Raw genomic sequence first — 60,948 nt, forward strand, 5'->3', positions numbered from 1 at the left:
CTGTCCCTGGTCGGACTTCCAAGTCCCCGCTGCTCAGAAACCAGGTGGTAACAGTAGGGCCTAGACTCTGTTCCAGTCGCTGGAGACATAATGGAATTGGTACAGTGCACTAGGAGCACACGCTGGAAATCACCTCAATGCTATAAACAGGAAGGGCATGAACCCTAATATCTATTGATGGTCCAGTCACTGTGCCACTGCAGGCACAGTCACTAGTGCTTCAGACTTTCCCTTATTTAAACCTCACAATAAAAACCCCATGAGGCTGTGACCAATATCCCTATTTCACACAGAGGAAAGTGTCTAAGAAATTAAGAACTGACCCAAGGTTACACAGCAGTATGCACAGAATTTGAACTTCTGTCTGTTTCCATAGTCCAGGCCATTTCTATTATACCAAGCTGCCCATACAACAATTAATGACGTTGGGCAACTATGATAGTTGTTTCTGACTCCTCCCCTGAAATTTTAGACTGGCCTACAAGCCAAATGTTTGGATATAAAAACACACCTAGATTGTGATGCTACTGTAACACTAGGAAGTACAGCTTGGGAAGGATACCTCTCCTACTTACCCCAAGTTTTCTGTTCTTCTCTCATATTCCTGTTTCCCTGTTCCAATCCCAGACCATCTCTCTTGAGCTGTATGTTTTGGGTAGGTGTTTCTCAAAGAAGACCACCCTATTTATGCCAGCCTCCAAGGTATTCATATACAGAACCTTAAAGGATAATGATACAGAAAATAAAGAGAAACTCTTCCTTTGCAGACCTTCTAAGAAAGCTTGGACAAGTAAATTCAAGTTTGCTGGGCTTCAATTTGGCCAAGCAAAACCAGAGTGAGTTGGACTATATGATCTCTAATTCCCTTCCAGCTTTAGAGTCTGTAATTCTATTATTTTTAATTAAATCCACTAATCTTCACAATAAAATAACCACAAAGAAATATATCAACTTATAAAGAGGTCAAAAGAGACAGATTAATTCTGACAAATACCGCTTTGTGCCTAGGACATCAATGTGATTTTTTTTTAAGTGCACAGATTTACATTGGCTGGTATTACTTCATTCTTGAGATGACAGAGTGGAAGGCAGGCCTTGCCTGATGCCACAGCCAACTATCTCCGGAGGTCAGGTCAGTTTTAGAATCTATACCAGAAAGAGGTTATTTATCTCATGCTCCACAAGTTACCTTTGGCCCACAGGATCTGATTACCTTCTATCCATAGGATGTCAGGGCAATACTAGGGTTGTCTCAGGGTCTTTGGAGTGAGGGATTTCTCCATTTTCTTGACTCAGCTAATTGAACAGAAAAGTCTTCCCCCTTTAGAAGTATTGGAAAGAAAGCCTCCCTCTTTCATGGCTCCACCATTCATCCCACCCCATCAGACAAGGGAGTAACTTGGCAAGATTTGGGGAAAAAGGCATTGCATATGCATGGTTAGTCCCCTTTCTAGGATCTAGCCTTTCCCCAGGCAGCTGCAGTGCTTAGACTCACTCCTCCCTTCCCCAGGGTAGATCCCACTCTGTGGGAAGGAAGGTCTTCAGTCAGCGACTATGTGGGTATGTTCTTAGAGCAAGGAAGAGCAAACTCAGTTTGGCCTTGGTTCCAAGCCACAATGTCTTTTCCAGCTTTATCATCAATATCTGACTCTCATGTCTACTTCACAATTGATTCAGAACTTGATTCAGAACTCCAGAATAGGATTATACCCCTTTAAAACTTGGAGAAGGTACTGATCATATTGAGTTCAATTATCAGGCACTGTACTAAGGGATCTAAAGTAATTCAGAATTCAACAAAGGAGATTAGTGTGCAAATAATCTAAGCAAGGCAGAATGTAATAAATCCCAGTCATAGATTCAAACAGATGCTGTTGGGATGCCAAGTAGGAGGTGGGGAGAGAGAATGGGGAACAACAGTCCAGGACAATCAGGATAGGTTTCCAAAAGAAATCTTTTGATGTTGTAACCAGGCCCTGAGAGAAGATCCAGAACCGTACCTGCGTGTCAAGATTCTGCAGGCTCAGCCATGTTCAGCTCCTCGGTGTCCCCATACATTTGTAAAATATGAAGTCAATGGCCAAGTCCCACCTAAGCCCATTCTACTGGCAATGGTTGGAATTACAGCAGCCTCTAGACAGGCTCAACTGTTTTTTGCCATTCTTAGCTCATTCTGAATTCTCTGACTCTAGAAAAATGGAATATGTAAGATGAGGAGAAGGACAGAGTGAAAATGGGACAGAATAGTTGGAAGGAGGTGGGTGATTGCAAGAAGTTTTGACTCCAATTTGAACATATGTTGTTTGCCTCAGGAAAAATAAAAGTGCAACCAGCCTGACACTTTGATCCTGATCAGAGGTTTACAAGATTAAATACTTGGCATGCCTAAAGGACAAAATCTGGTCAAGAACGATTGTTATCACATATCACAGACTGGGCCTCTTTGCTAATTGACATCTACAGAAATTTAAGCTTGACTACTTATTCTAAAATAGAGAATACATAAGTCACAGGTTTACACACCTCCCAAAGACTATACCTTCGCGGTACCTATGTGGCAGAAGCAAGGCAAAAAGTTATCAAGAGTCTATTTCTAAAAACCCCTTACTTATTGAGCCACTTAACATGGATGTTAGAAATCAGTCAATGCACTCCTTTAGCACTTTCTATCAGACACATCCACTTCTCCTAGTGCAGGAACAACCTGAGGTCATTCTATGTCTTACTCATTTTTTTAATAGCCCAGTTCTGTACATAATTGGTGCAAAATAAATGTTTGTTAAATGAAGTAAGGGAATCAAACAACCAGATTCCAGCATGACTTAATTAATCCCTATGTGTCCTAGTTTTAGAAAGTGTGATACCATCACATTTCAATCAATATGTTCTAGATTAAACATTTCTGAATTTTTGTGCATGTGTGTACATACACTCACCCTTCTAATCACATCCTTACATATAGTGAAAACTTGGAACACATGCTTCATATCTCACTAGAAATTCAACAAATTCTTATTAGTATCTGTAAAGCAAGGTACTACAAGAGATGAAGGCTCCATCACTGTCCTCAAAAAGCAATAGGCTCTTTTTCTCATCCCCACTCCCACTGGGTTAGTGTCCTTCCACAGCCCATCTTAGCTCTCATCATGCTGTTATCTCCTATGTTTGTCCTCCACAAGCCAACTGCCAGAGGGCTTTCAGAGTCACAATTGTAGCTCGGCCCTGCAGTTTTATCCAATGGTAAGCTTTATATAAATTGTTTTTATACATTGTTGAAATGAGGGGAATGGCAAAAATTGAGCCACAATAAAGGAAATGGTTAAGTCCTTTAAGACTGGTACAAAGTACTATAGAGTTTAGAAGAGAGAGAGGTTACAAAAGAATCTGGATATTCATTAACATTCATTATATAACATTCATTAACATTAACATTCCAAGCCACAGTCTCCTTTCACAATCAGGGATATAGGCCTGTAATTTTCTTTTCTTATAGTGTGCTTGTCTGGCTTTGGTATCAGGGTAATGCTGGCTTCATAAAATGAGTTTGGAAGTATTTCCTGTTCGATTTTTTGGAAGAGTTTGAGGATTGGTATTAGCTCTTCTTTAAATGTGTGGTAGAATTCCACTATCATCTGTTCCTGGCTTTTCTTTGATGGGAGACTAATTAGATTCTATGTCCTTACTTGTTGGTCTGCTCAGATTTTCTGTTTCTTCCTGATTCAGTCTTGAATCAAGACTTGGTAGGTTGTATGTTTCTAGGAATTTATCCATTCCTTCTAAGTTATCCAATTTGTAGGCATAGTTAGTAGTAGTTGATAGTAAAGAAAGTAAACCCTGAGCTGGTCCATGAAGAATAGGCAGGTTTCTGGCCAGGTGCGGTGGCTCATGCCTGTAATTCCAGCACTTTGGGAGGCTGAGGTGTGTGGACCACCTGAGGTCAGGAGTTCGAGACCAGCCTGGCCAACATGGTGAAACCCTGTCCCTATTAAAAATACAAAAGTTAGCCTGGTGTGGCGGCAGGTGCCTGTAATCCCAGCTACTCGTGAGGCTGAGACAAGAGAATCGCTTGAAACAGGAAGGCGGAGGTTGCAGTGAGCCAAGATTGCGCCACTGCACTCTAGCCTGCGCGAAAGAGCAAAACTCTCTCTCAAAAAAAAAACAAAAACAAAAACAAAAAAACCACACACACACAAAGAATAGGCAGGCTTCTGACAACCTTTCCTTAAGAAAGGTTGCTCCATGAGGGAAGCATAAGTGCCAAGGCAAGGTGCAAAAATTAAGAGGAGGCATGTTTAAGAAATGTACATAAGGAAATAATGAAAAATAAAACTGAAAAGTTTGGAACAATATTTGTAAAAACTTGAAAATGAGGAATCTAGGCTTAGACAGATACACAGCAGGGAACCTGTACATTATTTTGACCAAAACTGTAACGCATTTAAGCTTAGGAAAAGTAATTTGGCAGGATGGATAATAAGGGAGAGAGAAAGTGAAACTGAATGTAGGAAGACTAGGTTGGTATGAGAACAAAAACAGATGTATAAGAACAAACAAACGACAAAAGGCAGACCTGTCAATGTATTAACTGAACGTGAGGAAAAATTCACATGAAAATTACCACAGGAAAAAGTTCACTTAGTATGAAATAAATTCAGATGAATACAATGCAAACAGTAAACATTTTAAATAAATTTAAACAGAGATGATTACAGTAGCCCCTCTGTATCCATGGATTCCGCATCTATGGATTCAACCAACCATGGATTAAAAAAAACAACAACAAATCTACAAAGTTTCAAAAAGCAAAACCTGAATTTACCATGTGCTAATACTATGTTAAATCCACACAAATGAAGTTATGTGTAGGCACTGTATTAGGTATTATAAGTAATCTAGAGATTATTTCAAGTATGCAGGAGGATGTCCATAGGTTATAGGCAAACACTACACCATTTTATATAAGAGACTTGAGCATTCACAGGTTTTGGTATCCTCAGAGGGTCCTGGAACCAATCCCCACAGATACCACAGGTCGACTGCATTTAAAGTGGCATAGGGTACTTTGAAAAATAAACAAAATTGATAAACCTTTATCCAGACTAAGAAAAAAAGAATGTTAAAATAAGTAAAGTCAGAAATGAAAGTGGAGACACTACAACTGATACTACAAAATGCCAAGGATCATAAGAGACTATTATTAAAAATTATACATCTACAAGTTGGATAACTCAGGAGAAATGGATAAATTCCTAGAAACAAACAATCTAGCAAGACTGGATCCAGAACAAACAGAAAACCTGAACAAAGAAGATTGAATGAATAATAAAAAAAATCTCCCATCAAAGAAAAGCCCAAGATCAGACGGCTGCATGGCAGAATTCTACCAAACATTTAAAGAGGAACTAATACCAATTCTTCTCAAACTCTTCCAAAATTTTGAAGGAGGAATACTTCCAAACTCACTTTATGAGACCAGAATTACCCTGATATGAAAACCTAACAAGGACATTACAAAAAAAGAAAAATTACAGGCCAATATCCCTGATAAAAATCAACGCAAATATCTTCAACAAAATACCAGCAAACTAAATTCAACAGCATATTAAACAGATCATTCACCATGATCAAGTGGGATTTATCCCTGGGATGCAAGAATGGGCCAACATATGCAAATCAATAAATATAACATACTATATTAACAAAGTGCAGCACAAAAACCATTTGATCATTTCAATAGACGCAGAAAAAGCATTTGAAAAATTTAACAGCATTTCATGGTAAAAACACTCAACAAATTAAGCGTAGAGGGAACGTACCTCAACACAATTAAGGCCATATATGAAAAGCCCACAGCTAACCTCATACTCAATAGCGAAAAGCTGAAAGCTTTTTTTTTTTTGAGACGGAGTCTCGCTCTGTCGCCCAGGCTGGAGTGCAACGGAGCAATCTTGGCTCACTGCAAGCTCCGCCTCCCGGGTTCCGGCGATTCTCCTGCCTCAGCCTCCTGAGTAGCTGGGATTACAGGCACCCGCCACCATGCCAGGCTAATTTTTGTATTTTTAGTAGAGACAGGGTTTCACCAAGTTGGCCAGGATGGTCTCGATCTCCTGACCTCATGATCCGCCCACCTCGGCCTCCCAAAGTGGTGAGATTACAGGCGTGAGCCATAATGCCTGGCCCTAAAATTAGTAGCATTTATTTATACTGACAATGAACTATTGAAAAAGTAAGAAATCAATCTAATTCTCAATAGCATTAAAAAATACTTAGGAGTAAATTGACTCAAATAAGTGAAAGATCTGCATACTGAAAACTATAAAACACTGATGAAAGAAATAGTAGACAACACAAATAGATGAAAAGGTATCCTGTGTTCCTGGATTGGAAGAATATTGTTGTATTAGTCCGTTCTTGCATTGCTATAAAGAAATACCTGAAAATGGGTAATTTACAAAGAAAAGAGGTTTAATTGTCTCATGGTTCTGCAGGTTGTACAGGAAATATGATGTTGGCATCTGCTTCTTGGGAGGCCTCAGGAAACTTTCAATCACAGCAGGAAGTGAAGGGGAAGCAGGCACATCTTACATGGCTACAGCAGAAGGAGGGTGGGGAGGTGCCACACACTTTTAAATGACCAGATCTCGTGAGAGCTCTATCACAAGCACCAAAAGGCGAAATCCACCCCCATGATCCAATCACCTCCCACCAGGCCCAACCTCCACATTGAGGATTACAATAGAACATGAGATTTTGGTGGGGACACAGATCCAAACCATACCCATTGTTAAAATGTCCATACAAGCCAAAACAATCTACAGGTTCAATCCAATCCCTGCGGTGTGACAGGTCCCCCACAAGGTTGCTTAAGGGTGTATGTCCACTGCCCAAATCCTGAAGGCTGGGCGATGAGCCAACACCATGGTGTCCAGACGAGGAGCACGTGTCCCTGAGAATCTAAATATTCTAGAGAGTATCTGAGAACATACCAAGAAAAACAGTCTTATTGCTCAAACACAATAGGCAAAGAGCCAGGAAATTAGCTTAAAAGCAGTTTAAAGATGGGAGGTGGCACAGAGCTCTAGTGATGTCCTGTTGCCATCCAAGACTCTCCTGTAAATAAGTCCTAATAAACTCATCTGCTCCTCAAGCTGGACTTGTCCCAGTCATTCTTTGGTCTCTCGGCTCCTTCCCACTTTGAGTTGGAACATTATAGTCCCAGGTTTTTCTCATAACAACCCCTATCAAAATTCCAATGTCATTTTTCACAAAAATAGAAATAACAATACTATCATTTGTATGGTACCAGAGAAGACCTGAATAGCCAAAGCAATCTTAAACAAAAAGATCAAAGTTGGAGGCATCACACTACCTGACTTCAAAATCTATTATAAAACGATAGTAATCAAAACAGCATGATACTGGCATAAAAACAGGTATGTTGACTAGTGGAACAGGAGAACCCACAAATAAACCAACACAGCTACAGTCAATTGACTTTCAATAAATATGCCAACACTACACAATGAAGCCAGTCTCTTCAATAAATGGTGATGGTAAAACTGAATATACACATGCAGAATGAAATTGGATCCTTATCTCACACCACATATAAAAATCAATTCAAAATCGTTTAAAGACTTAAACATAAGACCTGAAACTATAAAACTACGAGAACAAAACATATAGGAAATGCTCCACAACAGTGATCTGGGCAAAGATTTCTTGGATATAACCCCAAGAACACAGACAACAAAAAATACATGGGGCTTCGTCAAACTAAAAAGCTTCTGCATAGTGAAGGGAATGATAGAATGAAGAGACAACCCATGAATTCAAAGAAAATATTTATAAATCATACATCTGATAAGGGGCTAATATCCAAAATACATAAGGTACTCAAACCACTAATAAAAAAATGAACTCCATTAAAACATGGGCAAAGAATATAAACAGATATTCCTAAAAAAGATACAAATGGCCAACAAATATATGAAAAGATGCTCATCATCGCTAATCAGAAAAATGCAAATTAACACAACAAGGTATCACCTTACACCTGTTAGAATTACTATTATCAAAATGATAAAAGTGTTGACAGGGTGTGGAGAAAAGGGAACACTTGTGCATTGACGGTGGGAATGTAAATTAAAACAGCCAGTATTGAAATCAGCATGGAGACAGAAAACTAAAAATAGAATTACCATATGATCCAGCAATCCCACTTCTGGACATATAGCTAAAGGAACTGAAGTCAGTGTGTCAAAGAGGTATCTGTACCACCGTGTTCACTGCAGCATTATTCACAACAGCTAAGATATGGAAGCAACCTTAATGTCCATCATCATATGAATGAAAATAAAATGTGGCATATATACTCAATGGAATACTGTTCAGCCCTATAAAAGAAACAAATCCTGTCACTTGTGACAGGAACCTGGAAGACATTATACTAAATGAAATAACCCAGAAACAAAAAGGTAAATACTATGTGATCTCAGCTATCTGTGCAATCTAAAAAAAGGTGAACTCATAGAAGTAGAATGGTGGTTACCAGAGGCTGGGAGAGAGAAGTGGATGGGAAAAGGGGAGATGCTGATCAAAGCGTACAACATATCAGTTAGACAAGAGGAATAAACTTTACTGATCTATTACACAGAATGGTGAGTATAATAAATAATGCATTGTACATTTCAAAAATATTGAGTAGATTTTAAGTGTTGATTTACCACAAAAAATGGTATGAGGCAATAAATTTATTACATTGATTTAATCATTCTACACTGTAAACATGTATCAAAACATCACATTGTACTCCATATATATAATATACACAATCATCAATTAAAATTTTAATAACAAAGGACAAAAGAAAAATAAAGTGGCATAGTTTTGAACAACTCCCATTTAAAATTAATTCATTTCAAATTAAACTATTCAACTAGCGAATACCTATTAAGTGCCAAGCACTTATAAAATAAGTTGTCTCTTTAGTCCTTAGTAAATTTATTTTGATGCATGACCAAAATAAAAGGGAAATTTAACATGTATATCATATGAAAATAGGTTTTAGTGAAGAAATAAAAACTGAATTTGATTTTAAAATCTATGACACTATAAACAAACTACTACTTCAAACATAAGCTAAAGTTAATTCATACAGAGTTCTATGTACTGGTTAAAAAGACCCCAGAAACTAAGAAATGAACAACTTGATATACACTTATTTTTTTTTTGATACATACATCTTTAATGATAAAAGAAGCTGAGATGCTATGCACCAAAAAATTCGTAAGGGTATTGTTATTTTACTTTTTTCAAAAATAATACAAGTAAACTATAGATACAAATTCTGTGGCAGGGCAACCTGACTTATTTCAGGAACAGATAATTCTAGTGTACTTAAGATCTGTCTAAGTATTTAACATTCTTGTAAGCGTTATAAAAAAGAATAGGAAAAGAATGAAGTTATCTGTTAAAATGTTAACAGTAGTTCTCTCTGAAAGAAGGGATTGTTCAGTTTTTTACCTTCTTACAGAGGTATAACCTATACTTATGAAATCAGTAAAAGAAAAAATATTTAACGGTAAGATTATGTATTTTAAGTTTTGCATACTGAATGGTAAGGGATGTAGATTTTATTCTGATTGTGAATGAGAATTGTTGAAGGATTTTAATCATCGAGTTGACATGTCATGAACAAATACTTGAAGCAACTCTGGGTACCGAAGCCTAGAGACTTTGAGTGCATTTGAAAATTGCTTCAAGTACATGACTGGATAGCATAAACAAGTGATTGCATACGTACTCTGCATTATTTTGGACATGTTTGGATCCTAAGTTAAAGAAACAATCAGATTGTGAAATAAGACTTTCTAACTAGAGTCACCTAAAAAATGAAAGGTTAATCTATCAAATCATGAGCTCTTCAATGATATAGATGACTAGCTGTGAGTGGTATTTTAGCAAAATGGAAGTTTAGGTCAAAAGCAATGTGGTAAAAGTGGGTTTGGAGTCAGACTTGGATCTGATTCCCAACTCCAACATATAGTGTCTGTTATTTACCCCCAATGTGTCATTTTAACCTCTAAACCTCAGCTTTCTTGTCTATGAGGACAAAACTTACCCCACAGAATCATTGTAGTAATTAATGCTAATGCATGACCCAGCACAGACGTTGAAAACAGAAGAGCCTTATTATTATATACTCACTCCTATTTAAAGATCCAATGATTCAATGATTAAAAACAGTAACATGATTGGTTTGGCAGAATAATACCAAACATAAAAAGTAATACATCTGGACCAAGCACAGTGGCTCATGCCTGTAATCCCAGCCCTTGGAAGGCCAAGGTAGGAGAACTGCTTGAGCCCAGGAGTTCAAGACCAGCCTGGACAACACACTGAGACTCTGTTTCTACAAAACAATTAAAAATTAGCTGGGCATGGTGGCACACACCTGTAGTCCCAGCTACTCAGGAGGCTGAGATGGAAGGATCAGTTCATTCAGCCCAAGAAGTCAAGGCTGCAGTGAGCTACAATCACTTCACTACACTCTAGCCTAAATGACAGAGCAAAACCACTTCAAAAAAAAAAGTATTAGATCTGGAAAACTAGTCTTTCCTTATCTGTATAGTAATTGGTAATACCCAAGAACATCCTTTCCCAAATGAAGATCAGCACTGCTGCTCTGGCCAGGCCAAGGAAACAGATGAAGGGAAAGAACATAAGAAGAGTGGAATACAGAAGACAAGAAGGTGGGATAGAATAAAGATCTGAGTCCCAAACTGCTGCCTTTATCCAGGTGAATAAATTTCAACAAAAGAAGAAATAAATGTGCCAGAATTCTTAGGCTTTCTAGTTAAAAGGCTAACTTCCTTATTCACAGAAGATTCAAATAGCTCAAAGTTGGAAATACAACTGGTGCTCAACAGGTACTTATCAACTGGTAAGTGTACATTTTACTTCCTAGCCTAATGGTAAAGCTATTACAGAGATGATACTGTCAAAGTCAGCTAGATCATCAAACATATTTGTTAACTTTGTTCCTGAAGAGGTATTCCACTACATAAGCCCAAAAAAGTATTATGAAATCAGAGATCTTGCCAGGAATATTCCATGCCCTTCCCACTCATCCATCCCCTATTTTCACATGCTTAGGGAAGAAATATTCTATTCATTTACAGTAAGACATCCACTCCTTGCATAAAGAAAAATGAGTACATTGATCAAATATGATGAACACTAGAATGTAGTGCTGTGAGGACAAGGACTTTTATCTTTATTGTTCACTGTTGTCTCTACAGCATCTAGAAACATATCTGCCACATAGCAGTTGCTCAATAAATACTTGCTAAATGAAGGAATGAATGAATGACTCTTTGAAGAAATAATTTTGGGCAACCTAAAAAAAAAAAGTTTTCAACGTTGATGTTTTTATTAAGGCTTTGGAAGAGTCTTATTATTTTACATAATAATTTTCCCAACTACTTTTACAGAATACCTCAAAAGAAAGAAAATTTCTTTTACATTATAGAACTGATGATACTGTCCTAACTGAGCCAAACATAGAAAACTTTGGAAAAAACTTTCTATAAAACAGTTTCAATATAATTTTATTAGCAGTTATTACATCAAAATTCACATTTAGAGGATCCAGGGGACTGTCTTAGAAAATTCTAAAGCGTATTTAATTAGGTTTTAACAGTAAGGGAGAACTTAATATAACACAGCCCTTAAAAAGTCAAGAATACTACTGAAAATTAAGTGCAGTTCTATCAAGAACTAGAAATGAACTGCGTGCGTAGTGTCACTTAAAGCAAAGTTTCATGAAAATATAATACCCTTCTATGAATGTATCAGTGGCAAACATCATTGGCTTCCAAAACACTGACACTAAAGGAATTTCCAATCAAAACACAAGCACAGTGGCTTTCATTCAATATAGAGCTATGATAATTCTATCAAGAGACCCTAAATCCTTACATACTTGTAATATGATTTTATGCTGTGACACTAGTACAAAACACATCAACTCTAATGCATAGATGATGACACATGATAACATGATACCAAGGAAAGCCTTTCTCTATATCAGAAAATGCCAAGTTCTCCAGTACTGCGTAGGCTCGTCATTGCTGATCCAGTGAAATTCTACGTCCTCCAGCTTGAGCAGTATTATAGGATTCACAAATCTTACATTTCATGCCTAATATATGAAACTGAACAGTGGATCGTCCATTACAGTCATTGCAGAGAATCTGGAAAGAGATTAATTCAAATTAACTATTTTAAACCTTATAAATACAAGTAGCACTGTCTGCTCATAATCCCTTGCAAACCATATTAAAGATGTGAAAATACATGCATAAGTCTAAACATTTCCAAAAGTAGAAATTTCTTTTTATTTTTTCACTGAAAACTCTAAAAAGCTATTAAGGTGGCTCTGAATTCAGAAAATGAAAAGGCAGATTTGAGCAAAAAAAAAAGCTTATTTTAAAATAGTTTCCAAATATTAAATATTATAAATAATACAAGCAAGAAAATTAACCTAGGCATAATCAGATGAATACCTGATACTTATAATTCAAAATAACAACATGATTTCATTATTTTTCCGTCAGAAATGTATCTCAGTTAATAAAACCAAAATTTTTACACAAATAATATTTTTGCTTATTTTTTAGGTTTAGTATACTGTTCCCTGTCTTCTCTGCCTTAGGAATGAATTAAATTACAAAAAGAGTAGTTCCTAAAATTGAGTAAATAGAGAGGCTCTTCGCTCATCCCTACAATAACAATAAGATGCCGTTTAAGAATTAATTTCTTCTAGTGCTAAGAACCTGAAAAATAACAAAGGTGTTAACCTGAAAATCAATATATTACTATGCAAGAAAAGCACTAGTTTTTGAATAGTCACACTATAATAAGCAGAAAATTTCCAAATTTGCTCTAAATTATAATTTGGAAAATAATTATTTAAAAAATATGATCTAAATGGAGAAAGTGGATTAGTGGTTGCCTAGGCCTGGCGTGTTAGGGAATGACTGCTAATGGGTACGAGTGTTTCCTTTTTGGGATGATAAAAATGTTCTAAAATTGTGGTGATGTTTGCATAACTACATGAACATTTTAAAAAGCACCAAATTGTACAATTTAAATGAATGAACTGTATAATATGTGAATTGTATCTTAATGAAGCCATTATTTCAAAAAATTATCTACATGGAACATAGCACACTTCGGCCTCTAGTCAATCACATGATTATCGGTTAGTATTCCAAAAGTGATTTTTCATTGCCCTAACAATTTAATTATCCACATGAATTATGAAACACTCCAGTGTAAATAAAACAAAAAATAATTTTCATTTGGCTTTGCTACATGGTTTTTATCCTCCTATGCTGAAGTATCTGAAGATGTTCAGAAAATGTGTAATATAAACCAAAACTTATCTAGCCAGAAAACTAGGCTTTCCCATTCTAATCTAAAACTCAATATCATGTATGGCTGAGAAGAGACAGCAAACACATCTTAATTAAAGGAAAAAAGATGATCACTCTCCATAAGCCAAAAGGCACAGAAACAACCTTTTATGCTTTAGGTTGCAAGCTAATTGCAACCAAATAAAGAAAGTCAAGACCCTCCAAATCTATTCTGGTTCAGGGCTGCCTGATTCACAAATTGTTTCTCAATTAAGTTCTGTTAAATTTAATTTGTGTAAGGTTTTGCTTCAAACAGCTGGCAGCAGAAGTGGGATTTGAAGTACAGCTTTCAGTGACCGCCAGGAGCACCAAGGGACCCAGTAAGGTACCTAACGTTAGGTCCTTTGTGTCCACTGCTCTCTCGCAGCCATTAGGAATCATGGTAAGTTCTCAGATTCTAAAGCTCTGCGGATTTGTGTTTTGAGCTATCCAAGTTTTTCTGAACACATTTTCTATCTGAACTGGATTCAGAAGTCGCAACAAAAACTGGACTGGGTCCAGGATCCAACTGCCTTGGATCTAGCTAAAGACCTCTTATGTCTGACTGGGTCAGGCAGAAGCACAGTAAATGGCAAAACAGCAGGGGGTGCAAATTTTGGCTTTTGGAAATTCACAGGGTTTTTTGTGTCCTGCCCTCTTCAATTCTTCTTCTTGCACGTTTAAGTAGGGAAAAATCACTGGTTAAGTTTACCAAGGAAATATGAGAGCCAAAGCCAAGATTCAAGGTGAAAATGGGATCCTTAACTTCTGAAGACCTGAGCAATCCACCTTCTGGCTCTGCCTACATTTACAAGTGTAAGTATTAGGCCCCAGAAGCAGCACTTTTTAAACATTTTATAGAAGGATAAAATGCCATTTGCTTATAGAAATGGCAAAACCTTACTAAAGGTAATTTAAAATTATAATGGAATGTCCCAAATGAACACTTAAAACTACACTTTAAGAAGTGCATTTGATGATGGCCATTAGGAGCTGTTAAAAACCAAACCAAAAAAAAAAAGTGCATTTGAAAATGAGGGCTCCCAAATTAGACTCAGCTAAGAATGCCTATTGAGTGAAGCTTCTAAAAATATTTCAATATTTTTATTGCCTTAAAAAAAGATGTTTTAAAAGGCAAATAAAAAGCTTAACTAACTGATAAGAGAAATTAAATCTACTAGCCTTTTGGCTTAGTTACTATACTGCCCTGAAGGCTAAAAGAAAGCTAGCCTGGATAAAATGTTTATAAAATATAGGCCCTCAGGTAAAGCTGACTTGCCTCTTTTTCAGATCTATCCATACTGTGCCCAGGCATGGACATGGACACTAAGATACTTCTGTTTAATTTTTGAGTAAACTGCAAACAATAAAAAAGAACGCTTTCTTTCCCCTACTGTCTTAGTGGGCTCCACCCTGAACTCAGTAATTTTAGCTAAGAAACAGTAGTTAAGTTTTTAAAAACCATCTATGGAACTAAAGTATACCTTTCTGGCATTCAACTGGCTATACTGAAGGCTATCCTGAAACCCTTTTGGTAAAATCAATTTATATCTATAAAGGAAATTTCCATTTGTAAAGGTGTCTGTCTGTGTACATTAGGAACTCTTATCACTATTTCAAATTTCCATAGTAAGTCATACCTTTGTTTAAGGTGACTGGCCATCTTGTCTTAACTTTTACTCACACCATTTTTTCCTTGGTTTGAGCAAATGATGGTACAATATTTACGTCTAAAGTCTTAGCTGTGTGCTTTTAAGATATACATTTTCTACCTTGTTTGACCTAAGAATTGGCCCTTTAGAAATGCATATTTAGGGCTGCCTAGCTAACAATTGCTTAGGGCAATGAAACAGGTTAATTGGAAAACTGATAGTCTGAATGGGGAATAGAAAAACTATTTAAAAGCCAGCAAATGAGAATCCTTTAGGAAAGCTCTAAGATCTGCTTCTGCCTGTGTCTGTATTTCTATAGGTGTTATGTGTATGTGATAACATTTGGTAAATAAAGCAGGTTTTTATATTGTTAGTAAATAGCAGTGGCTTCAGAGGTGTCTGTTGAATATAATTTAACACTTGCTTATTTGACTGTGAGCTTGTTTTGGGTTTTGAACCTCTAGATTCTGAAGTCTGGCTAGGTGAGGCCTGGGTACATGTTCTCAGTGCCTAGACCTGTAGCTACAAGGCAGAATCAAGCCCACTAGGGCTTCTTCTTCCCTGTCTTAGCTTTGCCTCCTGGCTATTCTGGGAGGGGTTCCATCCTCCAGGCATCATCTTTACAGCTCTGTCTTCTGTTCAAAGCTCTGTAAGTGGTATGTAAATTCAGGACTCAGGCTCTGCCCTTCATAGCCCTCCTGGTTGACATATGACTACTTGAGACTCAAGATGACTGGGAAAACATTAGAGAGGGTACACCTGTGTCCTAATTTCAATTTTTTTTCAGTAATTTAAAATCTTATAGTCATATGTTTAAGTAATCATAAAACTTTTAAGTCATTTGTAAGTTAAAATGCTAAAACATTAATTATAAGTTTAAGTTTATATACTTTGGCATCTTATTTTTATATAGTATAGAAAAGCTAAATATATTTAGATATCTTAATAAATAATAATTTAAGGAAACATCCTTCCAAAAAATTAAAATGGCTTCCATCTATAAATACTGATACAAAACAGTTCAAAATTACTTCCTAGCGTTTTCCCTGGAAATTAGGATTACTAAGAGTTAAAACTGTAGTTAATGTATGTAATTAAAACTACTAGATGTAAGAAAAACAATTCCCTATATGGAGTGTAAAAACAAGCAAGATATACTTTTGGTGAGACAAGCTGCAAAGGCATGTGTTTAAAAAAATTCAGCTTTAGGAGGCCAAGGCGGGCAGATCACAAGGTCAGGAGTTTGAGACCAGCCTGGCCAATACGGTGAAACCCCATCTCTACTAAAAGTACAAAAATTAGCCGGGCGTGGTGGTACGCACTTGTAGTCCCAGCTACTCGGGAGGCTGAGGCAGAAGAACTGCTTAAACCCTGGAGGCGGAGGCTGCAGTGAGCCAAGATTGCTCCACTGCACTCCAGCCTGGGTGACAGAGCAAGACTCCGTCCAAAAAAAAAAAATATGGTCTAGTTTGAAGTTGCTTAACGGTTGTTTCAAATTGAAGGAATAAAAAAGTGTAGATTAAAATACAGAACGTTCAAAAGAAAGAATTTTAAAAGTTTATAAGGGAATATAAAAGATTTATGGAAATCTTACATGGTAAAAAACTGACAGATTGGATGGATTTGTTTATAAGGTTTTATTAAAATTAGCTTTAGTCCTAACAATACAAAGGTAAAATCTGGTTTTCTCTCTTGAACAAAGATTTCATGTAGTATTAATAAGACAGTAAAATATTTTTGTTTACTTTTTGGGGAAACTTCAAACAATAAAAAGAGGAGACAAGGGGAAACAGATTTTGTCTCATGCTGTCTCAGGACTTTTGATTGTTTAGAAAACTTGAGTTTCAAAGAGTAAAGGTTTTTGCTTTTTAAAACCTGTTAATTCTCATATTGGCTATATAAATGACTATTATTTTACAGTGACTTGTGATCCTATTTTGGTCAAGCGTTTTAAATCTTCGACACACTTGACAAGCTTCCCAAAATCAAATTTCAACTTCAAAATTAAGTCTTTTTTTTTTTTTTTTTTTTTTACCTCTAACTTTGGCATGCTACAAAGGGCCCCTGCAGCATCCAAAAGAGAGAAAAAAAGGATTTTTTGATCTGTTAAATCACATAGGAAGCACTGTCAAATAAGAAATGATATTTAACCTTTGTGTTGTATTTTTATTAAGATTTATTCCAAAATTATATGAGATTCTAAAATTCTTCATGTCGGGGTATGTGCTATCAGTCTTAATTACGGTTACTGTGTTATTGCAGGCCACAAAAATAACCAATTTCCTTGCCAATCATGTCTTTAACTATAACCATTTTAAGTTGTTTCCACAGTTAACTGCTTAATTCTGATGCAGTTTCTCTGAAAATTAGACAAGCAAGCAAAATCCTACAGTACTGTGTCTTCAAGGAGGTTCATGAAAGGATGAAAAGGACCCTGACAAACTCTCTTAAATACAGACTTCTGACAACTTTAGGACTTGGACTGGGTAACAATTCCTAGAACTCTAATGGAGAGACTGACTGGTTTATAAAACTGCTAACCCAAGCAGGATAAAAATTAATTGAATACCAAGAAAATACTTTGCCAGATTTTCACACTAAAGCAGTCAGTACTGAAATTGTTTAGATTTCAATCTACTCCACAATCCAAGTCAAATTACCTATAATAACCCTTCAGTTATCAGTGGTAGGCACCTAACCTGGTATTTAAGAGGACACAAATCCAATGTTAAGCGTGGACTCATGGAGAACCTGGACAGCCACCTGGCCCTTCCTAAATCCTTAAAGCTTCCATTATTAAAAGTTCTGCATTCCAGCCAGGCAAGGTGGCTCATGCCTATAATCCCAGCACTTTGGGAGACCGACGCAGGCAGATCACGAGGTCAGGAGTTCGAGACCAGCGTGGCCAACATGGCAAAACACCGACTCTACTAAAAATACAAAAATTAGCCAGACGTGGTGGTGGGCACCTGTAACCCCAGCTACTCGGGAGGCTGAGGCAGGAGAATTGCTTGAACCCTGGAGGCAGAGGCTGCAGTGAGCCGAGACTGTGCCACTGCACTCCAGCCTGCACAACAAGAGCAAGACTCTGTCTAAAAAAAAAAAAAAAAAAGTCTGCATTTCATGGCTCATCATGGAAAAGATAAAATATTCCAAATTTTATATGTATATATAAAATTTATATATATTGCTAAATTGCTAAAATAATTTATGACCAATGTTTGCTTTGTCAAAACCATAATCCTGGGAAGACAATCAAAACTTCAAGTACATTTCTGCTACCTGATGGGCCATTTAAGTATTTATAGAGGGATTACATTCAATTGTCATTTTGAGTGCACGTTTTCTGGTTGTATAGAAGGTATCCCAGGCAAGAGGGTTAACTCTATTACAGTACCTAAAAGGTTATTATAAAATGTGTTTCTCTCATGGGACATTCCTAGAGAAATCTCCAGTGACAGAGATACTTATTTCACTGGACAATTTGTAAAATAGTTAAATAAGATATTACAGATACAATAGCATTAGGCAAAACGAACTGAATTGACTGGATTGCTTTGGTCGAAGATATTGCAGATTGATAGCAATCAGATCCACTTGGAGTGGAAAACGTAAGTTGACCCCTTACGAAATAATCACTGGAAGGCCTATATACCTAATAATAAATAGAACCTCATGTATCTTCCACTACCAAACTCTGATATGACTAAATGCTGCAAGGCTTTTATGCATTATGCCAAAGTATATTTTCACCAGGTAAAGAAAATTTTGATGGTCCAATGACTAAGAACAATCAAACCCTTCACAATCTAGAATCTGGAGATCGGGTCTCTGAGAACAACATCAGAGAAAGACTGCCTTTCCCACCTACACTAAAGCTTCTGGACTTTGAACTTTAGGTTCATTATCTCACAATTCAGAAAGGACTCTCCACACTCTTGGAACTGGACACCCATTAGAGACCTTAAGACAAAGTTAACCAGGAAAGTTTCTCCCCAGAAGCAAGCAGCATTTTAGTGTGGACAGTTTTCTCCCAAGATCATGAATCAAGACTTCTCTGTAATTATGACTCTTATCTCTCAATTTGTTCCTTGCTTATGATTCTGTGAACGACAGAAGTGAAAAAGGGGTCTCCTGTGTGCACTCCATAAAAATAAGTCTAAGATGGAATAAAAATGGTAATAAACACTCACAACCAAAACGAAATCTCAAAAATCAGCAAATATGTTCTCCTGAAATAAAATGTAAAATAATTAAAAATAAAATGTACTTAAAAAGTCCCACCAGTGATCCAACCCTAGTCAGTTATATTACTGACTGACTCCGGCAAGTAATATGTAAACAATTCAGAATAAAGTTTTTGCCTGCCATCTAGTGTTGGGAAAAACTACATAAAGGTATTCTTAAGACTTTTTTTTTCCTGATCTGAGCTACTTAACTAAAATTTAAAAATCATTTTGTGCTTTGCATTAATCATCACATTAGCATCTGTGTCAAACCAGTATATATTTTTTTTTTTGGCAAATTCAAGCACGAGGGCAAAAATAAGAGTGTCAACAAGGAATCTGCAAAGTTTTAAGTACTGATTCTACTCACATCCACAGTCATATTCTGATATTCTGATGGCATAGGAGTCTGTGCTACTTCATCATCCAGCTGTCTCCAATACCTGGTCATATCTAAAGCAGAGTGCATACATAATGGACATCTGTAGCCTCTGAAAGAGATAGAAAAGGTTATTTTCCAAATATTAAACAAAGAATATATTAATTCAGGTATACAAGAAGATGCAAGCTAACTGCCACATGAACCATTCAAAACAGGCATTTTCCTCTACTTCAAGATAATCTCTTAGGAACCTGGCAACTTTCACACTATAAAACTTTTAAATTAATTCCTGTATACTTATTTAAAACTAAGTCTTTTTCCTCAGTACTCTAAAATGGAGAGGAATTAGTCCATATTCTTTGTAGAATACACTTCATATATTTTTATAAACTAATTAAGCTACTCCTTATCTAAACAACCTTAATTTCTTAATACACTCATGCAAAGAGACTGTATTTGTTTAAAATTTTCAGATATTATTTCCTTTCTAAAAATTTGAAAAAAGAATGCTCTCTCTAGCTCTTCACATTTTTGCTCATCAATCTGCAGAACCAAAATACAGTCTCCTCTTTTCAATTATTTTCATCTAATTTTAATATCCTTTCCATTAATAAAGTCTTAGCTTTAATGATCACTTCACCTACTTTCTTTTAGTTTACTATGCTTGGCCAACATAACAACCTAACAAATTTTTGGCAATATTTTTCATCATTTTTACAACACTATAACTGCATCTGGCAAAAACTGCGCTTCCTGGTATATATGGCCAGAAAAAAAAGAGGTAACTATCTCAAATTGTGGGAGTAGACAAGGTTTAAGAGAAACATATGGCAAAAGTGTAGTTCTATATCCAAGACGCTTTGTCCAGTTTTAACAATATTCATCTACCCTATCCATTTCAATATAAATAGCCATGCCCAATACAGTATAAGTAACAATGTTTGTCCACCTCCCCACACCACACGCAAAAAAAAATCAAACATCTTACAATTATTTTTAAAATCCCAAACACTCACTCTTTTAACATTTCTTCATAACACGTTCTGAAAGAAAATATAAGATTATTTTAGTAAAACAAAAACTGTCTCCACTATTTTCAAACATCATTGAAAAAATGATGTTACCTTACCTATGTAAAAGATGTCCACATGGCAAGACATGAGCAACAACACGGGATGTGTGAATGTCCTATAAAGCAAATAAATGTTAGTGCTTGTATGATGACAACATAAACACCCAAGTATTTTAAATTCAAGAGCTGAGACTTCCACAGTACAAAACATTTTAAGCCTACCTCCAAACATATGGGACAATTCTGTCGGGACACATTTTCAATACACTGTTTGAAAGAGAAATTCACATTAACAAAAGCTTAACTAGATTAAAATGTCAGGTATAACAGTATTAATAATAAAAATTAACAAAACCAACTTACTAAAAATAATAGCTAACATTAATATATGCTTTTTATATGTCAGAAAAGAGTTTTTTAATAGTTATTTAAATCTCACACTATTTCAGGCTTGGCATATTATCTGACACAATGAAAATGCTCAATAAACATTATTGAGATTACCTTCATTTCACAAATAAGGAAAGTGACTTAGGAATTCAAGACACTTACCCAAGATCCAAAGATAATAAGATTTGGAAACTTTGCATATTATGTATGTTTTGCTCCAAAGCCAGTGACCTAAATTAGTAGGCTCAATTACTTACTAATAATATCGGTAATAATAGTTCGTATTATTGAAATATACTACATGCCATGTTCAGCACAGTACTTGTATAAGATCAATTAAATCTCACAATCCTAGATGAAATAGGCTATGATTGTTATACCATTTTACAGTTAAAGCAGTGGAGCCCTAGAGAAGCTAAGTAACTTCCAAAGTCACACATTAATAAGAGGCAGAATTAAACTGGGGCTCCAGCAGGCTAACTTCAGAGCCAGAGTTCTTAATCTGACAAGATGTAATGTCTGATTAAATCCAAGGAGGTAAGGGAAAGCACTGTGCCATGGAAGACTCCCAGGTTTTTAATGGAAGCACTTAATAGATGGCAGGACCACTTAGTAATACAGACAATAAAAGATAACTGAAAAACAACATAACAAAAAAACCGTAACCAAAAAATAGATATAAGTTTTTGAAAGATGACAGTATAGTGGGGAGAAAAACCCTCAAAATAATAAGCTTAATAGTAAGTTTAAAAATCTAGATTGTAATCCTAGCTCTGCTATTTACCAGCCCTTGAGATTTTGGACTAGCCACCGCTTTAGTCTTATGTTTCTTATTTAAAAAATAAAATTAATACATATTTCATTTGATTCTAAAGTGCACCTCACACATACATTTTAACATCCCCGCAATTACAACATATCTGATCATCAATGGCATCTCTGAGTTGATGGAATGTAAATGCTGAGGTGAGGATGCAATGAATTAGTGTGTGCACACACACTACACATGCTTTGGAAACCAGAACATCATAGAAATGTAATCTATAAGATACTACTGATGCCTGGCTATCTCCATTAGCATAGCTTGCCATCACCCCAAACTCAAGTTTAAAAACCAAACTTAATCTTTTATCTTCAAAAAATTTACAATCTACTAATCAAGTACCTTAAGCTAAGGCTGAAAATCTTCAGAGTCATCTTTACTCTGCCTCATTCTTTTTCCTTAATACCATTACCACATCATATATGTTCATTATTCATCTCAATTTTCCTCACCACTTTACTATTCAGGCCAAGTTCTAGCTAATATTATATTTCTGCAATAACTTCTTATCCTTATCTTCTATCGAACCTACTATACTGCTAAGTAAATGATTTCAGTCTCTTTCCAATTAATGTCTATCTGTCTCTCTCTCTCTCAACAGCTACAATGTTGCTACTTACACTGTTCTCCCTTACCTGGAATTTCCTATACTTGAACAAGTATGATTTACACTTCACTTTACACCAATCCTCCATTCTCTTAATTAAATTCTTACAGTAGATAGAATCAGTAATATAATGTAATACTTTATTAGATTTTTTTTCAAATAATGAAAAAGGGCCTGGGATTGTGACATAATTCCTACATCCAGATTTAAATATGTATGTCTTAATTATAAAAAGAAACAGTAAAATATTTTCTGAATTTTCTTAGAATGTTGTGCTAATTAGGTTACACCATTCAGTATTTCTCCTGTTTTAAAGCTATTCTTAAAAGCAGTACCAATGGTAAGAATCCACAAACCAACCTGGAAGTTGTCAACATTATGCTAGTAAGTGATATAAGCATTCTTACACTATAGAGAAGAAAAGGAACTATAGATCAGCTATTCTGAAGTACATATTTTAAAATATCTACTTGTTAATACTGCTTTTCAAAAAAGCAATATAGTTGCACTGGGAAATACATGAAAATTAGCATGCTTCCAAAACATATTAGAAGTTAAGCTTGGTTCAAAAACACTGTAATACTTTAAAAATTATACAAACTAAATTATATACCTTGTGTCTTCCTTGAAGATTCATAGCTAGGCATAAGTTACATTTCAAACAATGGAAAAAATCTTCCTTTGGACCAATCCTAGCAAAACACATGAAAGCCAAAAGATTAGATTATTTTTTACTACAGTCATGATTTGTTCATTATGTAAAACACAAGTTTAGTCTCTGTAAAAAAAATTTCCAGCTACAATGGAGAATATGGGATAAACCCCTATCTCTCCAACATCCCTCTCCAAATGTAAGCACTATACACAGAGTGGTATCTACCCTTCTAGGCCTTTTTTTACTTTTTCTATGAAATTGCAAAAAGAGAGAAACACAGAAACACACACACACTTCGGGTTTGATTTCTTACATTAATGGATTCTTTCTACAGATGCCATTCTGCAACTTTTTTTCACTTAATATATTCTGAGGATTTTATGTCTGTCTACACAGAACCACTTCATTCTTCTTAATAGCTACATTAATGGCATGGATGTATACTAATTTTTTTAAATATTCCCTCATAAAGATCATAATTTATGATCTTTAGTTGCTACAATGATACAGTAAACATCCTTGTCCAGACATCACTTAGTTCACATGTTGATTATTTTTTACAAGATTCCTAGAAGTGAAACTACTGAGTCAGAAGATGTTGCAACATTAATTGTGATACTGCCAAACTGACCTCCAAATAGACAGTACCAATACTTCCACCAACACTGCATGAGAGTAAACATGTTCCCCACACTTTGGCTAACATGGTTACTTGTATTATAGACAAATGAAAGATGTCATTTTAATTTGCATTTTGCAAATTATGAGACAGGGACTGTACATTAATGTTTGTGAACTACTTGGATTTCTGTGGATTGTCTGTTCATATGCTCTGTCCATTTTTCTACTGAAGTATTTGTTTTTAACCAATTTACAGGTAAAAAATATATCATGAATATTAGTTTTTTATTTATATAATGAATATCAATGTTTTCATTTGCATGTATTATATTTCTATATCATCAATATCAATTTTTTATTTGCATATTTTATATTTACTTTTCTGGTCTGTAATTTCTCTTAACTTTGTCATATGGCCATTTTTAATTACTATGTAGTAAAAAGTCATCAATATTTTCCTGTATAGCTTATGCTTTCTGTCTCTTGTTTAGGAAACTTTTGTAACCTATAGATCATAAACAGACTCTCCTATGTAGACTTCTAGTACTTAGCTTTTCATTTTTATATTTTTCTTTAATCCATTTGAAATTTGCTATATATGGCAAAGGTTAGATTGCTACTTGTCTGTAAATTTCTATTCTCCACTTCCTACAATAATAGGGTATTTAGCTAGGCACTGAGCTATTCAGAACTGTCCTGAATAAAGACTATTTTCCAACATACCTGGAGGTTGGGAACAGAAGAGATACATGAAAATTCTGCATTGTGCCCTCAGGAGGAAAAATATGCCTTCCCTTCACCTAACTGTAGCCTTTCTACAGACCAGAATATGAGGAATTTTAGACTACAGAGACAAGAAAATATCTTATGGGTGACAAGGCAAAAAACAAGAACAGCCTGAGTTCCTGTTTAGCTACACAACTCAGATTTTCCATGAGAAATGAACTTCTGCCTTTCTTGAACCACCATTACTTTGGGTTTCTGTCACAAGACACTAAATCCATATTCTAATGAATACAGTTTGAAGAGTCCATTTTTGGTTTCCGAATGGATAATCAATTATCTTAATACTACCCTTTCCTGATTTAAAATGTTGCTTTTGCCATAAATTCATATGTATAAATATTTGTCTGTGTATATATACACACACACACACACACTCTATGTTTGTCCATTTATCTATTCGTCTATTCCTGCACAAATGGCAAACTATTTTAATTACTATAGCTTTATCATGTTTTGATATGTGGAATGGCAATCCACTCTTCATTGTCCTTCCTTCAAAATTTACTCAGCTATTGTGAATTTTCTCTTACAAATGAACTTTAGAATAGCCTGTCAAACTCTGTAAGGAAAATTCTGCAGGGACATTTCCACTACTGCCAAAGATAGAATAACCGAGATCAAATCTACCTTCCCATCTGAAACAATAATGACAAAAGACAGAATATATGAAACAGCAGTTTCACTGAACATCAGACAACAACACAGAGTGATCTGTGAGAGACAAGAAACAAAGTAAGTGAGCCCTAAAATTGCTCGTCTATTGCCTAGAGAGTCTTGAGGCCAGGACAGATTAGAAGAACTAAGGGTGAGACAGGAAGACATCATGATTGAAATGATGAGCTGAGGGAGTCTAGAGAAACCAAGACAGATTCATAGGACAGAGCATCAGATAGGAGAGAGCTGCACAGAGAAACCTCTGAAATATTTAGTAGGATACGTATCAGCACATGGGTGTCAGAAAACTACCCAAAGCCAGGGAAACAACCTTCTAAAGAACGAGAAGAACAGTACTACTCACACATAGCTAGGAACAGTGCCTGATCCCACCAAACAGACTGGGGAAACTCATAATTCACAGGCTCCGGGTAGAGTATTCAGAAGGATATTGCCTCAATAGTGGAGAACAGCCCTGGGATAAGCCCTTCTGTAGATCTACCTAACAAATTAGAAAAGTAAATCCCAGAAAGTCTAAACTGTTTCCAAGTAACTTAACTGCATCTCAAAACAAAGCTCAAGATTTATAGGAATACAAAAATACCCAGCATTAAACATGATAAAAAGAAAAATCACATCTGATATCCAACCCACAATAACCAGAAAACAAAGAGGCAGAAAAACACAATCTAAAATGAGAAGAATAATCAATCAATCAACCCAGAACGGACACAGATGTTAGAATTAATACAGGGCATTAAAAGTTATTATAACTGTATACTATTACATTAAAAAAGTATTAAATATGGAAAATATGTTTAAAGACCCAGATCAAACTTCTAGACATAAAAACTACAATGTCTGAGATTTTAAAATACACTGATGAAATTAATGGCAAGTTTGATATTGCTAACAAAAAGGTTAGTCAACCTGAAGGCACAGTAATAGAAACTATCTGAAATGAAATAGGAAGAAAAGGGAATTTTTAAAAAATGACAGAGCATGAGTAAGCTGTGAGACAACTTCAAGCAACCTAACATACATGTGTTCAGTTGAGCCTAACGCTGCCTCCCACATATTTTAAGATCGTCCTAAAAGGCTTTGCTGTACATAGTTAACTGTAACCTAACCGGATGTGTTTACATACAGTAACCTACTCTTATACCAATCAATCACCAAGTTTCATCCAATCACAGGCAGTCCTCTGTTCAAACTGTGTTCAAATAAGGCAAATGCTGAGCTGTAACCAATCCAGCTGTTTCCGTACCTCACTCATTTTCTGTCTGTCACTTTCCTTTGTCTGTCCATAAATCCTCTCTGACCACATGGCAGAGCCAAGGTTGGTCTGAACCTATTATCATTTTGGGGCTACCCAACTTGCAAATCATTCTTTGCTCAATTAAACTCAGTTAAGTTTAATTTGTCTTAAGTTTTTCTTTTAACACATGCAATTGGAGATCCCTAAGGTAGGAAGCAGAAGAAGAAGAGGACTGAAAAAACATCTGAAATAGTAATAGCCAAAACTTTCCTTAAATTAATGAAAAAAACTATAAACCAACGGATTCAAAAAGCTCAACAAACCCTAAGCACAAGCAACATGAAGAAAACTATACAATGGAACGTCATAAGCTAATTGTCAAAACCAGAGACAAAGAAAAAAATCTTAAAAGCAGCCATTTTGAAAGAAAGAAAAGAAAAGACACGCACAGAAAAAAAATAAATACGACTGGATTACCCCCGGGACAGACTTCACAAACTCAAAATTGGTAAAAGGAAAGAAATAAAGAGCAAAGCAGAAAAAAATGAGAGTGAGACTAAAAACACAATATAAAAGACCAATAAAACAAAAGCTGGTGTTTTTGAAAAGATAAAATCAAAAAAAATTTAATAGACTACAAAAAAAAGAAAACCAGAAACAAAAGAGAAGACATAAGAACTCAGACCACAGAAATACAAAGACAGATACTATTATGAACAATTATTTGACCACAAATTGGAAAACCTAGAATAGATAAATTCCTGGACACATCCAACCTTCTGAGATTGAACCAAGAAAATACCTCAATAAGCCAGTAACAAGTAATGAGACTGAAGCCATGACAAAAAGTTTCACATCAAAGAAAAGCCCACAACTTGATGGCTTCACTGCTGACTTATGGCAAACATTTAAAGAAAGGAAGGAAGGAAGAGAAAGAAAAGAAATCCTAAAATTTATATGGAGCCACAAAAGACCCTGAATAGTCAAAGCAATCCTGAGCAAAAAAAAAAAAACAAAACTAGAGAGGCTTCACACTACCTAACTTCAAAATATACTACAAAGCTATTGTAATCAAATCAGCATGGTACTGGCATAAAAAGAGACAAATAGACCAATTATACAGAACAGAGAACCCACATATAAATGAATGCACTTACGGCTAACTCATATTCAAGAAAAGTGCTAAAAATGTACAACAGAAAAAGGACAATCTCTTCAATAAATGGTGCAGAAAAAAACAGGATCCCATATGCAGAAGCATGAAACTAGATGCTTATCTCTCATCGTACACAGAAATCAAATCAAAATGGATTAAAGACTTAAACCTAAGACCTGAAACTAAAAAACTAATGAAAGAAAACACTGGGGAAACTCTCCAGGACCCTTATCTTGGCAAAGATTTTTTTGTGTAAGATCTCAAAAGCACGCACAACTGAAACAAAAACAGACAGAATTACATCAAGCTAAAAAGCTTCTGCACAGCACAGGGAAACAAACAACAAAGTGAAGAGACAACCCACAGAATGAGAGAAACTATTTGCAAACTATCCGCCTGACAAGGAATTAATAACCAAAATATATAAAGAGCTCAGACAACTTAATAACAAAAAAAAAATCTGATTTAAAAATAGTCCAAAGACCTGTACAGTCATTTCTCAAAAGACAAACAAACGGCCAACAGGTATGTGAGAAAATACTCAACATAACTAATCATCAGAGAAACAGAAATCAAAACCACAATGAGGTATCATCACATCCCAGTTAGAATGGCTTATACCATAAAAAAACAGGGAATAACAGATGCTGGTGAGGATATAGAGAAAGTGGAACCCTTGTATATTACTTGTAGAAATACAAATTAATACAGCCACTGAAGCAATCTGTATGGAGAGTCCTCAAAAAGACTAAACATAGAGCTACCATATCATCCAGCAAGTCCACTACAAGTACATATCTAAGGGGAAATCAGTATATCAAAGGGTATCTGCACTCCCATGTTTACTGCAGCACTATTCACAATAGCCAAAACATGGAATCAACCTTAGTGTCCATCAGTGGATGAATGGATAAAGAAAATATGGTATATGTACACTATGGAGTATTATTCAGCCATTAAAAAGAATGAAATCCTGTCATCTACAGCAACATGGACAGGATGGAGGTCATTATGTTAAGCGAAACAAGCCAACCACAGAAAGACAAATATCACATGTTTTCAATCACATGTGGGAGCTAAAAACTGGATGTCATGAAGATAGAGAGTAGGCTGGAAGATACCAGAAGCCTACAAGGGTAGGGAGGATGGGGCGGGGGAGGGGATGAAGAAAAGTTGATTAATGGATACAAATATACACTTAGAAGAAATAAGCCCTGGTGTTTGATAGATCAGTAGGGTGACTATGGTTTACATTAATTGATTATACATTTCAAACTAGCTAAAAGAGAATTAATTCAAATGTTTCTAGCATAAATATTTAAGCCTGGACAACATGGGGAAACCCCATCTCCACAAAAAATTAGCTGGTTATAGTGGCATGTGCCTATAGTCCCAGCTACCCAGGAGGCTGAGGCGGGAGGATCACATAAACCTGGGAGGTCAAGGCTGCAGTGAGTCACGATTGTGCGATTGCACTCCAGCCTGGGCAACAGAGCAAGACCCTTTCTCAAAAAACCATAAATATTTAAGGTAATGGATAACACAATTATCCTGATTTGATTATATGAATGCACTGAATTATCACATGTAGTCCAAAAATATGTACATCTAATACATGTCAATACAAATAAGGATAATCAGAACACAGCAACCACTTCTGCTATGCGACTCTGCCTTATAATAAGCTCTGGTGCTTATTTAATAACCATGAGAAATTGGTTACTTCCTCACTTTTTATAAAGCTCATTCTTGTCCATTACAGTAAGGATATATGTCCATTACCAAAAAATTAAGACCAGATGTTTGCCCGTATTTACCGAAAACTGAAACCCCATCTTTAGGGCACATCAGTCTTTGAGAAATACAGCCACAGTCCAAAGATAATCTATAACTATAATGAAGCTATTTTAAAACATAAATCAGGAATAATACACTATTAAACTCTGTAAGAAGCACTTGATTTGCTTACAGTGATTCTTGCCTAAGGATGAACAGCAATTTTTCAAGCCCACACCTCCAGATGAGAGTCAGATATATCTTAGATGAAGCAATAGGGTCAAGAGTAGAAATTTCCGTAGGAGAGCTATGCCAAGAAGACCTGTTCATCCTTGCCTTATAGATTTATTTAATGAACTAAAAGCAATGACAAACTTTCATGATATACCTAAGACAAAAATGTTTAATTCCCAAAAAAGACTTGGTGCAAAAGACTATCAAGAATGTGCAGCTCCAAAAAGACTGATTTTCAAACAAAAATACAGGAATTAATACATTCAAATAACATGATTTTTTTAAAAGTTATCATGAAAGGATAGTTTTCAACTCTAACCAGTTTCTCAAATATATATTTCTAATTTTTATACATACTATATATAATAAAATATGTATTATATATATATTTATATATATATATATATATATATATATTTTTTTTAGACAGAGTTTTGCTCTTGTTGCCCAGGCTGGAGTGCAATGGCACGATTTTGGCTCACTGCAACCTCCGCCTCCCAGGTTCAAGCAATTCTCCTGCCTCAGACCCCCGAATAGCTGGGATTACAGACATATACCACCACACCTGGCTAATTTTGTATTTTTAGTAGAGACAGGGTTTCTCCATGTTGGTCAGGCTGGTCTCAAACTCCCGACCTCAGGTGATCTGCCCGCCTTGGCCTCCCAAAGTGCTAGGATTAGAGGCGTGAGCCACTGCGCCCAGCTCTTTTAATATTTTTATTATTTAAAAAACAATAGTCATTATTGATAATCATATGTCATTTGACTAAAGACAGTATTTGTCAATCTTAATAGATTTTGCTTCCAATATCTTTTGGCAGATTTTTTAAAAATCAAAAGAACTCAAAAATCCTCGAGGGTAATTTTTCAGTATGCCATATGCACTCATTAAAAGCTACTGCAGAAAATAAACATTTCAAATATTTTTGAACAATGACAAAAGATAAAATGCCTCCTAAAACACCTACTTGAAGTGAACATAATTATTTGTCTATAACCTGAGTCACATAATATTACAATACCCAATAACATAAAACAACTTTTCTATTTGAAAATTCTGTTATTCTATACATTAAATATCTCCTAATTATGTTCCACTGAACATGAAAAGGATTACATAATCAAATACTGTTATTAGAAACTCAATATACTTGGATATTTGCACTGTACAATTAACAAGTTAAAAGTTCTGAAAAGGCTTGGTGCAGTGGCTCACGCCTATAATCTCAGCACTTTGGGAGGCCAAGGTGGGAGGATCACCTGAGGTAGGGAGTTCGAGACCAGCCTGACCAACATGGAGAAACCCCATCTCTACTAAAAATATAAAATTAGCCAGGTGTGGTGGCGCATGCCTGTAATGCCAGCTACTCTGGAGGCTGAGGCAGGAGAATCTCCTGAACCCAGGAGGCAGAGGTTGCGGTGAGCCAAGATAGTGCCATTGTACTCTAGCCTGGGCAACAAGAGCAAAACTCTGTCTCAAAAAAAAAAAAAGTTCTGAGAAGGGATTTTGATTAAATTCAGCATTTAACAAACCTTTATGACTGCAAAAGCCTTTTTTATACAATATTCACTCTGTATCCAGGTCTAGTTCTTTTCTTAATCAATTCTGTTTTAAAGATGAATATTTTATGACATTTATTCTTTCTTTAGAAATCTTCCAAAGAAGGCCGGGTGCGGTGGCTCACACCTGTAATCCCAGCACTTTGGGAGGCCAACGTGGGCAGATCACGAGGTCAGGAGATCGAGACCATCCTGGCTAACACGGTGAAACCCCGTCTCTACTAAAAATACAAAAAATTAGCCAGGCGTGGTGGCGGGCACCTGTAGTCCCAGCTACTTGGGAGGCTGAGGCAGAAGAATGGCATGAACCCAGGAGGCAGAGCTTGCAGTAAGCCGAGATCATGCCACTGCACTCCAGCCTGGGCGCCAGAGTGAGACTCCATCTCAAAAAAAAAGAAAAAAGAAATCTTTAAAGAAGAATATCTACTTTTTCTTTAATAGAATAAACTCATTCTATTCTGTTTGCAATTATCATATGGGTCCATTGAACCCTTTCATAAATCTGATACATTATAGAATCTTAATAATCTTATTTTTCCTAATTTTGGTATTTCAGCATCCTAGGAATCCTTTCACATTAATTATTAATCGTTCCAAACTATCCTAACAAAAAGACTAAAATGCAAAGCATGGTAGAAAGACCTTTCATGTAGAAACATGAAAGAATGACATGAAATAATCACTAATGCATAATCCTTCAGTTTTCTTTCTGTACTGCTCAAAGTATTACATCATCTTTCCAGAAGGCATTAAAGAGTCTGCAGATACCTTCTTTGTAGTTTTCCTTGAACACAGTTGAGAAATCAGAATTTTTCACTTTTCACAAATAGAAAAAAAAAAAAAAAAAGACAGGAAAATTTAGACAAAGTAGAAGATAAATGCAAAAAGGCAGATAACCACTCTAGACTGAAGGTTCTCCACCTAGGCAATATTTACATTTTGAACCAGATAATACTTTGTAGCAGGAAAGCATCTTGCACATTATAGGATGTTTAGTAGCATCCCTGGTCTCTATCCAGTAGATGTCATTAGCATCCGCTACCCCTCACCCCCTGGTTACAACAGCTGAAAATGTCTCCAGGCATTGCCAGATATCACCTGGGAAAAAACTGTCCCCAGTTGAGAACCAGTGCTCTGGACTCTAATTATCATAATGGTGAAATCAATCCTATAAGCAATAAATCAGATTATGATTTTCAGATGATGTACTATACGAACGGTCTCACTGAAAAAAAGGAATGAACAATATATTTCTAAGGACAAGAAGAAAATATGGTGGCCGGGCACAGTGGCTCACACCTGTAATTCCAGCATTTTGGGAGGCCGAGGTGGATGGATCACGAGGTCAGGAGATCAAGACCATCCTGGCTAACACAGTGAAACCCCTTCTCTACTAAAAATACAAAAATTAGCCGGCTGTGGTGGCGAGTGCTTGTAATCCCAGCTACTTGGGAGGCTGAAGCAGAATTGCTTGAACCCAGGAGGCGGAGGCTGCAGTGAGCCGATATCACACCACTGCACTCCAGCCTGGGTGACAGAGTGAGACTCCGTCTCAAAAAAAAAATTAATTAAAAAAAAAAAGAAAATATGGTATCCTCACTCAGTCATTTATTAGGAAGGACTTCAAATTACATTATTTCATGACAAAAACCTGGACATACTTAAAGAATGTGTGATAATATTCTTCCATCTTTTATGACGTTTGTACACCAAAATTTACTTAATATGGTTCATAAGTGGACAAACGTTGAAGGCAGGTACATATGTTAAAGTGCTTAGAAGGAAACAGATGATGTAAAAATGAAAAAAATTCATTAAAATGTTTTGCAATTACAGAGCATGCAATTATGAAGAAAAGCCATCTTTTCTTCAACCAAATTATGACTCTCAAAGTTCTCAAATGTATTTGAATTTGGTAATGTATGTACAGAAGTAATGACAAGCCAAGACTTATTAGTGGTGTATTTGAGATCTGGAATTAGTATTGCATTTTGATGATGCAAATACAAGAAGAACCAGAAGTAATTACAAGCTAGAACCTATTAGAAATGCATCTAAAATCTAGTATCAGTTATTTACACAATGCACATGTGCCAGATTCAAGCATGACAACTGACAAGTAAATACAGCTGACCTTTGAACAACATAAATTTGAAGTACACAGGTCTACTTATAAGCAAATTTTCTTCTACCTCTGCCACCCCTGATAGCAAGGCCAATCTCTCTTCTTCCTCCCTCTTTTCTGCCTACTCAACATGAAGAAGGATGAAGACCTTTATGATGATCCATTTCCACTTAATGAACAGTTAACATATTTTCTCCTTATGATTGTCCTAATATTTTTCTCTAGTTTATCCTAAGAATATAGTATATAATACATATAACATACAAAATATGTATTAATTGGCTATTTGTGTTATTGATAAGACTTCCAGTCAGTAGCAGGCTATTAGTAGTTAAGTTGTGGGGAGTGGAAAGTTATACTCAGATTTTCAACTGAGCTGGCAGTTGGTACCCTTAACCCCCAACATTGTTCAACGGTCAACAGCAGTTACAAAGGACACTGACATATTTGAGCACACATTATCTTCAACTTGGAATACATGGAATTAAAATTTGGGTTTGCAGTGTTGAAATTCTTAGTAAAATTTCCAATGAAGTTGCTTTTCACTATCCTTTATTCTTTCGTCTGCACATTATTCATAAAAGGGCTTTAAAATATTTTTTAAAATAAAAAAATCCATTATACTTAAATGGTAAATGGTGATGACTAATTTTTCTAGTATATTCAGGGTTATCATAATACTGAAAACACTGCCAAAGATATACTGCCTACACATTACTGTGCACCTACTGTATATACGGCAGTGGTCACCAACCTTTTTGGCACCAGGGACTGGTTTCATGGAAGACAATTTTTCCATGGACTGAGGTTGGGGGATGGTTTCGGGATGAAACCATTCCACCTCAGATAACCAGGCATTAGATTCTCACAAGGAGTACACAACCTAGATCTCTTGAATGCACAGTTCACAATAGGGTTTGTGCTCCTGTGAGAATCTAATGCTACCGCTGATGTGACAGGAGGCAGAGCTCAGACAGTAATGGTCCATCACCCACCATTCACCCCCTGCTGGGCAGCTCAGTTCCTAACAGGCCATGCACCAGAATCCGCACCCCAAGCACTGGGGACCCTGATATAAGGCACTCCCAGGTATAGAAATTTAAAATATGAAAATACCATGATCTCATGAAGTTTAATATTTACCATGTAGCATGAGATGTGTACTTTGCAGTAACAATAACTTGAATGTCAATAAACTGACTAATAAAAGAGGGTATGATTTTCTTGATTGTGTATGGTAATTAGAAGCTATGTGTAGATACGATATACAAAATAACATTACAAAAGTGAAAATAAATTAGAGTTAATCAAATAGGATGAATCTTAGAAACAGAGCTCAGTAAAAAAACAAAAAGAAAAAAGGCCATATATATGATTTTTAAAATAAGCAAAATGAAACATATATTGTACCTTCTACTTCCACAATGACGAAGTAGCTTCTATAGGACTAAAACTACTGAGAACTAGAAAAACTCAATTTAAAGAAAACAAACAAGCTGTTTAAAAGTAGTAAAGAGCAACTGAGTGCTTGAAGGGCAAAGATCTCAGAGAGAAAGGAAATATACTGAGGCAAAGTCAATAGTCTCTACTTCTTTCTTTCTTGAGAGATTTTTAGACCCTAAACTGTGCTGTGATAAGCTAAGAAACTAAACAGAGAGCAACAGGTAAGAGCCTAAGAAACTAAGTAAACCCTCTGAAAGTATTCCTATGCTAGGGGGCCAAAATTTGGAGTCCAGGTTCCACCACGAAAGAGATGGGCCTGGTAAACAACCCTAGCTTTAAGTCAAGATTTCCAAGGGACCATGTCCTAGGAGCATAAGAATAAAGGCAGAAAAAAAAAATAGAACAGGACATACAAAAAAAAACAAAAATTAGACTCTAATTGTATCAATGCTAAATTGGATTAAGGTTATCCATCCCTACATTAACTGCCTTCTGAAAGAAAATTAAATTCTCTCTGAAAAAAAATAGCATCCAGAGCTTAATAAATTTTTACATATTATGCCCAACAATCAACTAAAAAAAAAAAAATCAAGTATGTCAAAGGGCAGAACCAAACACCAAAGGAGAAAAAACAGAAAACAAAACTTACCATAGGTAATCAAGATATTGGAGTTATTAGGCACAGGCCTTTAAATTATCTGTGATCAATACATTCAAAGAAAAAAAAGGTAAAGAATATCACCTGACAACTAGAAAATAACAAGAATGAAGATAAAATATAAATTTTAGAACTTAAATAAATAAATAGATAACTTGGTAGGCTTAACAGCAGATTCAACACAGCAGAAGAGAGACCTGGAAGTTAATCTGTGGAAAGTATCCAATTTAAGCATAAAGAAAATCAAAGTAGGAGAAATACAGGAAAAAAAAAAAAAAGAGATATGGGATGTAGTAAAAAGATCTATGGGATGGAGTCTCAGAAGAGGTGGGAAAATGGTACAGAAACATTATCTGAAGAGAAACTGGCCAAAAATATTTCAAAATTGACAGAAGACATCAAGCCACAGATTCAAGAAATGCTACAAACCCCAAGCCAGATAAATATTACACTCAATCAAACCTGGACACATGGAAAAAATACTAACAACCAATGACTTAAAAAACAGCGAGAGGAGGATAAAAGACACCTTAACTTCAAAGAAGCAATAATAATCCTGAGAAGTTATATTTTTAAACAGAAACCATGGAACCAGAATATCTTTAAAGTGTTGGGAGGTCAGGGGGAACCAATACCTGTAAACTTAGAATTCTACACCGAGCAAAAATATTCAAAAATGAAGGCAAAAAAAGACATTTTTCAGAGACAAAAAAAAAAAACTGAGAGAATGTATCATCAGCAGGACCTCACTAAAAGAAATACTAAAGAGAATTCTTCAAGCAGAAGAAAAGTAACTCCAAAGATAATGCTGGAGACTTACAGGAAAGAAGGGCAATAGAAACAGTAAATATATAACAATCGCATATAAAGACTCTTAGTGTTTAAGGTCCTAATATTGTCCAAGAAGTGATAAACATATTATTCTAGTAAGCCAATGATCTATGTTATAATTTCTAGGATAACCACTAAGAAAATAATTGAAAAATGTGTAACTAACAAGCCTATAGAGAATAAAAGCCAATAGGAAAGCAACGGATTAATCCAAAGAAGACAAGAAAGGAGAGGAAAAAAGACAAATACTAAGGCAATAGAAACTACCAAAATTGTAGATTGAAACACGAACATATCCTAACTACCTTAATAAAAACGAACTACACACTCCAATTAAAAGAGTTTTATCAAAATGGATTGAAAAATTAAAACTCAACTATATGCTGTTTTACAAGACACATGCCTTAAATGTAAGTATACAAAAATGTCTAAATGGAAAAGGATATACATGCAAAAACTCATCAAAAGAAAGCTGATATAGATACAGTAGAGCCTAGGGCAGGAAACATTACTAAAAATAAAAAGACACATTATATAATAATAAATGGGTCAATCATACAGGAAAATGTAATAATTTTAAGTATGTGACCACTGAAAGACATGGCCTTAAAACATACAAAACAAAAAACAAAAGAGCATATACTATATGATTCCATTTATTAAAAACTTCCAAAAGTCAGCATACTGGTTACCTTTGGGGAAGTGTATCAATTTGGAGGGGGCACACAGGAAGCTATGAAGGTGCTATGAATGTTGTGTTTCTTGATCTGGGTAGTGGTTACAAAGGTATGTTCATTTGTTAAAATTCATAAAGTCATTTGCTTATAATTTCTGTATCTTTTGGTAGGTTGGTTATCCTTCCTTAAAAACAAACTATATTTAAAAAAAAAAAAAAAGCAAGAAAGTGATTTAAAATATTCAAGACAGGGATTACCTCCAGCAGGGACAAGAAAGGACTGAACATGGAACACCTTGGGCTTTGACAGTATTGGTAGCATTCCTTTCCTAAACTCAGTGGCTTATTCACTGTACTGTACTTTAGACACACTTTACATACTGCTTTAATATACATCTAAAATACTCGAGTTTTTTAAGAAAATAATTCCTTATACACTGACATGTCAATAGTAGCTTGTCTGTGGTTAGGCTCTGGGTTATTTTATTTTTATTATTTCTACTTTTCTGTTTTTTCCAATTTTTATAAAATCACCCTGTATTTCTTCATAATTTTTTAAATACTAATTTTTACAAAGGAAAAATTTATCCCAATTCTCTACCTCAGTTTCCCATAAAACACTTTATATAAAACATATGTTATATTCCAAAGGTAAAATTCTAAATAGCTATACAATAATTGATGGATAAATTAAATTATTAACAAATTATGGCCGGGCGCAGTGGCTCACGCCTGTAATCCCAGCACTTTGGGAGGCCGAGGCGGGCGGATCACGAGGTCAGGAGATCGAGACCATCTTGGCTAACATGGTGAAACCCCGTTTCTACTAAAAATACAAAAAATTAGCTGGGCGCGGAGGTGGGCGCCTATAGTCCCAGCTACTCGGGAGGCTGAGGCAGGAGAATGGCGTGAACCCGGGAGGCGGAGGTTGCGGTGAGCCGAGATTGCGCCACTGCACTCCAGCCTGGGCAACAGAGTGAGACTCCGTCTCAAAAAAAAAAAAAAAAAACAAATTATGAATAAACTTTTTAGAATGGATATGTTCTATAGCGTGATTCTGCCGACAGTAAAAGAGATATCGGTATTTATCAAAACTAACTGAATTGGACACTTAAAATGAATGTATCTTATCAGACGTAAATTACACCTTAATAAAGTTGATTTTAAAAACTATTATTGCACATACATTAGAAGCAATTAGATAAGAACATTTTACATACAGTACCTACAAATTCCACAGTTTTCACAGTGATACTGCTTCTTATCTTTGTCAAACAAATGGCATATATCGCAATAATATTCTCCAAACAATGTGCTACATTCTTCACAAGTCTGTTGGGCCTAAAAAAGACACATAATTTAAAAACTGCAATAAACTAAACAAAACACTTTGAGTTACCATTTGAATATCTAGAACTTATGTTCAAGTATATGCAGTTCATTTTTACAAGTTTTGAAACACCTAAACCAAAGATATTGCTTATTCTAGAAGTTAAAGAAATCTTATTTATAATACTTTTGGTTAAATTTTTTCAAACCACCTTAATACAGCTTTTAAAAAGAAAATAGAAATGTCATAAAATCTTACATGTTGAATTTTTTCACAGTTTATGCACTGCACTTCCTTCACTTTAAAGCGATCTAGTTGATGATCTTCATTGTTATCATGACATAAGCGGCAAGTATAAAGCTTGTCACAGCAAGGTGCCTAACCCCCATAGAGAAAAAAGAGATATAGTAAGAAGCAAAAGAAACTAAGTGTGCAATACAAAAAGAAAATTTCTTCCTCCTCCTCCTGGATGGAACTGAAAGATTACGCCCAATAGATCAGTTGCTAAACTGATGCTAAACATAACATTTCACTAGTTTCTTGGCATATTTTATGTTAATTCTTCCCTTCAACATCACTACGTCTGTATGAAGTTGAACACAACTTTAAAACAAAAGAATTACGAAGGAAACCCCTAGATTGAAACACTAATCCCACAACACCTGATATGCTTTGGCTGTGTTCCCACCCAAATCTCAGCTTGAATTCTATCTCCCAGAATTCCCACGTGTTGTGGGAGGGACTCAGAAGGAGGTAACCGAATCATGGGGGCCAGACTCTACCGTGCTATTCTCGTGATAAGGAATAAAATCTCATGAGATCTGATGGGTTTATCAGGAGTTTCCACATTTGCTTCTTCCTCATTCTCTATTGCCACCACCATGTAAGAAGTGCCTTTTGTCTCCCACCATGATTATCAGGCCTCCCCAACCATGTGGAACTGTAAGTCCAATTAAACCTCTTTTTCTTCCCAGTCTTGGGTATGTCTTTATCAGCAGTGTGAAAACAGACTAATATAACACCCCAATTTCATTCTGAGCCTAAACAGCAAACAGGCAACCTCTTCTTAGACATTTCCAGATAAATTCATTTACGTTAAAAATAATAAAGATTATATTCTTATTTTACTAGTTTTTATTAACCATCAACCTCGTATCTAATATTGCAGAAAACGCAACAACTGTAAGAGATAGCCCTTGTTTTCAAGCATGGCAAAAACTGCCAGTTGTCCACCAAAATCTATCCTCTCCTTCCTGGGCACAATTGTTCAGCTATATCAGACAGATGGCCATATGCCCTAAAACATGACAAAATGACACAACAGAAAAATCTCATCCCTGGAGTGACCATGTGGAACAAAGCCTCATCACCAATCCACATCACTCGCCTTGGAATTGTTAAATGGAAAGAAATAAAACCTTTATTCTTTAATTTACATCACTGTTGGGTTTTTTCATTACAGCAACTTTACCATTACAAGTATATCAAGAGATTTCCAGGCCAGTGAGCTAACTCAATACTTTCCAAGACACTGTGACCTTGCAGATCCACTCATTTCTGAAGGCTTCCTATGCCTTGACTTACCATAATGTAGCTCATTCCTTAAAGATTTTAACACTTAACTGGCTTCCTTTTTCTGCAACTCTCAGTTCCTTGACTTTGTCATTTACAATAAGCTTGTCCTCCAACCCACTATTCTCATAGGTACACCGCAGAACAGTAGTTTTCAAATGCTTTGGTCTCAGGATCCCTTCACACTTTTTAAAATTACAGAGAATCCCAAAGAGCTTTGGATTATGTGGATTTTATCTATTGACATATACCACATCATAAATTAAAAAGGATAGGTTTTTAAAATATTAGTTCTTTTTAAAAGTAACAAACTTATTACTTGTTAACATAAATAACATATTTTAATGAAAAGTAACTGTATTTTCCCCCCAAACAGCTGAATTCTTGTATCTGCTTATCCATTCAAACAGTTGTGGCTGAAGTACAAGAAGAAACTCTGGCCTCACACAAATATGTACACTGGAAAAGAAAGGAGTATTTTAATAGCCTTTTTGGAGAATTATGGATATCATTCTCTGATATTACACTAGAACAACAACTCTTAAAGGGTAGTTGCAACATGAAATCTGAAATCTTATCAATGAACTTTTCTTCCTTGGTTACATTAAAATCTATTATCTATCTTGCACTTCAAATGGATGTTTTACTCATGCATTGGTCATTTGGAAAATACCAGTTCAGTGAGTTATTTACATCTTCTAAATGTTCACACATTTAACATGCCATATCAAAAAATCATATTCATTAAAAGTCTTTAGGGATTGAAGAAAATCTCACCAAAAAAAGTCTTTTAAAAAGCTTCCAACCTCACAAAAGCTAATAAAATTTTCCAAAATTCTAATTTTTGTGTGAAAGCTTGAATTTTATCACTGGCAACAAATACTGTCATTTTCATTTGTAGTGAGTCTCACTTTTCTCCTTTTTAAGAAAATGTCTGCCAACTACCCAAATGTGAATGACTACAATTTTTTCAAGTAAAAAATGCTGTTCCATGAAAAAAAGCAACTAGTTCACTTTACAATCCAATTGCACAGGAGCTTTTCCTCAAGACAACCCTCTAATTTTAGTTTGCAGAAGTGTTTGATCAAAACTTCCCATGTCATTGAACAGCATATTAAAAGATATATTCAAGGGTTGAGATTTGATTAAAATTAACGATTTTACTGCTTTATCAACATTTTTAAGTGAAGCTGGCTTTTTAAAAAAACTATAGGTGTAATATAGTTCAGTGCCACTGTCTTGATTCAAGCTAAGGTACTAGCAATACTAAACAGTGCTTTTCCACCATCAATGCGTGTGTCAACAGACTGAAAAAAAAAAAAAAAATACCTTAGTGTTCATAGAAAGTAGTTTTGGCCTTGCAGATCCCCTGAAAGGACCTCAGGAATCCCCAGGGGTCCATTCACCACACTTTGAAAACCACTGCTACAGAACAACGGCACCCTCTCTGCATCTCAATTCCAAACATGAAATTCTCTAACCATTATCTCCTCCCTAACTTACTCCAAGTCTCCCCTTGCAACACCCTAGTTCCCTTCTCTCTTCCTCTACACTCATGGATAACAATCCCAACCCTGGTTAAATCCCACTTGACTTATATCTGAAGCAGCTGAATATGGCTAGAGAAAAAGCATCACCATCCTTGCTGGTTCATATGAAGTGGACACTTACTATCACGTTTCCCTAGTCAATTCTCTCATTCTTCTAGAGTCTAAGACCTAAGATTTAGATGATCATTTCACTTCTTCTCCTCTGGCTTTAAAACTCTAACAACTCTTTCTCCTTAACACTCTGCTGATGACCTTATTTCACTATAAAAACAATAAACATACTTCCTGCTGACAGGCCTGAAAAGAACATCCTCCTATAAGCTCTATTAACTTACTTGCAAATACACCTCATTCTCTGCCTTCCCTTAGGAAGAACTGACAGTCTATGTTTCTAAGGCCAACTCCTTCACTTGTGCACTGGATTTCATCCCCTTTGGCTACTCAAGGACAATGCCCTAATAGTTTTCTCTCTCTCTCTCCTGCATCATAAAATGTTCTCACTCTATTGTATCATTTCCTAGAATATACAAACATGCCGTAATACTTCCTCTCTTAAAAAGTAAAAAATATGGTGCCAAATCTCCCAGCAACCACACCTTATTTTTTGCTCCCCTTTACAGCTAAACCCCAAGAATAGCCTATAAGTGCTATTTTCAATTCCACTCCTTCCATTCTTTCTTAAATTCACTCGAATCCTGATCTCTCCACTAGAACTCCTCTTGTCAAGATCACCAGTGACCTCCTCATTGCCAAATCCAAAGGGCAATTCTCAGTTATCTTACTCAAACAGCTGCATTTGACCCAGTTGACCACATCCTCCTTGAAATACTTCACTTGGCCTCTGGTATTTAAGAGAGACAGAGAGAGAGAGAGGGAAGGCAAAAACTGTTTGACACCCAGGGCGAAGTATCTTAGTGCTATGATACACAGATCTAATTGTGTGGTTTATGGGGGGCGCCAAGATGGTAAATTCCGTTTTAGACCTCAAGTTTTAAAGAATAATACATCTCAGTAGAAATTGAATCATAAGGATAGCATTCACTTTCCTTACACAACACTTAGTGGATGACCAACACTTTTAAGGAGCTTCATCCAGTTCAGTGGAGCAATGTTCATGAAGCCATGACCTACAGAAAAGAGTTTAGGATGCACGTACAGGCCTGAGACTAGAACTTGCTTCTAGTAATGAGGCAGTGACCAGCAAGGCTGACTTGTGAAGTGAAAGAACAAAAAATAATAATACTCAGATTGACGATGACAGTAATAGTCATGGTGGTATATATTTACTACTCATTTACTTCAGGGAATGCACCCTGTTAAACACTATACACGCCCTTTAGTATATAATCCTCATACACTTTTATGAAACAGGCGCTATCATCTCCATTTTACATACGGGGTAAAGAGGAGCTAGCTAAAATCACAGTTATTAAAGAGGAGAGCTAAGATTTGGGGATAGGGTGGTTGAGGTTCCAAAGCTCAAGTTTTCTAAGCAAAATTTTTGTACTGTTTCTTGCAAGGAAAATCAGGAAACTTCAACTGAATACGTGCCAATTTAAAAAAAATACAGATTAAGAAGTTTTCTCAAAGTAACAATACATGCTTATTAGGCACTTTCCTATACATAATTTCCTATTTAATGGCAATTACATGATTGTCTTCTTTTTTGGGACACACGTTTTCTCCTACGTCTGAACATACCCATTGCCTCTAAAATGAAGCTGGCAGGCTATAAAACTTTACCACAGGAGCTGAAATCGTACTCGGGTTCTCCACTTGCTTATTTCCATTATCTCCACTTCCATTATTTCATCACACACCTGAACGGAAAACCCCAGTACAGGCCCGGGGCTGCCTCCGTCTACTTCGGCAGCAAAAGACGAATAAGCCCACTGGCAAAGAGACCACTGTGCAAGCCTAATCACTTCCCAAAAAAGAAGCGTTTTGCTTTAAAGGTACGAAGCAGGTAGAAAAGATGGGGCTTATCGCCTTGCCAAAAACGTTCTCCTCAAGAAGAACCCAGTTCCAGGTGGAAAAGGTATCCTGAAAATCAGGTTAACCTCAAACTTAAATCCAAGCCTAACCGCCTGCCCAGCCCGCCCCAGCCCAACCCGACGGAAGCTTGTCAGGGAAGAGCCCATAGAAGGCGTCACCTTCAGGAGACATCCTCTGTCATAGTGCTCGCAGCCCCGCTGACCTCGCTCTTGACCGCTGGCGCCATCTTCCCGGGCCGTCGCCGCCATCTCCTCCACCTCCCCTCACATTCCACCGATCCTTCCCCCAGGATAAAAACCACGCCCAGAGAAGCTGCGCCTCTCTAGCACACCCCTCCCAGCCCCAGCGGCCACCAGCGACAATATGGCTCCTAAGCACGTGACCCGGGGCAGACGGATTTCCGGTTCCCGGGGCTACAAGGCGGAAGCGAAGGTAGACGCAGTCTCCGTCGTTGACGTTAGTCGCAGTCTTCGCTGCTAACGGTAATAACTCTTAGGTAGCCTGTTTTCCCCCAATCGCTACCCGCCCAAATCTCAGGGCGTGGTTCGGCGCGAGGTGGGCGGCAGCGGCGCGGAGACGCTGGTTGGCCCCAGAGAAAAGGACGCTCACTGGGCGCATCGTTACCTGTGACGGGCCTCCCTCTCTCCCTCCGGTGGCGGGGAGCCTGGAGAAAGGGGCGGAGCTCGGCCCGGGCCCTGGGCTCAGCGGGTCCCGCGCGCCGCTCTTGGACCCAGGGCACTCGCTGGCACCTGGAAGTGCTTCTTGCTTCCTCCCTTTCCCGTTTACTTGCTGTTCATTCCAAGTATGTACTGACATTCACTATTGCCAGTCACCAGCTAAACCGTGAGGACAAAAAGTAAGGAAAAATAGACACACTCCACCGTGACCTCATGGAACTAACAAGACTGGTGGAGGAGGAAGACATTAATAAGAGCAATCACTGCAATAAGTGTAAGATAACAACCTGGAGAAGTGCTAGGAAGAAGTGTGTGTCCTGTGGGAGCTAATGTTAGAGCAGCTCTGACAATCTGGGTGTCAGTCAGGGAAGGCTTTCCTGGGAAAGCGATGCAAGCCGGGGGCTGAAAGATGGGTAGGAATTAGTGTGCAAAAGGCTTTTTGGCACAGAGAACATGGTACCTGTCAGAAGGTGGAAGGGAAATAAATGTACAAGCCAACAAAATTGAAATCAGACTCGGGGTACATAGCTAAATGTTTCTCCTTATTAAAGAGTCAAGGCCCTGGAAAATGATGTAAGCAAAGCTACAGGTGTTAGAAGAAGATATTTGTCTTTAGCTTTCTATCCTGATTTTGTGTTTCCTAAAACACCGGGAAAGGGAAAATATTCCCCTTCAGCTTTCCAGTTACTGACTCTTAACATTCTAATTTTCTTTCAGTTTTGTTATGAGTTGCTAAAATGGTGAAATGCTGCTCTGCCGTTGGATGTGCTTCTCGCTGCTTGCCAAATTCGAAGTTAAAAGGACTGACCTTTCACGTGTAAGATTTTGCTGTAGTTAAGCCAAATACTTTGGCCATGTTATAAAAAGCAAAAGACAGTTCTACTTAAGTCTTCAATTTTGAACTTTAGTTCCCGAGTCCTTTTTAAATAACCTTTTTGTTAAATTTGAAGTGACAATGTGATACCTTTACATGTTTATAATTTAGTTTAAAAGTTTTAAGATACTTTAAGATATCAGAGACTGGTTTACAAAAAATACCATAAGGCTAACTTTTGCTAATATTATTACTTTGTATTTTATCACACCGCCAAAGAAATTCAATGTTGTTTACATATAGTTTACAATCTGAATGAAGGAGCTTTGCTCGAATATATTGCCCTCTGTATTTAGAAATAGATCAAGCATAGGTTATAGAGAAAAAATATAAATTACAGGTTCAGACCAAGGGATCTTTAGCTGTGTTGCAAGTAAATCAAAATGATTTTGGTTTCATATTTTAGCCATTCTCCTGACAGCCATGAAGGAGTAAGTGAAGGAGTAATAAGATTTAATAATTGTTCACTTGTTAAAGGTTTATTTTGCTGCTTTTGTGCCAGGCACTGTGCTATGTGTTAGAGAAAGATCTCCTAGCTGTTTTGTTAGATATAATAAATCAAAAATGAGCATATATATCCTACCTTATTTTAGAAAAATTTGAACGAGCTTGAAAATTGAGTAAGATATGGCTATTGGGCCTTCATATCTCCCAAAATAGCACTGATCTCCAGAACTCCACACTCTACAGCTATTCTCTGCATTCATTCACTAAGCATCTGTAGACCTGCTATGTATTAAATGCTGTACTAAGCAATTTTCTGATGCTGACGAAAGAATGGAATTACAAGGGGCCCTTTTTATCGAGGATAAATTCTGGATATTATTTCAGATAGGAAAAGGCCCAAGTGATAATTCTTTTATCATCTATAGATGAATAAATACCTTCAATTGTGGATCTTACTATAAGATGCTAAATATCCATTGAAACTTTTCTTCCTTATGAGAAAAATTGAAATGAGGGCCATATATCTGCAGCATGATTGGCAGAAAATCTGAATATTAAAACGGAAAGTAACAAAAGCATGAATTATGGCTTCCTAAATATAATTCTCAAGACTAATAAACTAGTTAACGAATCAATTTAGTCACAGTTGTATAAGGCAGCTTTAATTCAATTAGATAGCAATAGTATTTGATTTTAAAATATTTTTTGTATTTTTTTTCTAGATTCCCCACAGATGAAAACATCAAAAGGAAATGGGTATTAGCAATGAAAAGACTTGATGTGAATGCAGCCGGCATTTGGGAGCCTAAAAAAGGAGATGTGTTGTGTTCGAGGCACTTTAAGAAGACAGATTTTGACAGAAGTGCTCCAAATATTAAACTGAAACCTGGAGTCATACCTTCTATCTTTGATTCTCCATATCACCTACAGGTTTGTTTATGAGATACTATTTGCCATCATTGCTCACTTTTTTTTTTTTTTTGAGATAGAGTCTCGCTCTGTCACCAAGGCTGGAGTGCAGTGGCGCGATCTCGGCTCACTGCAATCTCTGCCTCCCGGGTTTAAGCAATTCTCTGCCTCAGCCTCCTGAGAAGCTGGGATTACAGGCGCCTGCCACCACACCTGGCTAATTTTTGTATTTTTAGTAGAGGTGGGGTTTCACCATCTTGGCCAGGCTGGTCTTGAACTCCTGACCTCGTGATCCACCCTTCTTGGCGTCCCAAAGTGCTGCGATTACAGGCATGAGCCACCGCGCCTGGCCATTGCTCACTTTTTATGATACTGTTGAAGAAACTTCACCAATCTTGCTAACATTTTTATTGTTTGCTTATTCATTTGAAGTCCATTCTTGAAGTTTTAAATTTGTAGACTGCATCTTCAACTTTTGTAATGTGTAGTAGGAGTATTTTACCAGTAACCACTCATAAATATTTGTACATTACTAAGGTTTGATGAAATTGACTGACTGTAGGAATTAGCATAACTCAAGATTTTTGTCTAAAAATGGAAGTTAACATAAGAAGGTTGAACTGATGTTCGAAGTTGGCAGTCCTTAACACTGGGGCAGAAGTCAAGAGTAGAACCACTAACAGGACTAAAGTACTTGTAAGAGCCACATACATGCAAGCATAAAGTCTAGGTAGGATCAGAAGGAAGAAAACCAAAAAAGAGATATAAGAACAGGAGAAGAAAAGGTCAGGAAAAGAAAGAACAGTCAAATAAGTAAACGCTAATTGAATTCTGTGTTTTTTCTGTGTAATATTCCCATGAGTTGGCTGCCTCACCCTCAGTATCTCTCTTGACTTTACATACCTGAAAGTGAATTTCTAGAACCTACAGACATTGATTGATTGATTCCAATGTGGAAAATTCAGGGAGAGCCTCCATTGAAAGGGATCTCCTTCCTGGCAGCTAAAAACAAGAGAAGTAGCCAGAAGTGTACCCGCTCCCATGCAGTCCTGGTCACTTTCTGCAGTTAGTCATATTGTAGAATCTGAGTGATCAGGTAGAGAATGCCTCACTTTCTTCAGTGCTAATAAATATACAGTATTTTGGGAAAGTTGCTCTAGGGCTTTTGTTTTTTTCCTATCACCAACGTGTCATCTAGCTGTAATGTTAAGGGGACCTTAAGAAATATGGGCATAATAAATCAAATAAACCATAAGTTACTGACTTTCAAAAACTATTGATTTTCTTATAAATTTTTCATTTTAGAAAATAAGATTTTAGGAGCAAAAATAAAATAATCACACAATCCATAGATAATACTGTGAACACTTTGATCTCTATCTTTGTAATTATTTGTAAATATGCATCTGTACTTACATAGATAATCTCCTGGAAGTAGAATTACACTGTATACCTTTTCCTTTATTTGCTTTATTGGGTTTTTTAAAATAGTCTGTACTATGTGCCAGGTGCTATTCCAAGTACTTTACATATCTATTAACTCAGTCCTTGAAAGAACCATGTCAGGTAAATACTATTATTATTTTCATTTTATCACTTGAGAAAACTGAGGCCCAGAGAACTAGAATGCCTTCCCCAGGGTCACACCTCTATTAAATGGCAGAGGCTAGATTTGATCCCAGCCATTTTGACTTCAGAGTCTGCTATTAACTACTACTCTCCATGACATTAAATATTTTCCTACACCGTAGCTTTCAAACTTTAGTCTACATAATGATTTTCCAGTGAGTTTGTTTAAAATACAGAATCCTACATCTTCCAGAGAATTAGATTCAGTAAATTGGAGTGTACTTTCTAAAAAAGCATCCCAATCTGTTTGTGCTGCAGATCTATGGATCACATGTTTAAGAGAAACCTATGTAGACCATCACTTTTTTTAACTAAACTTTGTGTTGAAGTAAAACATATTTATGGAAGAGTGCTTATAAGTGTACAAATCAGTGAGTTTTCACAAAGTGGGTATACTCATGTCACTCCCGTCAGACCAAGATATAAAACATTACAAGTGCCCCAGAAGCCTCCCTCACATGCTTTCCCAGTCACTACTGTCTTGACTTTATCACTGTCAATTATATACATGGAGTCCTGTCTACAGTATGTACTCTGGCTTCTTTAGCTCAACATCTTGTATGATTCATCCACATTGTAGCATGAGATACTGGTCCATTAATTTTCTTTGCTGTATAGTATTGCGTTGTACAAATAAACTAATTTCTTCGTTCTACTATTGATAAATGTTTGGGTAGTTTTTCACATTGGGGCTATTATAAATTGTGCAGCTCTGAACATTTTGGGGCATGTCTTTTGGTCCATTTATGTACACATTTCTATAGGGTATATATACGCTTCAATTAGAAGTGGGAATTACTGGTGATGTGGATGTTCAGCTTGGATACATATTGCCATAGTTTTCCAAGTTACTTTTGCACATTTATAGTCTTACCATCAGCGTATAAGAATTCCTTTGGTTCCCTATCCTTGATAGTAGTTGGTGGCGTCAATTATATAGACCATTTTTTACTGACCATATAGTAGTTGATCCTACATATGAACAATAGTATATGTAATCAGTCTTCAATATTGTGTATAGGCTGTCATCTTTCCTTATTTTAAACAGGACTAAAATGAACATTATTGTAGCTGGCTTATATCCTTATTTCCTTGAACTAAATTCTGCAAACAAAATTGTTGGATCAAAGACTATATATACTTTTTAAAGATTGGCTTTTGATAAAGATCATCCAAAGCCTCATTAGAAAGCTTGCACCAATCTATCCCCCTACTAGCTATGTGTAAGAATGTCTACCTACCGTAATCCTTGGTATAAGTTGTGTTTGTAAACTTTGCTAAAATTGATAGGCAAAATGTTATGTTATTGTGTTAATGTATCTGTGAATACTCCTGCATGTCTATGTTTTTTCATATGCTTATTGGATATTTGTATTCTTTTGTGAGTTACTTATTCAGGTCCTCTTCTATTATCTTTTTCTATGCTGTTTTGTAAAAACACTGGATATCGAGGATAGGAATCATTTAACTGTCATCTACACTGCAGTTCCTTTTTTTTCTCCCCTTTTCTCCCACATTCCTTCCCAGTTACTTTTTATTGTTTGTCTTCAGTTCTAGTTATGGCATGGGTTTTTTTTTTTTGAAATTCAGGCTTTTTTCAATGTAGTCAATTCTATATTGTGTTATATGACGTTAGCCTTCCTCACCTTAAGATTTTATAAATATTCTTTATATTTTTTCTACCTCCTCATGGTTTTGTTTTTTACATAAAATTTCAGTACATGGAATTTCATTGTGGTTTATTATGTATAAAGGATACAACCGCTTTTCTTAATTAGTTGATTTTTACATGGTTTGTGGCCTTACTCCACTTTTAGAATGCCTTTATCCTAAAGGCATCTATCTACTTGATGATCTATTTCTAGATTTTTCTGTCTAGTCCTAACAGAAGAGCATACTATTTTAATTATTGTTACTGTATATTATATTTTTAATAGCTTGTAGGGTGTATCCTTCTACACTCTTCCTTTTTAGGAAAATTTGTGTTTTCAGATAACCTTAGAGTTGTTTTCAGAAAGTTCTTTTAAAATTATCTGGGTGGAATTTGCTGACTTTTAAAAGCAATTTCCATGAAAAGAAATGTGGTATTAACTTCACTATACAAAGTTAAGAAGGAATAAAAATTTAAGAAAGGACAAAAGTATCTCACTTGATGATTGTTATTAACTATTCTTAACAGGGGAAAAGAGAAAAACTTCATTGTAGAAAAAACTTCACCCTCAAAACCGTTCCAGCCACTAACTACAATCACCATCTTGTTGGTGCTTCCTCATGTATTGAAGAATTCCAATCCCAGTTCATTTTTGTAAGTAAATTACTTACTGAGCTCATGTTAATTCTTTTAAGATGAATATGTCCTCTCCATTACAATCAAATGTTTCAGAATCCTAGCAAAATCTAGGGGTTAATATGTAGTATCTACAAATAATATTGCTTCCTAGAGTCATTGTAATTTATATATATGCAACAGCAAAATAAAGGTAGTTAGTCCTTTGGTTACATATGTAGTTCATTGAAGAAAGCTTTTGCAAGGATATTTCTACCAAGGAAATAATTCTTCCCTCTAACTGCTATAATTTCCATATGAAATATGTAATAAAAAATAGCTATTTATTTAAGTTTTTTCAGTCAGACACATACAGAGTATTCAAGCTTGCATTTATTTATTCATCTCATTGCTTATTCATGTTAGAGGCAGGCATGGAATCTAGATCTCTTTTACTATCTTGATTAATATAGCTTTATAATAATTTTTTTTATTTTTGTGGGTACATAGTAGGTATGTATATTTATAGGATACATGAGATATATTTAGGTATACAATGCATGATAATCACATTAGGGTAAATAGGGTATCCATCACATTAAGCATTTATCTTTTATGTTACAAAAAAATCCAATTACACCTTTAGTTATTTTTAAATATACAATAAATTATTGTTGGCTATCGTCACCCCGTTGTACTATCAAATGCTAGATCTTAGTCTGTCTAACTATATTTCTGTACCCGTTAACCATCCCCACTTCCCCCCTATCCCACTACCCTTCCCAACCTCTCATAACCATCATTTTACTGTCCTATGTCTGTGGGTTCAATTGTTTTGATTTTTAGATCCCACAAATAAGTGAGAATATGTAATGTTTGTCTTTCTGTGCCTGGCTTATTTCACTTAACATAATGTTCTCCAGTTCTATCCATGTTGTTACAAATGTCTAAATCTCAGTTTTTTAATGGCTCAATAGTACTCCATGGTGTTTAAGCACCACGTTTTCTTTATCCATTCATCTGCTGATGGACACTTAGGTTGCTTCCAAATATCGGCTATTGTGAACAATCTGCAACAAACATGGGAGTGCAGATATCCCTTTGATGTACTGGTTTCCTTTCTTTGGGGTATACACCCAGCAGTGAGATTGCTGGATCATATAGTAGCTCTATTTTAGTTTTTTGAGGAACTTCCAAACTGTTCTCCATAGTGGTTGTACTAATTTCCCCCAACAGTGTACAGGGTTCCTTTTTTTCCACATCCTTGCCAGCATTTGTTGTTGCCTGTTTTAGGTATAAAAGCCATTTTAACTGGAATGAGATATTTTCGCATTGTAGATTTGATTTGCGTTTCTCTGACGATCAGTGATAATGAGTACCTTTTCAAATGCCTGTTTGCCATTCGTATGTCTTCTTTTGAAAAAATGTGTATTCAGATGTTTTGCCCAGTGTTTAATCAAATTTTTAGATTTCTTTCCTGTTGAGTTTTTTGAGCCCCCTTATATATTCTGGTTATCAATCCCTTGTCAGATGGATAGTTTGCAAACATTTTGTCCCATTCTGTGGGTTGTCTCTTCACTTTGTTGATTGTTTCCTTTGCTGTGCAGAAGCTTTTTAACTTGATGTGATCCCATTTGTCCATTTTGCTTTGGTTGCCTGTGCTTGTGGGATATTACTCAAGAAATCTTTAGGCCGGGTGTGGTGGCTCATGCCTGTAATCCCAGCACTTCGGGAGGCCAAGGTGGATAGATAGATTGCTTGAGCTCAGGAGTTCGAGACCAGCCTGGGAAACATGGTGAAACCCCATCTTTACCAAAAATACAAAAAAGTTAGCTGGGGGTGGTGGGATATGCCTACCCAGCTGCTCAGGAGGCTGAGTGGGAGGATCGCTTGAGCACTGGAGATCAAGGCTGCGGTGAGCTTGATCGCATCCACTGTACTCCAGCCTGGGCAACAAAGTGAGAACCTGTCTAAAAAGAAAAAAGAAAGAAAGAAATCTTAGCCCAGACCAATGTCCTGGAGAGTTTCCCCAATGTTTTTCATAGTTTGAGGTCTTAGATTTAATTCTTTAATCCAATTTGATTTGATTTTTGTATATTGTAAGAAGTAGGGGTCTAGTTTAGTTTTTCTGCATATGGATATCCAGTTTTACCAGCACCGTTTATTGAAGAGACTGTCTTTTCCCCAGTTTGTGTTCTTGGCACCTTTGTCAAAAGTGAGTTTGCTGTATGTGTGTGGATTTGTTTCTGAGTTCTCTTTTCTGTTCCATTGGTCTGTGTGTTTGTGTTTAGGTTTATGGCATCTTTAACTTATCACAGGCTATGTTAAAGTGGTATTACTCCCCTTTATATACAAAAATCTTATAGTCGTATACTTTCATTTTTCCTTTCTCAATCTTTGTGCTATTGCTGTCATGCATTTCACTTTTACATATGCTATAGACTCCACACCATTATTGTTATTATTTTTGTTTAAATAGTAAATTATTCTTTAAAGAGATTTAGATAATAAGAAAAAAATTGACATCCATGTAGGTGCCATTTCCAGGGCTTTTCATTCCTTTGTGTCAGTCCGTATTTCCACCTGTTATCATTTTGCCTACAGGACTTACTTTAACATTTCCTATAGTGAAACTATGCTGGTGATGAATTCTTTCAATATTTCTATTTCTTAAAAAGTTTAATCTTCACTTTTGAAAGATATTTTCACTAGGTAATCAAATTCTAGGTTAACAGTTTTAGGGGCTGGGGCAGTTGTTTTTTAAGATGCTGCCCTGCTATATTCTTACATGCACCATTTCTAATGAAAAATTTAATTAATGTCATACTCACCTTTATTCTCTATACCTAATACTTCTTTTTTTCTTTGCTTTTAAGAATTTTTCTCTTTTTTAAAATTTTTTATTTTTTTATTTATTTTTGGAGACAGGGTTTCACTCTGTCACCCATGCTAGAGTGCAGTGGCACACTCACAACTCACTGCAGCCTCAACCTCCCAGCCTCAAGCAATCCCTCCACCGCAGCCTCCTGAGTAGCTGGGACTTACAGGCATGTGCCACCATGCCAGGCTAATTTTTGTTTGTTTTTGTAGAGACCAGATTTCTCCATGTTGCACAGGCTGGTCTCAAACTCCTAAGCTCAGGTGATCCCCCTGCCTCGGCCTCTCAAAGTGCTGGGCCAGGCGTGAGCCACCGTGCTGGACAATAATTTTTGTTTTTTTCTACTGCTTTTGCCTAACCTGATGATGATATGCCTTGGTTTCATTTTCTTCATAGTTCTTGTAATTAAGATTTGTTGAGCTTTTTTATTTAGCAGTTTATACTTTTTATCAAACTTGGAAAAATTTTGGCCATGATTTCTTCAAATATTTCTTTCTATCCCAATTTTTCCCCTCCTTCAGGGATTCTAATTACGTGTATATTAGGGTGTCTGAAATTGTGCAACAGGTTGCTGATGCTTTATTTTTTTTTTCTAACTCCTTTTCTCTCTGTAGTCCATACTGGATAGTTCCTGTTGCTGTAACTTTACATTCACGAAATCTTTTCTTCTTCAAAAAATACACTGCCATTCTCTCCAGTGTATTTTTTTACCTCACACATCAGTTATCTGTAGATATTCTAGTAGTCTTTTTTATATATTTTATGTACTTAACTTTTTGAATATATGGAATACAATTTTAATAACTTTCTTAATTATATTGTCTGCTAATTCTAACATTTGTGTCAGTTCCAGCTTGGTTTCCACTGATTGATTTATCTCTTATTGTGACTAATGTTTTCCTGCTTATTTGCATGCCTGGTAAATTTTGCATGCCACGAATTTTGGGTTTTAATTTGCCAGATGCTGGATATTTTTGTATCATGTTTTCTTGAGCATTTTTCTGGGGTACAGTTAGTTAGAAACTGTTCGACCCTTTCAGATTTTACTTTGACAAGACTGTTTTGTATACTTACTGTCCATGAATCTTGACATTTTCAAGTCTGGCTAGTGGGAATAGTGGCTATGCCCTGTGAGCACAGGGCACTCCTAATCTCTGGTTGTTCTTTCCTCAGCCTTGAGTAGTTTCCTCACGTGCATGTGCTGATCTTACTCCATGGAATACTCAAGGGGGAGCCTCTGAAGATCTTGAGTTTTTTTCTGTGCAGCTCTCACCTGTCTAGTACTTTGTCCTGTGAACTGTAGCTACTTTGGTCTCCCTGGATGTTTTGCACTACCTCCTCAGCTCAGTCTGCTAAGCTCTGCCTGGGTTTCCCTTCCTTGCCCTGAGGCCTAGAAACTCTCACGCAGTTAGCTGGAGCAGTCTTAGGTCTCACCTCTTTGTTTCCCATCTGTCCACAATAGCTGCTGTCCTTGCCAAATATCCATTATCTTAAAAGCTATTTTTTCTGTCGTTTAGCCTTGTGTTGGTTCTTTGAGGTAGGGGTCAATCCAGTCTCTGTTACTTCATGTTGGCTGGAAATAAAAGTCTTCTTTACTAATTTTAATATTAAATAATAGCTTTTCAAAATTATTTTATAGTACCTTTATAAGCTATGTCAGTGTTGTTTTCCGTATTTTCAAATGAAAAAGGATTAAAAGCATACCCAGCAAATATAAGCATAACCATAATAAACACCGAGAGGAGTTGTCTCTTGAAAATTCCAAGACCAGAGTCCTCTCTAAATCCCCAACACCGAGCCTGAGAACCTGCTGCAGTACTCCTTTCCTGTCATACCTTATCAAATGCAATAGCCATCCAATAAAGTAACCCAGTTAAAAACTTAATTTAAATTTGTTTCATAGGTAAAAATTAAACTTAGCAGCACCACATTGAATGAACAAAAGCTGTAGAGTCATTGCAAGTGTCATGCTATTCATAGAGATAAGTGCTTCCCATCCATAATATTCTGCAGTCCTTGTGTATGCCTGGCCTTAGTAAAAGGAGGGATGCCCTTAGCACCCTAAATATTGCTTCTACCCCCATCTTCCTCCTGTGTTCCTTAAACCTCTAACTATCACCAACTTAAAGATGTTCTCTAGGCATTGTAGATGAAGAAACAGCTTAGACCTAGTTGTAAGCTTTTATCCAACTACATATCTGTCTGATTTAATAACTTGGTGTTTATGTTTTTAGGAACATAGCTACAGTGTAATGGACAGTCCAAAGAAACTTAAGCATAAATTAGATCATGTGATCGGCGAGCTAGAGGATACGAAGGAAAGTCTACGGAATGTTTTAGACCGAGAAAAACGTTTTCAGAAATCATTGAGGAAGACAATCAGGGAATTAAAGGATGAATGTCTGATCAGCCAAGAAACAGCAAATAGACTGGACGCTTTCTGTTGGGAGTGTTGTCAGGAGAGCATAGAACAGGACTATATTTCGTGAAATAATTTCATGTTACGTTCTACCTAAAATTGTCATTGGTACAAATTTTTATAAAATCTTATTTACCATCACTAAATAATATCCATCATTTAAAGTGCTGCTTTGGATTCTCTGGAGCATTATGCATTATAGTTGTTATCCAAAGACTTTCTTGAAAATATGCAGAAATTTGTGGTAATTATGTATTTGTGTGACTTGTGACAATTAGGTTTTATAGACCTACACTGGTGCCAGGTCACTATTGTAAGATGTTAAAATCTCAAGAAAATTTCACAGAGCTAAAGAAATGATGTCAAATTAGTCACATTAAGCTGTAGTAGAAGGAATTGGACACTTCTCCAGATTTTTGTCTTCAAAGGAGTACCTTTACTTACATGTGCTTTATGGTAAGTACATTGAATTTTACTTTAAATGCATTTTACTACAAAGCACAATTCATTTGTAATACATATCCATCTTGGATTCAATCCAAGGTGCTTTAGCTGTCAGTAGTACCAAAGGATCTTTTTACAAGGCTTCCTGTGGTATCGACTCTGAGAATAACTCATAGTGAAGATCTGTGGGCTTTTAAAATTGTTCAGAGCCAATTTAAGAAGACCCCTCATGAAGTCTCAGTTTTCAGTACAGTACATCATTCCTCCTCACTAGCAGCACTTTGATGTAAACCAGAATAGCTTTAAAAGACAAAAGGGATCATAGATTTGATTTTTAAATGGTTATTCGCACTGACAGGTCTGAATACTTTGCTTCATGACTATTTCATCATAAAGATACATGTTCAAACTCTGAATGCCGGTACTAGCTCTATACTTTAAATACTGCCTTGTATTTTATATATAAAGTAATATTGCTGACATTTTAAAAAAATACAAAATACAAAAGAAACCATTAGAAATTAATAACTGTGGCTCTTCTGGTTGAAATAGGAATTGGAGAGAAAGGATTAGAATATTTTAATTAGGGGAGTAGATTATTGTCCTAGGGCTTTTATTTAGAGAAATGGATAATTTAAACAGCAGCTTTAGAATAGCTTCTTACTGAATATGCAAAAGAATAATTCCTTGTTATTTCCTAATTGATCCAAGTCTCATAAATTTAGCATTTGTCATAATTCCTTACCGAAAACAACTGAAATTAAGAGTCATAAATACTGTGGGTTAGAATAAAAACCATTTGCCAAAGCAACACTCTACTTAGAAGCACATGTACATACACGGACCTCATTCAGAAGTCCAAGCTGTAGCAGTTAGAATTTAAGTGTCAGCTGTTTCATTGTAGTAACAAAAATTGAATTGCATTTTGTGCTCAGTTGTTTATTGTAATTTTATTTTTGTTACATTAATATTAGTTAAGATAATGGTCACTTGAATTTTTTGTATTTAAGAATTTTCTGTTTTAATGCATGTTACATTTTTATGTAGGATTCCAAACATTACCTCTAAATGGGATTTAACCCACATCTGCGAGATCAGCATTATGCTAAGAGGAAATCACTGAGGCCATATCTTTTTACAACCTGAAAAAAGGTAGTAAAAAAAAAAAAAAAAAAAAAAGGCCGGGTGGTGGCTCATAACTGTAATCCTAGCACTTTGGGAGGCCAAGGCAGGCAGATCACTTGAGGTCAGGAGTTCAAAACCAGCCTGGCCAAGATGGTGAAACCCCATCTCTGCTAAAAATACAAAAAAAATTAGCCGGGCATGGTAGCGCATGCCTGCAATCCCAGCTACTTGGGAGACTGAGGCAGGAGAATTGCTTGAACCCGGGAGGCAGAGATTGCAGTGAGCCAAGATCACACCATTGCACTCCAGCCTGAGCAACAGAGCAAGACTCCATCTCAAAAAAAAAAACCACTTTCATTAATTACCCATTATTTATTTTAGTTACTTAATTTTGAGTTCATAAATGGACACCCTAATGGAAAGTTTGGGTATGATCTTAGGTTTTATGGAGATGTTTTCAATAGAGATTATTTTTCCCTCACCCTATTTGTGAACATATAAATTAAAGTAAGAATATATAAATTAAAGTAAGACAATGGAGTAAGTAAGAGGGTGGATCCAAACACAGTATGTCTAAATTCTAGCACTCTACTGGCTGCCTAGAATACACCAAACCTGGAAGACCTTTCCAAGAGTAAAATCCCAGTCTGCCACTATCAAAATTGCCACAGTCACTTTTACTACTTGTGTTCATAGTAGACTCAGCACTTCTTTTTCACTGGACCTAGTATAACTGAGAAATAAATAACTGTGTGCAAAATATTGGTATCATTAAGGACCCAGAGCTGCCCATTTTCTCTTTATTCTAATAGGAAAACAATTACTGATAGAAATCTGAGATTAAAAATCGGGTCCTCCCTGTTGCTCCAAAAAAATACCTAAACACAGTACGTATCTCAGTCCTCTGTTCCCAGAGATTCCAGCCTACCCCAGGAAAGAACTGTCCTGTATAAAGCAAAACCCAAGTCATCCCTCTCCAGAAGTTTCTCTGGCTGCCAAGCCTGACCCTGAGGGTTCCACTTTGCTTTAAAAGCTAGGAATGGCCTCTAGAGCCAGGAACACATTAATACAACAGTTCAACCTCAGCACCAAGTCAGGTACGAAGCACTTGATATGTGGAATTTATATCAAGTTTAAATTTCTGGAAATAGACTTTGGTTGCTAATGACAATTACAATTATACCATAGTCTGTAATTGGAGAAAAGGTGAAATGTTTTAAATATATATTTAGTTTTAATAAAAAGATAGAATTATTACAGAAATAATCGAGAGAGAGAAAATCTATTATTTATTTGAAAAATAAAACATTTTATCCAGTAATGTGTTATGTGGTTTTATACATTGAGTTATTCAATAAAATGGGCAGAGAAAAATGAAGAGTACATATGTAGAGGTTTTGCTCTAATTTCTCCTCCACCAATAACTCTAATACAGGGTCTGCAAGGTTAGATGACCCACGTAGCAGGCCAGCTCTCAGCACAATATGGACCTACCATAGAGCCCTTTTCTGCTTTGGCCCTCACTCAAAACTGTCAGATTTGATGTCACCCAGTATATAAAGGAGAGCAGCATTCCTAGATGTGAAATATGCTGCCTTTAGAACCCAAAGAGGCCTGTCAGGCATTGTGCTTAACTTCATAGTGGAACATACAAGTTGTAAATAACTTGTCTCTTACTTTAGAGGGGATGTCTTAGCATGCCCCAGATCACTGGATACTTCTCCCCCAAAATTTTACTGATGTTATAGGCTCCTGAATTTCATAAGTTTTATCTCACCCTCTGGAGCACATGTGCTTTATCAAGGCCTCCAATTAACTAGTCCTCCCATTGAATTAACATAATCCATTAGTAGAGTGAAGTAAGTGATTTTCCATAGAATGTGTGGTCTAGACTTCTTTCCATTATAACAGAAGCAAGATTATTAACATAGCCTTGGGGACAAGACCATATATGTATACTGTCATTTTTTCCATGTGAATGTCAGCCATTTCTGATCCTTTAATAGGGATGGAAAACCATGCACCCAATGGTTATATGGCATCTACCCACAGACATGTTAATCTGCTCTAACAAAGATGCCACATCTGGCACAGCTGTAATAAGGGCTACTAGTTGGTTGAATTGTCCTTAGTCCAACTGTCATCTTGCAGGATCTATCTAAATTTTGCAGGGGACAGAATGGTTAATTAAATGAAGAAGAGATAGTGGAGGCCACCATTCATGTCTGTCTTGTATGTCTGTAAAGGTAGCACCTTAGTGAGCTCCACAGAAAACTCTGAAACTGGGGTCGTACACAAAAATGAGTTAACATAGGTATGAGACTGCTATCCTTGGAAAGGCCTGCAAGGTTGCAAGGTTGGTTCTTGAGTGGCATCTGGAAATTTGGATTTGGGGAGGGCTTCCACCATTCCCTAACTGATAAGAGTAGCTCACTGTGCCAGACTGTTTGTACAGACAATGTGGTTTATGCAGAACACCCAGTTTCCTTCTGGGAGTCTGGATTTGAGAATCTGTTAGGTAAAGGGGGGCTGTATGACCAGCCCCAAATAGAACTTTGAACATTGAATCTTTAAAGCTTCCCTGGTAGACAACATGTGTATTGTCACAGTTCAGTGCTATAAGACTTGAATGTGTCCTGTGTGATTACACTGAGGAAGGACTCAGAAGCTACACCTGGTTTCCTCTAGACTTTGTACCATATGCCTTTTCCCTTAGCTGATTGTGCTTCTTTTTTGTATCCTTTTGCTATAATCGTAGCCTTGAGTACAACTATATGCCAAATTCTGTGAGTCCTTCTAGTGAATCATGAAACTTGTGTGTGCTCTTGGGGACCTCAACACAAAATGACCTTCCAAACTTGTCCTGCGTTATGGCAAAGAAGCTATATTAGTCCATTTTCACACTGATAAAGACATCCCGAAGACTGGGCAATTTACAAAAGAAAGAAGTTTAATGGACTTATAGTTCCACATGGCTGGGGAGGCCCCACAATCATGACAGAAGGCGAGGAAGAGCAAGTCACATCTTACATGGATGGCGACAGGCAAAAAGAGCTTCTGCAGAGAAACTCCCTTTTTTTTTTTTCAAATCATCAGATCTCAGGAGACCCATTCACTATCACCAGAATGGCATGGGAAAGACCCGCCCCCATGATTCAGTCATCTCCCACTAGGTCCCTCCCACAACACATGGGAATTATGGGAGCTACAAGATGAGATTTGGGTGGGGACACAGAGCCAAACCGTGTCATTCCGCCCCGGCCCCTCCCAAATCTCATATCTTCACATTTCAAAACCAATCATGCCTTTCCACCAGTCCCCCAAAGTCTCAATTCATTTCAGCATTAACTCAAAAGTCCGCAGCCCAAAGTCTGATCTGAGACAGGGCAATTCCCTTCCACCTATGAGCCTGTAAAATCAAAAGCAAGTTAGTTACTTCCTAGATACAATGAGGTACAAGCATTAGGTAAATACAGCCATTCAAATGGGAGAAATTGGCCAAAACAAAGAGGCTGCAGGCCCCATGTAAGTCCAAAGTCCAGCAGGGCAGTCAAGTCTTAAGCTTCAAAATTATCTCCTTTGACTCCATGTCTCACATTCAGGTCATGCTAATGCAAGGCATAGGTTTCTATAGTCTTGGGCAGCTCCGTCCCTGTGGCTTTGCAGGCCTGGTTCAGCCTCCCTCCTGGCTGCCTTTATGGGCTGGCATTGAATGTCTGTGACTTTTCCAGGCTCACAGTGTAAGCTGTTGGTGGATCTACCATTCTAGGGTCTGGAGGACGGTAGTC

At 36.5% G+C, this 60,948-nt stretch overlaps 2 protein-coding genes across 5 annotated transcripts; one reads left to right on the forward strand and one right to left on the reverse strand.

Moving 5' to 3' along the window:
• Positions 1–8,738: 8,738 nt before the first annotated feature.
• On the reverse strand, positions 8,739–44,414 carry RCHY1 (ring finger and CHY zinc finger domain containing 1). Of its 4 annotated transcripts, none has more exons than XM_003265752.3 (9): positions 43,651–44,414; positions 38,634–38,753; positions 38,271–38,386; positions 23,226–23,304; positions 21,015–21,059; positions 20,850–20,908; positions 20,737–20,763; positions 19,709–19,829; positions 8,739–12,257 (listed from the first exon to the last, which is right to left on the reverse strand). In XM_003265752.3, exons 1-9 carry the CDS (start codon positions 43,738–43,740, stop codon positions 12,129–12,131), a joined length of 786 nt encoding a protein of 261 aa, XP_003265800.1. In that variant the 5' UTR covers positions 43,741–44,414; the 3' UTR covers positions 8,739–12,128. The 4 variants fall into 4 exon arrangements, with proteins under 4 accessions (XP_003265800.1, XP_030674852.1, XP_012355017.1 ...); XM_012499563.1 differs by having other exon boundaries at positions 8,753–12,257; positions 43,695–43,884; XM_030818991.1 differs by having other exon boundaries at positions 8,753–12,257; positions 38,275–38,386; positions 43,651–43,857.
• THAP6 (THAP domain containing 6) lies at positions 43,903–58,481 on the forward strand. The gene is made up of 5 exons (XM_003265755.2): positions 43,903–43,974; positions 44,887–44,986; positions 46,213–46,420; positions 50,208–50,333; positions 55,407–58,481. The coding sequence occupies exons 2-5, from the start codon at positions 44,907–44,909 to the stop codon at positions 55,659–55,661; spliced, it is 669 nt and encodes a 222-aa protein (XP_003265803.1). The 5' UTR covers positions 43,903–43,974; positions 44,887–44,906; the 3' UTR covers positions 55,662–58,481.
• The last annotated feature ends 2,467 nt before the right edge of the window (positions 58,482–60,948 follow it).

Source organism: Nomascus leucogenys, chromosome 9, assembly GCF_006542625.1.
Source record: "Nomascus leucogenys isolate Asia chromosome 9, Asia_NLE_v1, whole genome shotgun sequence".
In the NCBI taxonomy this organism is placed as follows: Eukaryota; Metazoa; Chordata; class Mammalia; order Primates; family Hylobatidae; genus Nomascus; species Nomascus leucogenys.

What these genes read in the sequence shown, in the direction of transcription:
- RCHY1 (XM_003265752.3), bottom strand. Translation starts at nt 43,740, where the DNA reads ATGGCGGCGACGGCCCGGGAAGATGGCGCCAGCGGTCAAGAGCGAGGT. An exon ending in ATCTTCAAGGAAGACACAAG is followed by an intron (nt 21,060 to 23,225) that starts GTATATAATTTA and finishes TCTTTCAAACAG; the next exon opens with TGTATTGAAAATGTGTCCCG. An exon ending in TGTGGACATCTTTTACATAG is followed by an intron (nt 20,764 to 20,849) that starts GTAAGGTAACAT and finishes ATTTTCTTTCAG; the next exon opens with AACGTGTTATGAAGAAATGT.
- THAP6 (XM_003265755.2), top strand. Translation starts at nt 44,907, where the DNA reads ATGGTGAAATGCTGCTCTGCCGTTGGATGTGCTTCTCGCTGCTTGCCA. An exon ending in AAAGGACTGACCTTTCACGT is followed by an intron (nt 44,987 to 46,212) that starts GTAAGATTTTGC and finishes TTTTTTTTCTAG; the next exon opens with ATTCCCCACAGATGAAAACA. An exon ending in TCCAATCCCAGTTCATTTTT is followed by an intron (nt 50,334 to 55,406) that starts GTAAGTAAATTA and finishes TTATGTTTTTAG; the next exon opens with GAACATAGCTACAGTGTAAT.